General features: G+C 40.1%; 1 protein-coding gene across 3 annotated transcripts; it reads right to left on the bottom strand.

The window, feature by feature from the left end:
* Positions 1 to 3,868: 3,868 nt before the first annotated feature.
* VGLL2 (vestigial like family member 2) lies at positions 3,869 to 13,947 on the bottom strand. Of its 3 annotated transcripts, none has more exons than XM_001162679.5 (4): positions 13,130 to 13,947; positions 10,487 to 10,796; positions 7,910 to 8,431; positions 3,869 to 6,538 (listed from the first exon to the last, which is right to left on the bottom strand). In XM_001162679.5, the coding sequence occupies exons 1-4, from the start codon at positions 13,208 to 13,210 to the stop codon at positions 6,498 to 6,500; spliced, it is 954 nt and encodes a 317-aa protein (XP_001162679.1). In that variant the 5' UTR covers positions 13,211 to 13,947; the 3' UTR covers positions 3,869 to 6,497. The 3 variants fall into 3 exon arrangements, with proteins under 3 accessions (XP_001162679.1, XP_003950959.1, XP_009450164.1); XM_009451889.3 differs by lacking the exon at positions 3,869 to 6,538 and adding an exon at positions 6,552 to 6,683; XM_003950910.4 differs by lacking the exon at positions 7,910 to 8,431.
* Between the last annotated feature and the right edge of the window lie 47,001 nt (positions 13,948 to 60,948).

The raw sequence follows: 60,948 nt of genomic DNA, 5'->3' as shown, positions 1-60,948 counted from the left end.
TCAATGTGAGATGATGGTGTCTGATGTTACTGTTTTAATTTATTAACTAAATAGTTTGGAACTGTTAAGTAAAAAATTGTGAATAATTTTTCGTCTCAGCAATTCCAATTGAATATAACTTCATAGTTGTTTTCCCTCTGGAGATAGGCCTTTTCCCTAGATCATTTCTTATGCCCTTTAAAAAATATAAGTGAATAATGTTTTTAAAAGAAGTATTTGAACAAGGAAGAACAAACATCATAAGCCCTGTTCTCTATGTTTCTTACCAATATCTGTCTGTCAGCGACCTATTGTCAGTTTCTGAGTGTAGAGAAGAAACTGCCTGAGGTAAAAACGGGATTTCACACTCCACAAAGCAAGGTGGAATACTACTAATACAGCACCTTTAGGCAGTGCTTCTAAAGATAGCAGGAAATTCCATAAAAAAGCTGGTACAATGGGAAAAAAGTCATTTGATACTAGAGGGAAAAAATCCAATCACTTATACATTGGGCATAACAGATTATACATTGGGTAAAATACTCTTAGAAGAAGAAAACATGAAATAGGGTTGTACCGGTAAAAATAAATTTAACAATAACTCATTTTTTTATCCCATTTCTTGATAATACCATCATTGCCAAAGGGCCAATAATGTAGTCGCCAAAAATAAGAGCAACACTATAGTTTGAGAACCAGCAGGAAAAGAAATGAGTTTGGGACACTCCCATCAATGATCCCAATCATAACTGTTGTTTCTAGCAAGTGTGTGCTTAGAATTTTAAGATCCTTAATTTTTGTTTCTGAGTGAAAAGAATTTTTATTTGAAGTATTCTAAAGAAGCTTCCAAATTATAACATAAACAGAATATTTTTCTAGTTGTAAATACGGTAGAGATTAAAGTATGTACTCCAAAAATACACGTTGGTAAAAATTTTTAATTGCCTATAGATCGTTTAGAGTGATGCAAATATTGATTAGGAATAAAAAAGTTTTAATTCTTTAATTTCATTGTTGAAAGTTTAGTTTACCTTTAACCTAAATTTCTTACATGTAATCATAATATGTTTATTCATTTATACATTTTTGATAGAAAGTGGAAACAATTATGAGAGGATAGTTTGAGCAAAGCCATTGTAGCCATTTTGAAACACTTGGAGATAAGCAGAAGTAGCGCTTACTGAGTCTAAGGACAAAACAAAGGAATAGGAAATATGCTGCTGCTGCTTTTCTAGGTGAAATAACTGAATTCCAGCAAGGCAGAGCAAATTTGGATGTCTCCATTTTTGTTTTAGAGGAACTTAGTTTCACAAGAATACACCGGAAACTCACAGAAATACTATAATTTGAGGTAGATCTGACACTGTGTTGTGGAGAACTTCAGATTTTTCTCCTACTGAGTTAACTCAGTAATTTCAAAGTGAAAAATTCCAAATGAAGGGTCACATGCTTTACCAAAGTAATAATTATTCTAGTAAGGTATATATATATATATATATATATATATATATATATACACACACACTCTAATAAGGTGTGTGTGTATATATATACATACATTCTAATAAGGTGTGTATATATATATACACACACACACATACACATACATAATGTATGTATTTCTCTAAAGATTAAAAATTAATTCCTCGGCAAAATATCTTACTCTTTTCCCTAGAAAAGAAAATTTGCCTGTCTCTTAAAGTCAACTTGGATTAGCAGAATCACCTCTGCCGACACTTGTCAGTGGCCACTCCTTGCCTGGACGTGATATTTGGAGGTCATGGCTGGAAACAAATGGGAGCTGTTTTTGGAGGCTGCATTGCCTTTTTAGGTTATGAGGGTCTCTCTGTGTTTAGGATAACATGATTGACAGCTCCATTCTAGCTCCAATTAGCACCCTATAATTTATTAGCTTCTGCTTTCAGATTATGCGTTAACTTCACAAATATTTCAACCACGGAAACAGCAGCTATCAAGTGTCTCTTTCTTGATCCAGCCCTCTGGGGCTGGAGTGAAATACAAGGAAAGAGAAGTACAGTTGGTCTGTCAAGTGAGAATAATCATTTGTGCCTGTGCCTGTCTGAGGGCATAATGTCTCTGATTTCTCTCTAGGTCTGCATCTGTGTGTGTGTGTGTGTGTGTGTGTGTGTGTGTGTGTGCGTGCGTGTGTGTTATATTTGTGGATAGATTCTATTTTGCAGATACCATATTTGTATTATTAGAGTTTTATATTTATAGGCAATAAGCAAGAATTGGTATTTAGGAAATGTGAAATTTATGTTTGCTTAACCCTGCTGCTTGTATAAATGTCACAATTTCAGTTACATACAGACAGCAATGGTAATAATGATACTGTCTAATATTTATTCCTTTACTCCAGATTTTAGGAATATATAATAAATCTTAAAAGTCTAGTAAGAAAAAATGAAATATACAGAGAAAACAGCTTGGCAAGCACAATAAAAATGTGAACTATTTGCAGGTGAATTGTCAACAAACTGTTAAGGCAATTTTACAAAGTGATCTTAGGTTTTTCAGTTTCATTTATTTTTAAAGTATTTTCACATATCTTTCCATTTTTCTTCCATGCTTAGATGACATCCTAATGAATTACATTAATAAATTCAATGTATGGACATAGCATTTACATGAAAGCAGTTTGTTTAAGTTCTATTTATTTTTTATCCCCTCCAACTCCAAAGTAATTGATCACTAAGTACTTAAAAAAAGAGCTTCTTTACTTTGACAGAATATGTGCACGCCTGCACAAAAATGCAGGCTTTTTGATTCTAAGCAAAATGAAAATTAAAGTTACCTAAAGAGTTGCTTTTTCCAGATGCAGAAGGGCACAGAAAATACAGTACTTACCCAGAAAGAGTGAAAAGAGAAGTGTTCAGTCAGGGTTTCTGAGTCTCAACACCCACCATCTCCCATCCAGACCCAAATCAATCTTAAGATATTGCTAGAATTTGCCATGCATTTAAATAGAACTTCAAAGGGGAAATGAGACGGGATGGCAACTCTTTTTACACTGAAGGAATAGAACAGATAGAATTCCCTGTAGCTGGGTGACCGAATTCTCAGCCAGAGTGCAATCGGCAAAAGGATTACTTGGTGGTGGAGAGCCGTCTCTTTCCTTTTCATCACCTCTCCTTCAACCTAGGCCAAGTGCAAAGGGAAAGCCGTGGGCAAAGAGGACACTAGTGCCAACGGGGGTGATTAGAGGAGAATGTAACCTTTCTCTGAGCCCCCTGACCAGGTATAACATATGTAAAAATGTCATGTTTGCCTTTCCTCATGCCATCCCACATTTCCTTGAATGTCCTTTTTACAACTACTAGAACCTTTTCAAATCTGCATGGTTTGACTACTATTAGCAAGACAGGTATGAGAGTTCATATTTTGTGTGACTTGAAGTAAGCCTGAAGAATGTCAGTTGGGGCTACCATTTCTCCAAAGTTCTCTTTGATGCTCTTATTACACAGAACCAAATCATTATGGATCTAGGTCATCTTGCATTTCTACCTTAGGAAGGTGTGGAATGGAGGGAAATGCTGTGGTTCGCGTGTCATACGTGCCAGGTCGCTGGAGCCTGGACTGGCTCAGCAGTCTGGACGGTCTGTTCAGGACCGCCCCAAAGGCCAATTCCAGTGAATGAGTCTCCTCACCAGCAACCTGATATTCAGGTCAGATGTAGCTTAGGAGAGAAGTTTCAGTAATCAGAACCTTGTGGGTGGGAAAATGTTCCCTGTGGGTTCTGATCACAGATCTTGTGAGTGTTAACGCAGGTGGGGTACAGGTAAACAACCTCTTCCGGCGGGGAATATGTGGAGATGTCCAGCAGAGAATGCACTGCCATGTATTTAGTAGCAAATTCTGAAAAGCACACTGGGACTTAATGCATTTTATTTACACTTGAATATACTAGGGATTCATGCCAGTGGAACATGGATTAAAACAATCCACAGAGAAGTCCAAAGTTAATTTTAGTTATTGCTTCAATGTCCAAACCTCAGGCTAACTCTTACACAGCTTGATTAGGTTGGGTGTGAAGAATTTCAGAGTGGTGAAGGCTGTTAAATACTGAAGTGAATAAGAGAAGCAATAATAATTCCCTCCTGGAGAAGAATAGAGAGCTGTACCTGACTGAATGGTCTAAGTAGTGTCATTTGATGGAGTTTGAACAATGTCCTACGACAGTTCCTTTAAGACTTGGGCTTCTGTAAATTCTACCAAAGCATCATCAATCTGTGCTTCTCTGACTTTTTTCCTTTCTTTATGCATCTATTGTGGAGAAAATAAGCCCAACGTTGAAGAGCAAAGAGACAAATCAGAACTGGACAAGCAGTCACGCAGCGAATAACAGTGCAGCCCTGCACGGGGGCTACCTGGGTTTGCAGCCTGACTCTGCCACTGACAAGCTTCATGACTGGGCAAATAATTTCTCCTCTGTGTGCCTGAGTTTTCTAATAGGTAAGAAGGAGAACATCATAATAAATAGCATACAGAATTGTTGTGAGGTTTAAATGAGTTAATCTATAGAGATCAGTGCCCAGTACGTGATAAACAATTAACATTAGTTATGATTATGATTATTGTTATCACATGTGATGCACATAATCATAGAGTACCTTCCATCAGAGTGCAAACCATATTCCTGGAATGATCATATGTACTTCACAGGTAGCCAAATGACAGAAAGAGGGTATGGGGAACTCTGCCAAGCTCATGCTGTGAGTTAGATCCCTTAACTGCTTCCAATTCTTGAGACTTATCCAAGATAAATTATATTTGCCTCTCATGTTATAACGAAGATCAAGATTTGAACTAATATTTTTATGTGTTAACAAGGTACAAGGGTAATCTGAGCAGCACACAAAATCTCTCTACTGGGCACTTTTGTGAAAGAACAGAAATAACTTTGGTATCAAGAGGAAACAAGGGGAAAAACTACCAGTTTCTTTCTTAAAAATCTTTTTTGCCTAGTGAGAGATTTGGTTTCTTAGCCTAGCTTATTAAAATATAAAATAGCCAATATTTCAAAAACACTTTTAACTGATGACTCTACTGTCTTGAGTCTAGAATTAAACATGTAACAATAAATCTTTTCTGGAAAATAATAAATCTGTACCAGGTAGTGCTTTTTGTACCATCTTTGCTTCTAACTTCTGAATGTTAACAGGCAAGCCCTTGGCCTCTGTAGGCCACAATTTTCTCATCTGTAAAACAGACAGGGGTACCTAACTTCTCATTCTCCAAGGTTGATGTGAGATGGAAACAGCTAACAGATTCATAGCACAGCAAACACGGTGGAAACACAGAAAGATCTATCTATCTATCTATATATATGTAATATTACTGACATCAAATCATACTACTGTGTTATTTTATTCTACTAGAAAAAAACTAAGTTATTTATTTTCTTTTTATGAAACAACACAGTGAGCTCATAGTAAATAGACATCTTTAATGTTCATCTCTTCTTCCTTATCAGCTTCAGCTTTGCCCACGCACAGACCCTTTCCCCTGTCCCAACACTAAAGTGACCAAATCACAACCAGTGAGACTGAGAAAAAAATTCGAGGTAATGGAGACTTCATGTACATTTCTTCCCCTTGTGGTGATTCCTAGTTCTTCTCCATGGAGACAGTTGGGGTCTCTCCTTGCTTTTTACATCCAGAGGATACAGGGACAGAATTCGTGGGAGAGAAGGCAGAGAAGGGTTTCTTCTTTCATCATAAAATGTTCCTTGTAAAAAATATGATATATATGCATACATATATATATATAATATACCCAGTGCAATTGCAATTGTTCTGCCAAATACTGAGAACTGCCACCTTTGGTGATGTATTTCTGGAGTTTTCAACAGTTGTCTAACAACAGCTGCATTTTAGTAAGACTTGGGCAGGTGGCTCCAGATAAGCCACTTGCCACTCACATTCAGGCTGAGGCTTCCATGTTCACAGTCCAAAGGAAAAAAGTGTATCTTTGTGTCTGGAGTGGGCATTGTAGGGAAGGGATGGGGAGGAAGGGATCTGGAGGCTGAGAGGTGAGGAAGAAGGAATTGACTTCTCTTTACTTCTCTACCACAGTCTTAGATGCAAGTACACATACAATTTAAAATCTGACAGTAGTAGTGCTATAATCACACTACCTAACAAAATAATTCACATCAGCATAAAAAATATTCACACCAAAAAGTTTCATTTTCTTTCCCCCGTTCCAAGAAAGCTTATGATATCATATCACCTGACTCAGCAATCTCACCACAGATATTTCCAGTGATTCGGCCAAAAGTCATTAAACATAACTCAGTCTTTGGATTTGCTCTTTCAGCAGCAGGACTTATTTTTAGATGAATTTCTGTAGTTGTGGTTTTTGGTTTTCCCAACACACTGAGAAGTCTGAAGTCTCTGCCTTCTCCCATGTCCTCATCCACGGAGTGAGAGGCACAGATGCTGAGCCTCCAAGGCTGGTCAGAAGGGAAGGGGAAGGGGAAACCCTGGGTCAGCAGATCAGCTCAGGAGGGATGCACCACAGAGGGAATAACGACGAGCTGCAAACCAAGATCAGAAGCTGTTACAAACCCACTCCATTTCAGCTCTGAGTGCCATCAATTGCACTATGCAGAGACCTACAGGGAAGAAGGTGGGCGGTCTAAAACCAGTACACATCCTTGCTTTTGTCCTGAGGCTGCAAACCTGAAAATAGAGAGAAGATAAAAGAGAGAGGAGGTGGAGAGGGAGGGAAAGAGAGGGAGAGGGAGAGAGAGAAGAAGAAAGAGAAGGAGGAGGAGGAGAAAAAAAAAGAAGAGGAGGAGAAGGAAGAGAAAGGGAGGGAGAAAGAAGGAATGGGGGAGGGAAGGCACAAGATATTTAAGGAAAGAAGGACAAAACACCACTGTTTTATTGTGAAAGTCACAGACTTCACCTAAAGTTGGGGGCGGGGTGGGGAGGGGGGCGGTGACTGAAAGTAAAAGCAAAGCAAACCGAAAAGTCAAATCACTTGAGGAAAGGGGCAGTGGGCAGACTATAAAGCCAGTGATTGCACTTATTATGTAACTATTTCTTTCATTTGCCCTAAAAATAAGAAAAGAAGGCAAAAAAGCAAGCCCTTATTAGACTGTACGTTGCAAATACTTTAAGCCAAAGACTTAGGATTGTCATTTTAAAATATTCTTTAAGATTTACATTTTTAAGAGATCTATTTTATTTGGCAATTAACTTGATACCAGGATCACATTTTTCTTTCCTTACAACTATCACTAGGTGACAAGATCCCCTAAGCCACAGAAGATTTTAAATTGTACTCTCAGCAGCTACTCTAGATCAGCGCTGTCCAATAGAAATACAATGGGAGCCATAAGCATAATTCTAAATATTCTAGTAGCCACAATTGGAAAAAAAGTAAAAAGAAACATGAAACTTTTAATAATCGATATGCAATGTGTTGAAAATATTTCAACATGTAATCAATATAAAAGTATTAACGAGATGAAGCTTACATTCTTTTTCTGCACAAAGGTTTGGAAATCCAGTGTGTATTATACACTGACAGCACATCTTAATTCGGCCTCACCACGTGCCAAGTGCTCAGTAGCCCCAAGTGGCCAGCGGCTACAGTATTGAACAGCGCAGAGCTAGAACTTTTCCACTAAATTTTATTATTATTATCATTATCATTATTATTATTATTTTAAAAGTCCTCTGTAACATTTACCAGCCAGGTTAGGGTAGGGTCCTACTTTCTCATCCCGCCTACACGCATGGCACAGGGCCATCTATCAGTGGAAACACGACCGTGGCATGCAGATCCTTGGGCCACAGAATTCAAGGTCTCCAAGGAGGATTAAGGGGTCTAGGCACAGCCCAGGGTCGGGTACGGGGCCGAGCGGCTCCGCGGAGACCAAACTTCTTCCTCTGCTTACCTGAGTCCACGCTGAGGCCCAGACCCTGGGCCACGTCCCCCGAGGGGCTCGCGAAGGGTCCCCCGGGCCCGGCCCACGCGGCGCCCGCCGGCTCGCCTTTGCCGGAGAGCTCGCAGGGAGGACTGCCGGGCGCGGGCGCCGGGGCGGTTGCGAGGCGGGCCGGGCGCCCCGAGGCGGCTGGCATCAGCAGCGGCCCATAGCGCGGGTCGAAGTGCGGCGCGTAGACTTCGTGCACGGCGGCGGGGCGCGGGTAGGGGGCGGCCTGGGCGCCGAGGGCGCTGCCCAGGGCGTAGGGGTGATGCGGGTGCGCGTGGTGCGGGTGCGCGTGGTGCCAGGGCTCCGTGGCGCCCTGGTGCAGGTGGCCATGCAGCGCGGCGGGCGAGTAGGGGTCGGCGGCGGCGAAGGGCAGCTCCGAGTGCGCGGTGGCCAGAGGGCTGCCCAGCGCCGGGGGCACTGGCGCCTGGTACCCGCTGTTCCAGAAGGAGGCGGGGAAGCTGCGCTGGCTCATCGGGAAGGAGCAGTCTGTAGGCCGGCCGGGGAGGCGGAGTGGAGGAAAGGAAAAGAGGTGCGTGTCACTGCGGCTGGACTCAGCGCCGACCTGCACGTCCCGCCCGAGAGACGAAGGCGCCGGGCGGGCACAGGGCTGGCTAGCCATGGCCGGGGCTGATGGGCAGCCCCCGCCTCTGCAGCGGCGTTTTTCTAAGGGGGCTGCAACCTGTGAAAGCGAGGTGGGGGAACTGCAAAATGGGGGCTTCTGGGAACCCACGAAAAGGAGGCCTGCTTCCTCCCATTTCGCAGCCGAGTCCTCAGTGCGGAAACCAAGTGGCGGGTAGAGTAGTAACAGCGGAGAGACTCCCTCCCCGACTCAAGTCCTTGAAGCTCAAGGAGCTTCCCGCGACTCAGCGCAGCACGGTCTCCCTTTCCTAGCCTTAACCTCTCCTCAAGCTAACGATACCTCTTCCCACTCTTGGTCGGCCGCCTAGTGATCTCACTACCCCCTCTCGCGTTTCAGCCTTCTTGCTCCAGAAAATGTGCCCCCCACCACCTAACGTCTCTGACAGACTGAAAGTCCATCGACATATTTTGAAGTCTTGCTATTGTTAGTTTTCTTTCTAGAAACCTTCTTTCAAATATTTTTCTCCAAAAACTCAAGCAAAAGAGTAAACTAGTCGCATTAAAGGGCAGCTCTATTATTTGCACAGAAGGACACGAATAGACAGGTCTTTTATCCTAAGTTTTCATTAACTTTTGTATCAAAGCGAGGACGCCAGGGATAATAATAATTATTATTACTATTGTCAGTGTCACTGTTGGTTCCTAGCCCGTGACAGCATTTTAAGAGAACAGCGTTTAGATCAAATTTGTTGCCATTAGTAAGAAGGGAGAGAAAGACAGATATTTAATTCATGGAACCTTTATGGAACACCTCCTCTGTGGAAGGCATCTGCACGATAAACTAGAGAATTTTAAATGATTTGAAAATGCATTCTAAGTGGTGAAGAGTCTTCCTGTTAAACATATTTAGGCAGAGAATAAAAAGAATGTTCTGTATTTAAAATGAATGTTTTTTGGATCTTGTCTAAGGGCAAGCCTTATGCAAACTGCCAGCGTCTCTTAAGGGGGAAAAAAGGGGGTGAAGGTTGTAATTTCCCTCCCAAAGACAAATGAAAATTTGTTTTTGTTTTTACAACAAAGTCCCCCTTTCTCAGTACACATCAAATACAGCTTAGTGAGCCAAGTTTACTTAATGGTTCCCCCACCTTTGTTTTGTTGGTAATAAAGGGAAGTTGAGATTTCAGAATAGAAGGGAGATTTAGTTGAGTTGTCCAACAAATAATTGTCCTAGGGTAGAAAAAAGCAGTGCTTTGTGGGGGAAGGTAGAAAAATAAAAAGGGGATGTGTTTTGGGAAAACTCTTAGAGGTGTTCTGGCTGTATCTAAATTTTTGTTTCTTTGTTATTTTACTTGCTATTGAGACGCTTCTGCTTCAAGATTTCTCAAGTAATCGGAGCCTGGTGAAAGGCAAAGGTAGGTTTTAGGAGACATTCTCAAACAGGTTTTGCTTGCATGGAGCTCTAGAACGGTTTCCTCTGGGAAAATGTTGGCAGATTGGGAAAGTGCTCTTTAAGTCCTTGGCGATGAAGCTCCTTCACTCACTGGTTTGGGAGGGTGCTGGAAACCTCACGTTTTTGACGGCATATTTGCATCCATTTTCTTGTTGGAGTCTTACAGCCTTCTCTGGGGTTAGGAGGGTAAGTGTTATTCTACTTTAAGAGAGCAGTAAATAGAGTGACCTCAAAGAGGTTGAGACTTGCCCAAGGTTATATTGCTAGGAAGTGGTGGAACCAACACACAAACCTAGGTCTTCCAATTCCAAGGATAGTGTTTTTTCCAAGGAGTTTTTTCTTATATCCATGCCCTTTACCCCTGCGTTTTCCTTACCCTTTCCAAATGCTCCTCTGCACACCTTCTCTGACACCTAATATTCTTTTCAGCTGCATGTTTTTAGGCTCCTGTAGGTGAACCCCAGGCTGAGAGGACCCCCTATGGGTCCTTCCCAGCAGTGCCCTATACTCACCTCGCCAGGGCCCAGAGCTCCTTGGTGCTTTGCTGCTGGTACAGCTAGGAGAGTAGCTGCTGGGTTGGCTCAGGGCCCTGCTGAAATGTTCATCCACCACGGAGCTGATGTCCCCCTGGAAATAAGTGAAGAGGACGCAGCGGGAGTTGATGTACTCTGCCTCTGGTGGGCGCTCTTTCTCTGGGCTGCCTTCTTCCTCTTTTATACTGGCTGGGGTTTGGCTGGAAAATGAGGAGCTGCCGCTGCCACTGCTGCTGGGGCTGGCATTGCACTCCTGCGCTTCCTGCATTTTGGAGTAATAGGCTAGTTTCTGTTCAGAGAGAGAAAGAACAGAGATATCAATTTCAAAAGCGATGGCAAATTCGGTTCAGACTGATTCCCTCATGCTAATCTCTAGGTATTTATGGGGAAACTGGCATATGGGCTTAAGCCTTGTGCTGTTAACATAAAACTAGCAATAGCGGGGCAACATAGTTAGCACGCCTCCCAACCTGCACCCAAGCAAGGATGGGCTTCCTTAAAGGAAGATTGCTGTCCTTGGTCCCTCTGACTCCTAGAAAATTTCTCCTAAAATGTCTGGGTGAAGGTTTCAGGAGACACCTAAGCAGCTAGGTTTAGAGCTGAGCTTGACCTCATAGCTGGGCTCAGGGCAGATATATTTTTAAAATCAGACTCCAAGGGTAAAGGGCACCCAAGTCCAGATAGAGCCTGACTGTTCCTTGCCTGAGAATCCAGGGCAGAAGCACAGGATACAGGATAAACATCCTCCTGATGAAATGGGGGGGGGGCAACCCCCTACCCCTACAAAATCCACTCCCTGCAACTAGGAATGTGTGAAGGAAAGCAACCAGGAATGTAAAGGAAGAAATGCCACAGAAAGTTTGAAATAATTACATTTAGTAATGAATTGTGTGGGGTAAAAATCTGGGGTAACATGACTGGGGAAATACGGATCATTTTAATAAATGCAAGTTGATTTTTTTTATTACCCCTACATCAGTTTTTAAACAGATCTTCTCTTTAATAACGAAAGACCAGTGGATTACGAGTATGTCCACCCCCATCATCTCCACACACATTGAGGAAATGATAAAAAGGAGCAGACAGAAGAAAGTTAAGATCCTGGCTGTGAGGTGGGGTAAATCGGCATGTCTCATAGTGATTTTAAAAAGCAGGCGCAGCTTCTGTGAACATTTTCTTAGAAATGAGCAATGGACTGAATGAAGTGTTAAAGCATTCTGCAGGCAGAGATGGCCTTGAAGAGGCGGCCCGAGTCATACAAAAATGAACAGAGATCTTCATGCAATAGATTGGTTCGGGGTCTGGGAGAAGAAAGGGCCAGTCAGAAAACCAATCCACCTCTCTCCTCTTTGCTTGCCATAGTCCCACCCTGGGAAGAAGTACATTTCAGAAGCTGGAGCCAAAAGGTTTGAAATAATTGGGGACAAAACGATGTAAGATTTAGCAATATCACCACTTCCTAAATGCCACCTTCCCTACAAGAGGAACTCTGGTGATTCTTAAAATTAACACTGAGGCAAAACAAACTGCAAGTTGTGAAGTTTAAAAGAGAAGAGGAGGTAAGAAAACAAAAAGTGAACCCTATCCGGTCCATCATTAATTCATCGGGAAATTTTCGAATAGACATTTTAAATTTGCAGGCAAAATTAGCAAAAGCATCCACTGGGGCATTGGGGTGTATTTCAATTTCCCCAAAGCAGGTGACCAAGCTCTCACTTTCCAACCTGGAGGGGACCCCTACGGCCTCCCAGGTGTATGATTTCATTCTTTTCCTGCACTACTGTCCTCAGTTTCTGCTACCTCAGCTGAGGAAATGGAAGGAAAATGGTTCAAACAGACGCAGCCTGAAGACAAGAGAAACTGGCAGAATTAAATGGAACTTGAAGAGTTTGCAGAACCCGGGTTGAGTGGTCTTCTTAAAGTGTTTGTTGGAAGCAGGGCTTCCTCATTCACCTACTCAGGCTGGAGAAAGGCAAAGAATTGTCTATCAAGCTCGCCTCTGCCGGGTCAGTCGCACTCCGGATAATGCTCCCAGAACTTCGCAAAGGAAAAAAGTATAAAACTGCGCGGTGCTCTTTGAAATGAATTCGCTGGATCTGGAATTAATTGCCCTGGTCGCCAGAGAATTGAAACGGAAGAAATTATTCCTGAGATAAACTTGCAGGGATGAGAACACCGGCCCTTGCATCTCAGAAAGAGGCTGGCTGGCCTTTGCTTTTGGTTTTGTTGTTACTCTCACCATTGGGACCAAAGTTTGGTTTTTCCTGCGTCAGCTTTGCCTGCATTTCCTGGTACCTGCACCTGGCTTGGAAGAATCTGGAGTCCGACAGACCCTAAGAAGAAAATCCAGCCCGTGCCATCTTCCTCTGATTATTCCAGGGAAGACCTAGGCTCACATTAGCAGGGCTTAGCTGCTTCCCGAGAGCAAACAGGCGAGCTAAAGGGGTTAGCTAATTGCACTACCAACTGGGGGCGGCTCCGGCAATCCCCGCATCCCGGCTGCGCCGGTCCTGGTCGGACGCCCGAGACGCGCGGAGGCGCAGCAGACCTTGGCGTACAGGCCGTGCCGCCGCAAGCGGGGGGCGCTCACTCCTTCCCAAAGTCCCCAGAGGAGACACGTACCTGGTGGTAGGGGGTGTAGGCGGCTGCGAAGTAGGGCTGCGGAGGACCATAGACTTGGTACATAACATCCAGACAGCTCATGACTCTCCGCAGCGGAGACGGTTAAGTGTTTTTTCATTAACTCTCCTTCCCCGGAGCTCAGGGGTGCTGCATGGGCGGCGCTTGGACCCGCGCTCCGGAGTCATCAGGCGGAGCGAAGCCAGCGCGCTCCGCGGCTCGGAATCCAGCTGGCTCGCTACCCTCCCACTCCTGCGATTTTACTCCCGACCGCGCTCCAGGGCAGAAGCGCCTGAGCTCCCGCTAGTGGGCATTTAAAGCCCACGCCCGGCGGGCGTGCTGACGCCACTCGGGGGCTGCGGAGCGGGAGGGGGCGGTGGGGGGCGGGGACCGGGGGGCCAATGGGGAGCGAGGGACGCTTGTTGGAGGGGCAGCGAGTGTGTTTCCCGGGGCCCCCCTCTGACAAGCATGCGGCCAAGGGTGCCGGAGACTATGCGGTTTCCAGCGGATCCAAGGCTTCGCACCGCGAGTAGGAATCTCCCAGGACAAAATAGGAGAGAGAGAGAAAGAGAGAGAGAGAAGGAGGCGGGGACGAAGGGATCCGGGCTCATACACGCAGAGAAAGAAAGTTGGAGAAAGGTCTCTTAGGAAAGCCCTTGTCTCATACTGTAGTTGAGTGGGTGCTTCCAGAAGTGCCGAGGTGGGGCAAATTCTCTGCTTTCGGTTCCTGATGATGTGTGGGGAGGACGGTGCTGTCCCTTGGAATCCCCTAGGGAGTCCGGGTCGTGGCAGACAGGATGTGGGAGTCCGGGTACCCCTCCAGGGCGCAGAAGAGCTACCTCTGCGGGGAAATGGCAGTGGCTGAAACCTGTAACCGCTGTCCTCTAATCCACTTCCTTTCGCTCCCTCTAACCTGGTCCTCCCGCCGCCTGTCCCACACCCCAATTCTGCTCTCTTGGGCCGTGCCCTTCTGCCCCTCTAAAGTTCGATCCTGCTCCTTTCTCTTTGATGTTCTCCACCGGAACCCGTTAGCTTCGCATAGATCGCGCCCGCTTCCGGCTGCTCCCGGTGTGAGCTGCTTTCGAGGAGTCCAGGAGGCTTTACCCGGCCTCGGATGTCTGGCTTTTCATGCTGGGGTCTCCTTGGCCGGGGTCCTTTAAAGTTTTGGCAACTTTGGGGACAAGGACTCGTTGGCGCTAAGAAGAAGCATACTAGGACCCCTACGCAGAGAGGTCTTTTGCTGCCTATTCAGCCGGTAATACCAGCTGCAATGGTATGTTTCATTTTGGAGAGCTGGAAGTATATGCACTCCAACTACAAAACCTTCACCCCTTTCTCTCTCCGGCCCTCCCTGAGAGGTCTGCTGGCTTCGCCCTCCTTCCTGCGACCCTACCCATCCTTCTCAAGCCTACCCCCCACCAAGCCCTCTGGAAAGGGGGTGTAACAGTGGAGTCTTCAGTTCTATAAGTTTAAGAATGCATTGAGACAAGGCTATGTCCATGGCTGGGTCAGGTGGCGGAAGGGGCATTACGGGAATAGAGGCGGGCCAGACTTGGGGGGACCAAGGGAACAGGTTGGGAGCATTAAGAGTCTAGACTCAAGAAAGAGGCAGCATGGATTTCAAACCCTAGTTATTCCCCAGCTTAAATACAACAGAAAGTCTTTATAGAGTCTCAGGCTGTAAGACTGAATAAATGAACCCTTGAAGATCTATTTGTGTTTTAAAAGTGAGTATTTTAAGCCAAATTGTTTTAGGGTTGCAGTTTTTGGTTTTGCCCAATTTATAGATGGGAAATGGCTCCGTGTCTCCAAATGCTTGTAACTGGTGAGCCATCTTGAGCGATTCGACAATTTCCTTAATTAACAACAATGTAATCTATGTAAAGTTTTGTAATCAATAAAAAGTTAAAATAAAGACACTCTTCTAGTACATTTCCATGCAAGCCTCTTTTCAGGGGCCAAGCTGCCTGTTGGATGAAATCCGCCAGCTTCTGGAGCTTCTGATTATCCAGGCGCAAGGGTGAAGCAGAACATCCATCCCACCTCCACCCCAATGTGCCCTCCCTAGGCGTTTCTGAAGATAGGTACAACCACCTATCATCATTTTCTTTGGGGCAAGAGAGGAAACCCTCATCCGAAGAGCCACAGTGCGCTCTTCTGTGTGCGGGAGATGGGGAGTTCAGGTCCCAGTCTCGCTGGCCGCTGCTGCTCACCCTTTCTGCTGGGTCGGCTTCACCCAGGCCCGCAGGAGTACAGGTGTCAACGCAACCATCGCACCAGGGACTCCACGCGGCGGGTGGGTGTGGCCCCGGAGGGTCCGGTCCCCCACTTTCGCGCAAGTCCCGCAGTCCCTCCTTGGACACGGAGGTTCCGCTTTGGGCATCTCTGGGCGTGAACATCGGTGGCTGAAGCCGGCTCCTTTTCGAGCAGCCTGGGCTTGGCAGTGTTGTGCAGGGAGAATGGGGGTTGGTGGGTGGGAAGCGGCGGAAGGCAAGCTCCACTAGCATGTCCAACCAATGCATGGAAACCATGCTTTTGTCCTTGCTCACCTTCCAGTGGCCACCTCCTATTGCCAGTACCCGGTCACTTTGACATTTTTAAATTTTACTATGGCTATAGTACTAGAAGACCTTTTTATTTATTTATTTGCAATTTCCAGAGAAAATCATGACAACCTCTCCAAGTCCAACAAGGCCCAACAGAAAGTTATTTTCGGAAAGGATTACAGGAAGAACGATTTTGCGTATCTCAGACGAAGAAATTGAAGAGAACATTATTCTAGTTGCCTAAGGCTGCTTTACATTCACATTGCTCAATCTCCTCTTACTTGAAACAATTTAAAAAATCTCACTGAAGCTAAGCGAGGGTATGGACTGCACAGGAGTTCGAAGGAACACAAGGAATTGGGTCAGTGAGCATCAATCTAGAATTTAGGAAGGAAACCATTTTATTCCCCCTAAATCCACAGTGAAGGAAGAAAAGCAAACATCCCAGAGTTTTAAAACACGTCCCAAAGATTGGAGAATGTTTCGTCTTTTCTCTATGTCTGAAAAGTTGTCATTTACAGGAGGGTGGTACTTCTCAATCGCATGAGATTGCCTCTTGTTTCTACGCTGAAGCGGAAAGTAAAACACAGCTAAATTTGATCCCCTTTACTCTCCCAGCCATTCAAACCACCAGCACATTATCAAGGTTGAAGAAGTTAGATTTAGATTCAGAGCCTTGGGAATGGGCTACAGGTTGAGAAAATTCTCTTTCCTTCCCTCTGGAGTCCTCTTCCTCAAGAAGAGACTGAAAAACGAACAGATGTCCCTGAATTTGGGCCCCAAGCCCCCAGTGAGATAAACTGTTCCCAGTTGCGTGGAATTGGCTTTTAACTCCTTAACTGGGCAGAGGGAGTATCAAAACTTCTCTTTGAAAAGAATTTCACTTTATGATCGATTAATGGCCATTTATTGAACGGCTAGGAAAGAGCTATATGAAAGTAAATTGCACCAAAATTTCTTTTTAATATCCTAGTTCTATTCTGCAATTCTAACAGTATCTATACTGTGAAAATAAAGACACCTTTAGTCTTGAAGTTAATAAGTGAAATTAAATTACTTTAGCACAAGTAAATGTTTCAAGATAGCAACTCAATGAAATACCTGTTTTCTCTTCAGAAAGGTTTACCTCTCACTTTCATAAACTAGCTGATTTCATTATCTCTGAATCTGTCACTTGTGTCGTCTTATTCTGAAAACCGCAAAGACACTGCTTAGCAAGGATACATGAATAGAACTGATTTGGAGAACTGACTTGCAGCCAGCCAGGCCCTTCGTTGCCAGTGGTTTATTTAAATCATGAGTTGGCATTTCATGTTGCCAACCAAAGGGGATAAACACAATGGTAACCTCATAGATTTTCCCCCACAAACTCATTTTTTTCATGTTTTACTGACAGGAGTTGTGTTTGGATTTGGGAGAGTAGCTGAGAAGATTGTGTGGATTCAAGCTGTTAACAATATTAGTTTAAAACATTTCTGTAAAAGCTGGAGTTTTCAGGCATGATCTGTTAGTTAGGAATAATACTGTAGTAATGGACTGAATGGTGATTTAATTTTAAAGAAAAAAAGGGGGAAATAGAGAAATCCATGCATCCTGAAACTTCACTAAAAAGCTAAGTGGGGAGGAATTACAGTTTGACTTAGTGAAAAAAATATGTGAAAAAAAAAAAAGATGGTTCAGTTATTTTTATACAAACTTTGAGTAGCTCTTAACAGTGCTTCCAGGTAAAAATCTTCTATAGTCAGTTCAAATGAATAGATAAAGTTACTTTTATTGACATATAGATGATTATTACAAGAATGTTGAACTTTTCCTTCTTTACATATTTAAAACCCTATTTTTATGTTATGTACATGTCAACTTTAGCTTTGGTGAAATAATTGCAATCTTTTGAATTTAGTTTATCTTGTATTCATGTTAACATTTGTGCCCATTTCTAAGACTGGGGAATATAACTAAAACCATATTCATCTTTTTAGAAATGAGTTCTTTTTAATGAGTCTCTATGAAATGGTTATATAAAGATAAGATTATACAAATTCAATTCATGTGACCCAATCCTTTAATAATGGTAACATACAAATAGCAAAAAAGGGACACTTAAAATAGATGTGTGTCAAATGTTTTGCCTTGTCATATTTTCACAAGAGAAAAAATTAGAAGGAAATTTACATTGTATAAGATATACTTGGACATGCATAGCTAAGTCTGAGAGCACATATCAATTATTTCTTAATAGGAAGAAATTGCCTTTCATCTCTGCTTTGCCTGGAAAAGTAGCTCTAATTGCTTATAATTTCTGATGCTATCATTTGCTTTTCTTTAAAGACACACAGTTTGGAGAAAGCCTCACAACTAACATATTTGTGAAACTACTTTTGTAAGATATAGGGATATAGAGGAATTTACAGATTCAGAAAGTGGAAGTAGACTTAAAGGATTTAAACTGCTGACTTAGATATTTGACAGTGTTGGTGTTGATCCATTCTCAAACTTCTGTTTATAAACTTGATTTCAGCAGGATGCTGAAGGGATTAAAAGGAGACCACAGCAATAACAGACTGAAGGTGAAGATATCCATCTGAGTGTGGAGTGTGGTGTCCTGTCACTTGTATCAAGAGCTCTTAAAACAGCTTTTAAATAATTCTCATAGGAAGTTTTTCTTTGCATGCATGGAATAATTTTTAGCATGGAATGCTACACTGTCATTGTTTGTTTTATTTATTTGGCACTTAAAAATAATAAAACGAAGTGATGAATGGAGGCAACCATACCAACACATTAGAAAGAAACAAAGGTCCTTTTTACATTGGAAAGCAGACCTCAAAGCTATGGAGAGTTACCTCAGCAGAAAGGAAGTGTGAATAGTAGTCGTTAAATTGAAGTACTTTTAATTTTTGTTCCTAACTTTATACTATAAATGTTTCACATCATATTTGAAGATGAAAGTCCAGTTGTGGACTATGAAATTAAACCTCCCCAGGTGGTATTATTGTTTCATCTTTCTTTAGGAGAAGCATGAGACAACTAATTTTTAAAATAATTAAACTCACAGCATTATCCAACAAATTTAAAACATTGCAATGTAAATTTTAAAAAAATGTCATTTTATATGACCTATGCAGTGTATTGTCACAGTGAATCAGAGTGGAAATTTGTCAGTTGTCCAGATAATTCAAAAAACAAAACAGCTAAATATGACCATATAAGAAATAATACTGAACAATTCAGGTCTCAGAGTAGGCTTTCACTAAGAAAAGTTCTTCCCATTTATTAAATTAATGCCTATACTCCTAAGCATAGCTAATTCTTTCTTCAAACATACATGTTCTCAGAATATAGCCATGACCTTAGTCATGTTTATTGGTATTTGGAAATATTTTAAGAACACAGTGATTCTGAAGTGCTTCAAAATGACTACATATTTTTACACTGAGCTTTCTTTTTCTCTGGGGATATTCAGTGGCAAAATAAATTAAAGTTGTAATCTGTATCAATTTATATAACTTTGCCCCTGTGCATATGAGGGAGTGGCTATTACCAGGCAATTAATGCCTTTTATTATTTTTGGTAATGAATGTGGTAAAACATCCTTCCAGTAATATAACATAATAGCTCCATTATGAAACAACTATTGCTTTTAGAAAAAGAGGCCGTATTTGCACATTTAAAGTGAAGTGCTATGGGGGGTGGGGAGATTGAGAGATGTTGGTTGAAGGACACAAAATTCCACAAACAGGAGTTATAAGTTCAAGAAATCTATTGTATATCATGGTGACTATAGTTCATAAATTGTACTTAAAAATTGCTAAGGAAGTGGATGTTAAGTTTTTTCACCCTCTAAAAAAATCATAAGCATGTGAGGTGATTGATATATATGTTAATTAGCTAGACTTAGTTATTCCACTGTGTATACACACATAAATATATACAATTTTTATTTGACAATTAAAAAGCAATAAAACGAAGTGCTAAATTGAGGCAACCATACCAACAAGTTAGAAAGAAACAAATACTCTTTTTTACCTTGGGTAGCAGACCTCAAAGCTATGGAGAATTACCTCAGCAGAAAGGAAGTTCCCAATAGTAGGTGTTAAAAAGAAGACATGTCAAAGCACATGTTGTCAAATAGTTATGTAGGCGAGTAACTGGAGAATCAGAGAGAACCCCCAGGTTTTAAAAGCGGAATGAAAAGAGGGAAACCTGGTGCTGATTGCCACCTTTGAGGCACACAAAGTGGCAGACCTGATCCCTGGATGCCGAGCTCTAAAGGTCACATGTTTTGGGAACTCAGCCTACTGGTCTCATTTCATGGGACATTGCCCTACCTTCTCTGGGAAAGCCCTACAGCTTCAACCCGATGAAATTATCTTAGCTACTTTCTTAAGAATGTAGGAGCCTGAAGAATACCATGGAAAGTCTGATGAACTGGATATCAAGACACTGGGTTTGGACCCATGGTGAGAAATGGAGTCACCCTTTTAGCCCTCTGTTTATTCATCTGTGCAATAAAGAAACGGACTAGATGATCTCTACAGATGTTTATGGCACCAGACTCTGAAACTTGAAATTTGAAAGTAGTATATAATGTTTGCAAACATTTCTGACATGAGGGATATTTTCAACCTGAGATCTTTCTTGAAGAATAGCATATTATAAACTTTACTGGAAAACCAGTAATTCTGTGGGGCATATGATTAAAGACCTGGCAGTAATAGCCAGATATTCTTTAGAATTCCAGGGAAGTGTAACTCAAAAATGAGCCATGTCTTCCAAGCTTCAGAGAATGAAGTTGAGATCTCTTGTATCCATTTTCAGAAGCCAAAGTGTCCACGTGTTTCCTGTGGGCTTGAGTCAACATGGTATGTATATCTAGTATCTGCTCCTTGAGAAATAAAAGTTCAACCTTTCTAACTTTCATGAGACTAAGAACAAAAGATACCCATTCTTGTATTTAGTAAAGTTGGGGCTTCAAAACTAGAACTTTCTCATGTTCATCCTATTATATAGTTAATGTATATTTCAATGTGCAGTAATATATAGCCTATTTAATAGAGGAAATTACTAGCATTATTAATTACAATATCCTTTTTGGTGATTAGGACCCCCAAATCCTCCTGCCTAGGATAGGTGAATGCTTCAACAATAGATTTCTGGAAGAAAATGAGCAATAATACATATTTTGTTAGGGTTCTTAGCTTAGTTAGAAATTTTGTTACTTTGTTTATTCTAAAGAATATTTGAAAATCACTTCCTGCAGAGCTGACAGTAAATTTACCATTAGACTCACCCATTTTGTTTCAAGCAAATGGAAATAATAAATAAAATGGAAATAATAAATAAAATGTAGAAAGAAACAACCAGAAAACATGACTAGACCCCCAAACTAGGTAAACATTTTGAGGCAAAAAATTCAAAAGCCAATTTTAGGCTGTTACAACAGAGTAACACAGACCGAGTAATTATAATGAACAGAAATTTATTTTGCTCATGGTTCTGGAGGCTGGGAAGTCCAAGGTTGAGGGGACACATCTGGTGAGGGCCTTCCTGTTTTGTCATGACATAGCAAGAGGCATCACATGGTGAGAAAACTTGTGAGAGCTGAACTCCTCCTTCATAAGGACATTACTCCTTTGATAATGGCATTAATCTATTCACGGAGGCTCTGCACTCATGAATAGATTAATGTCATTAATCTGTTATGGAAGAAATGTCCTTATGAAGGATGAGCTCAGCTCTCACATGTTTTCTCACCATGAGATGCCTCCCACCATGTCATGTGGGAGGTATGACATGGCAGGAGGGGTGCAGAGCCCTCATGACCTAATCACCTTTGAGAGTTCCCATCTCTCAACACTGTTGCTTTGGGGATTAAGTTCCCAACATACGTGAACACATTCAAACCATAACAAAAAGACACAAAGTGATAAGCAGAGTTGGTACCATGGGCTTGCTGGGCTCTGGGTTGGAAGATGGCCATAAGGCTTTGGGCTCCTACAGGGGAATAAGACTAAAAGTCCTGAGCTGGGCTCACTTACTGAAAGGCTTTTCTGGGGCTCTCATGCCTACAAGGAGAGTGAAATGATTGCTGTTGACTTGCTTCCCTGACTATATCTTTATTAAAGCTTTTGCCCTGAACAAGCAGGAGGAAAAAGCCATAGACTCATGACCAAGAACTGGGCTAGATGGTCCTCTGACTTTGTACTGGGATTTGCATTATCTCTGCTATCATAGCAGAGCAGGAGCTCTGAAATACACACATAAGAACAGGTAGTGGATTGAGACATGTGCATGTGGCGATGGGAGGGGCAGGTGCAAATGGAAAAGTGTTAGCAGGGAAGATAAGGGAGTAATTGCTTATATACTAAAAGACATTATTATTATTTAGTAATAATAATGGAAGTAAGGATACCTCCCAAAACAAATATATGTCAAATCAGGGTTCTCTCAACAAGAGAGAAGGGAGAATGGTATTGGGTAGACAACTAGAAGTATCTTATACAAAATAATGAGGCATTTAAAAATCATATTATTTCATTCAAACTACAACATATACATATTGTTCCACAGAGAAATGTTACCAAATCCTTTTTTAAATAAAATGTCTGAGAGAATAGATGGCCTTACTAACAAAACTGGACAAAGATATGATAAGAAAATGAGGTTATTGACCAGATCAGTTGGAAACATTGATGAAAAAAATCTTAAATAGATTTCAGTCTATATTAGTCCATTTCCACACTGCTATAAGGAACTACTGAGACTGGGTAATTTATAAAGAAAAAAGGTTTAATTGACTCACAATTCTGCATGGCTGGGGAGGCCTCAGGAAACATACAATCATGGCAGAAGGCGAAGAGGAAGCCAGGCACGTCTTAACATGGCGGCAGGAGTTGGGGGCGGAACTGCCACACACTTTTAAAACATCAGCTCTCATAAGAATTCACTCACTATCATGGGAACAGCAAAGGAGAAACTGTCCCCATATTCCAGTCAGCTCCCGCCAGGTGTGTCGACACTTGGGGATTACAATTTGAGATGAGGTTTGGGTGGGGACACAGAGCCAAACCATATCACAGTATAATTTAGAAAAAGATACAGGTAGGAGGGATTTATCCTAGAATTGAAGTTCAGAAATTCTGTCAATTGAAACATACCACGTTAGCAGATAAAGGGAGAAAAAAATACATGATGATCTCAATGAATGTAGAAAAAGCATTCAATAAAATTTCACCTAATTCACTGTGAAAATTAAAATAACCAATGCACACATATACCTATACAGGTTTGTATAGGTATATGTATATGGGTATACACATATACCTATACAGGTTTACATATACCTATGTAACAAACCTACACGTTCTGCACTTATATCTGGAACTTAAAGTAAAATAATTTAAAAAAAAGAAAATCCAAATAGATGGAAACTTCCTTAATTTGATTAAGTGTAGTCATCAAAACTCTGCATAAACATACATAATGGATAAATTTTAGAAGCTTTCCCACTGAAGACTAAAACAAGATAAAGATGTCTACTATAGTTACTTCTCACAAACATTATTTTCTTGGTCCTAGCCAATCTAACAAGACAAAAGGGGAGAAAAGGGCACGAGCATTTGAAAGGAAGAGGCCAAATATACTTATTTGTTAGCAGTATGATTATATACTTAGAAATCTTAAAAGAATTTGTAGATATAGTAATAAAACTACCAACAGAGATCAGCAAGATTGCTAGACTCAAGAGATCAACTTAAAAAATTAGTAACCTTAATATACCTAAGTAATAATAAATTAGAAAATGTAATAGGAAAAGATCCTAATCAAATACTACAATGTATGTAGAAATAAATATAATAAAATATGTTCAAGATTATGAAAGCAAATTATGAAATATTATATAGGGCCACATAAATGACCTGAATAAGTGTAAACAGATATCACATTATGGATGGAAACAGTTAATATTGTAAAAATAGCAATTTTCCATCAATAATTTAAAAATCCAATTTCATTCAATCAACATCCCAACAAGAGGCTTTTCATCAGACTTGACAAGCTGATTCTAAAATTTCTTTAGTAGAGCAAAGGCTTAAGAATAATTAAGACAATTAAGAAGCATGAAATATCTTCTTTGTGCTTCTTCTTAATTGCCTTAGAGGTTGAGATATTTATAGAGTCAAAGAGATTGAGACATTTATAAAGTCATAGTAATTTATACAAAATGACATTCATATTATAGACCAATGAAATAAGAATATACAGCCTAGAAACAGGTGTATATAAATATAGAAACAAGAAAAGGCAGAGGTAATATTAAAAGTAGCAGAAATAGGATAGGCTATCAAATACATGGTGTTAGGATGATTCTTTTTCCATATTTAAAAATAAAATTTGATGCTTACAACATGTGCAAAAAATATATTCATTAGATTTATTTTAATGCAAATTTTAATACAAATCTTAAAACCTTGAAGAAAATAAAGGATATATCCTCATCAACATGCTGTAGGAACATACTTTTTTTTTCTTTTTTTTTTTCCGAGACAGAGTCTTGCTCTGTCGCCCAGGGTGGAGTGCAGTGTAGTGATCTTGGCTCACTGCAACCTCTGCCTCCTGAGTTCAAGCAATTCTCCTGCCTAAGCCTCCTGAGTAGCTGGGATTACAGGCATCCGCCACGACACCAGGCCAACTTTTTTTGTATTTTTAGTAGAGACGGGGGTTTCACTAAGTTGGTCAGGCTGGTCTCAAACTCCTGACCTCATGATCTGCCTGCCTCAGCCTCCCAAAGTAAGGAACATACTTTAAAAAATACATCAGAGAAAGGGTGAGCATTAATGGAAAAAATTAGTAAATTTGACTTTGTTAAAATTAAAACTTCAGTTTAATAAAATACACAACAAAAATGAAAATACAAGTCATGTTGTGAGAAGATATTTGTGAAGCATATTGCCAACAAATAATTACAATCCAGACTTTCTAAGAATTCCTACAAATAAATTAAAAAGACAATCTACTAGAAAAAATAGTAAAGAATATGAACCATTAATTTGCAGAAGAGAAAACTAGATAATTATTAAATACAAAAACACTGATTAATCTTACTAATAGTGGTAACCAGAGTAATGAAAGTGAAACCAATAAGATAACTTTTACAACCCCTGGATTGGAAAAAAATGACATGAAGTTGAACAATACCAAATCTTGGCAAAGATATGGAGCAAAGGAAAATTTCAAACACTTGATAGAAATGTGAATTGTTATAGCCAAATTTGAAAGAACTTTGACAATGTGTAGTATTACTATAAAGATTCACATATTCTTCAAGTCAGCAATTTCATTTCTAGGTAGTATATACTCCAGAGAATTTCACACATATGTGTATAGGAAAATAAGTACAAGAAATTCATTTGAAGCATTATTTGTAATAGCAAAAACCAAATATATTCCATGTTCTTACTGTCACGTGAAAGCTTAAAAAAATTGAAATTCACGGAGATAGAGAGTAGAATGATGGTTACCAGAGGCTGGGAAGGGTGGTGGAGGGGGAGGATAAAGAGGAGGTGCTTAAGAGGCACAAAAATACAGTTGTGTAGAAGGAATAAGGTCTAGTGTTTGGTAACACAATAGGGTGACTATAGTTAAGAATAGCTTATTGCATATTTCCACATAATTAAGAGAGTGGAACTGGAATGCTCCTAATACAAAGAAATGATAAATATTTGAGGTGGTGGATATCTCAATTACCCTGATTTGATGATTACATATTTATGCTTGTATCAAAATATCATATGTACCCCTTGTATTACTCTGCTCTTGTATTGCTAGAAAGAAATACCCGAGACTGGGTAATTTATAAGGAAAGAGGTTTAATTGACTCACGGTTCTGCAGGCTTCATAGGAAGCGTGGCGCTGACCCCTGCTCAGCTTCTAGGGAGGCTTCAGGAATGTTACAATCATGGCAGAAGGTGAAGAGGCAGCAGGAACATCTCATGGCGAAAGCAAGAATAAGAGAGAGAGATAGGGGAGGTGCCACACACTTTTAAATGGCTAGATCTCCTGAGAACTCACTCACTATCGTGAGGACAGAACTTACTCACTATCTAGAGGGCAGGGTCTTGTTATGTTGCCCAGGCTGGTCTCAAACCCCTGGGCTAAAGGAATCTCTCCTTTTCAGCCTCCTTAGCAGCTGAGATTACAGGTGTGAGCCACTGTGCCTAGCTGGATTTTTAAATAAATATCTCCTTACACATTTTTCCTAGTTTTATCATTTGTGATAAATATTCTTAAATAATATATTGTGTAGTTTTGTCTTTATTAATTACATGTAAATTGATTCATACTGCATATGGTGTTCTGTGACCTGCTTCTTACACTCAAATTTGGGTTTTTGACATTTATCTATGTTGATATATAAATTGTACTCAATTTATTCACTACTGTTTAATAATCTATTGCAAAAATTTACTGTATACTAATACTGGTTCATTTTCATGTTGCTGATAAAGACTTCTCTGAGACTGGGCAATTTACAAAAGAAAGAGGTTTAATGGAGAACTCAGAGTTCCATGTGGCTTGGGAAGCCTCACAATCATGGTGGAAGGCAAGGAGGAGCAAGTCACATCTTATGTGGATGGCCACAGGCAAAGAGAAAGCTTATGTTGGGAAACTCCCGTTTTTAAAACCATCAGATCTCATGAGACTTATTCATTGTCACGAGAACAGCATGGGAAAGACCCACCCCCTTGATTCAGTCATTTCCCACCAGGCCTCCCACAACACGTGGGAATTATGGGAGCTACAAGATGAGATTTGGGTGGGGACACAGAGCCAAACCATATCAATAGCATTATTATAGTTTATTCATTCTATAGTTAAGGTCATTCGAGCTGTTTAACTTTTTGATATTAAAAAATGCAGCTTTGAACATGTCTCCTGGTACATATGTGTACAAGAAGTTCTCTAAAGTATATACCTGATAGTGAAACTGCTAGTCACAGGGTTTATGCAGGTTTAACTTTACTAAGTAATACCACAGCGTTTTTCTGATTGTACTCATTTATATTTCTACTGATAAAGGATGACGAAATTCCTATTTCCAAGTATTTTTTTCGAGCACACTGCCTTGTCAATTTTTAAATTGGCCAATATGTGATATGTATATTGAAATCTTATTTTCATTTTCATTTCCCTGATTCCTGATGACAATAAGCCATTAATGTTTCTGCTTCTGTGAAATGTCTGTTATTTATTTTGCGCATTTTTTTCTAATTGGTTGCTTATCTTTTTCTTATAGATTTATAGGAGTTTTACATACATGTTGGTTACTAATCTTTTGTTATATGTGCTGCAAATATCTCCTCTTATTTTTGACTCACCTTTCCACTCTTTCATGGTTTCTTTTGATGAACAGAAGCTCTTAATTTTAATGTTGAAAAATTACCATTTATTCCTTTGTTGTTTTGTTGTCATGCTTTGCTTATTAAATTCTTCACTTTCCTGAAATCATAACAAAATATTGTTACATGTTGTCTTTTAAACATTTAAAATTTTCCCTTTTACATTTATTTCTCTAACTTACCAGAAATTAATTTCTAGTGGTTTTTATTAGAGTGTGAGGTAGAGATTCATATTTTTCTATATAATCTATCACCCCAGCATTTACTGACTAGCTTACTCTTTTCCCAGCGATTTACTGTCCGAGAAAAACCAAGTTTTTATATATGCATGGCTTTGTTTCCTGACTCTGTCTTCTATTGATTACATTGATTATTTCTTCCTTTACCAATGCCATACTGTCTTAATTAGTATAGCTTTATAATAGATCTTTATATGTGGTAGGATATGTTTTCAAACCTTGTTCTTCATACTTAGAATATCTTGGCTATTTTTGGATTATTGAATTATCATAAAACATTTTTAATTATCTTGCTACATTCTACGAAAAATCCTCTATATCATTTTAGGAATAACTGACATATTTTTGCTGTTGAGTCTTTCAATGCAAGAATGTGAAATAGCCCTTGATTCATTTAGGTCTTTTAAATTGTTTTTCAAAATGTACTCCTAGGCACTTTATATATTTTGTTGTTCTTGTTAATACTATCTTTTTGAAAGTATGTGTTTTAATTTACTGTTGCTGGTAAAGAAAGACATAATTGCATATCATTATTTTTTGTAACTGCCATTTTGTTAAACTTGCTTTTAAAGGCCAATAATTTACATATAGTTTTTTATATATTCCATGTGAACAATAATATCTGTAAATGGTGACAATTTTCTTTCTTTCAATCTCTTTGTAACTTCCTTTCTTCCTATACTTAAACCTTTTGTTTCTTTTTCTTGTCTTTACTCTACTGTCTGGGAACTCTAATACAATGTTGAATAGAAATGGTAATAGGTAACATTCTTTTTTTTTTTTTCTGGTCTCTTTTTTTTATTATACTTTAAGTTTTAGGGTACATGTTCTCATTGTGCAGGTTAGTTACATATGTATACATGTGCCATGCTGGTGCACTGCACCCACTAACTCGTAATCTAGCATTAGGTATATCTCCCAATGCTATCCCTCCCCCCTCCCCCCACCCCATAACAGTCCCCAGAGTGTGATGTTCTCCTTCCTGTGTCCATGTGATCTCATTGTTCAATTCCCACCTATGAGTGAGAATATGCGGTGTTTGGTTTTTTGTTCTTGCAATAGTTTACTGAGAATGATGTTTTCCGATTTCATCCATGTCCCTACAAAGGACAGGAACTCATCATTTTTTGTGGCTGCATAGTATTCCATGGTGTATATGTGACACATTTGCTTAATCCGGTCTATCATTGTTGGACATTTGGGTTGGTTCCAAGTCTTTGCTACTGTGAATAATGCCGCAATAAACATACGTGTGCATGTGTCTTTATAGCAGCATGATTTATAGTCCTTTGGGTATATACCCAGTAATGGGATGGCTGGGTCAAATGGTATTTCCAGTTCTAGATCCCTGAGGAATCGCCACACTGACTTCCACAATGGTTGAACTAGTTTACAGTCCCACCAACAGTGTAAAAGTGTTCCTATTTCTCCACATCGTCTCCAGCACCTGTTGTTTCCTGACTTTTTAATGATTGCCATTCTAAGTGGTGTGAGATGGTATCTCATTGTGGTTTTGATTTGCATTTCTCTGATGGCCAGTGATGATGAGCATTTTTTCATGTGTTTTTTGGCTGCATAAATGTCTTCTTTTGAGAAGTGTCTGCTCATGTCCTTTGCCCACTTTTTGATGGGGTTGTTTGTTTTTTTCTTGTAAATTTGTTTGAGTTCATTGTAGATTCTGGATATTAGCCCTTTGTCAGGTGAGTAGGTTGCGAAAATTTTCTCCCATTTTGTAGGTTGCCTGTTCACTCTGATGGTAGTTTCTTTTGCTGTGCAGAAGCTCTTTAGTTTAATTAGATCCCATTTGTCAATTTTGTCTTTTGTTGCCATTGCTTTTGGTGTTTTAGACATGAAGTCCTTGCCCATGCCTATGTGCTGAATGGTAATGCCTAGGTTTTCTTCTAGGGTTTTTATGGTTTTAGGTCTAACGTTTAAGTCTTTAAACCATGTTGAATTGATTTTTGTATAAGGTGTAAGGAAGGGATCCAGTTTCAGCTTTCTACATATGGCTAGCCAGTTTTCCCAGCACCATTTATTAAATAGGGAATCCTTTCCCCATTGCTTGTTTTTCTCAGGTTTGTCAAAGATCAGATAGTTGTACATATGCGGCGTTATTTCTGAGGGCTCTGTTCTGTTCCATTGATCTATATCTCTGTTTTGGTACCAGTACCATGCTGTTTTGGTTACTGTCACCTTGTAGTATAGTTTGAAGTCAGGTAGTGTGATGCCTCCAGCTTTGTTCTTTTGGCTTAGGATTGACTTGGCAATGCGGGCTCTTTTTTGGTTCCATATGAACTTTAAAGTAGTTTTTTCCAATTCTGTGAAGAAAGGCATTGGTAGCTTGATGGGGATGGCATTGAATCTGTAAATTACCTTGGGCAGTATGGCCATTTTCACGATATTGATTCTTCCTACCCATGAGCATGGAATGCTCTTCCATTTGTTTGTATCCTCTTTTATTTCCTTGAGCAGTGGTTTGTAGTTCTCCTTGAAGAGGTCCTTCACATCCCTTGTAAGTTGGATTCCTAGGTATTTTATTCTCTTTGAAGCAATTGTGAATGGGAGTTCACTCATGATTTGGCTCTCTGTATGTCTGTTGTTGGTGTATAAGAATGCTTGTGATTTTTGTACATTGATTTTGCATCCTGAGACTTTGCTGAAGTTGCTTATCAGCTTAAGGAGATTTTGGGCTGAGACAATGGGGTTTTCTAGATATACAATCATGTCGTCTGCAAACAGGGACAATTTGACTTCCTCTTTTCCTAATTGAATACCCTTTATTTCCTTCTCCTGCCTAATTGCCCTGGCCAGAACTTCCAACACTATGTTGAATAGGAGTGGTGAGAGAGGGCATCCCTGTTTTGTGCCAGTTTTCAAAGGGAATGCTTCCAGTTTTTGCCCATTCAGTATGATATTGGCTGTGGGTTTGTCATAGATAGCTCTTATTATTTTGAAATACGTCCCATCAATACCTAATTTATTGAGAGTTTTTAGCATGAAGGGTTGTTGAATTTTGTCAAAGGCTTTTTCTGCATCTATTGAGATAATCATGTGGTTTTTGTCTTTGGCTCTGTTTATATGCTGGATTACATTTATTGATTTGTGTATATTGAACCAGCCTTGCATCACAGGGATGAAGCCCACTTGATCATGGTGGATAAGCTTTTTGATGTGCTGCTGGATTTGTTTTGCCAGTATTTTATTGAGGATTTTTGCATCAATATTCATCAAGGATATTGGTCTAAAATTCTCTTTTTTGGTTGTGTCTCTGCCTGGCTTTGGTATCAGAATGATGCTGGCCTCATAAAATGAGTTAGGGAGGATTCCCTCTTTTTTTATTGATTGGAATAGTTTCAGAAGGAATGGTACCAGTTCCTCCTTGTACCTCTGGTAGAATTCAGCTATGAATCCATCTGGTCCTGGACTCTTTTTGGTTGGTAAGCTATTGATTATTGCCACAATTTCAGAACCTGTTATTGGTCTATTCAGAGATTCAACTTCTTCCTGGTTTAGTCTTGGGAGAGTGTATGTGTCAAGGAATTTATCCATTGCTTCTAGATTTTCTAGTTTATTTGCGTAGAGGTGTTTGTAGTATTCTCTGATGGTAGTTTGTATTTCTGTGGGATCGGTGGTGATATCCCCTTTATCATTTTTTATTGCATCTATTAGATTCTTCTCTCTTTTTTTCTTTATTAGTCTTGCTAGCGGTCTATCAATTTTGTTGATCCTTTCAAAAAACCAGCTCCTGGATTAATTTTTTGAAGGGTTTTTTGTGTCTCTATTTCCTTCAGTTCTGCTCTGATCTTAGTTATTTCTTGCCTTCTGCTAGCTTTTGAATGTGTTTGCTCTTGCTTTTCTAGTTCTTTTAATTGTGATGTTAGGGTGTCAATTTTGGATCTTTCCTGCTTTCTCTTGTGGGCATTTAGTGCTATAAATTTCCCTGTACACACTGCTTTAAATGTGTCCCAGAGATTCTGGTAGGTTGTGTCTTTGTTCTCATTGGTTTCAAAGAACATCTTTATTTCTGCCTTCATTTCATTATGTACCCAGTAGTCATTCAGGAGCAGATTGTTCAGTTTCCATGTAGTTGAGCGGTTTTGAGTGAGATTCTTAATCCTGAGTTCTAGTTTGATTGCACTGTGGTCTGAGAGATAGTTTGTTATAATTTCTGTTCTTTTACATTTGCTGAGGAGAGCTTTACTTCCAAGTATGTGGTCAATTTTGGAATGGGTGTGGTGTGGTGCTGAAAAAAATGTATATTCTGTTAATTTGGGGTGGAGAGTTCTGTAGATGTCTATTAGGTCCGCTTGCTGCAGAGCTGAGTTCAATTCCTGGGTATCCTTGTTGACTTTCTGTCTCGTTGATCTGTCTAATGTTGACAGTGGGCTGTTAAAGTCTCCTATTATTAATGTGTGGGAGTCTAAGTCTCTTTGTAGGTCACTCAGGACTTGCTTTATGAATCTGGGTGCTCCTGTATTGGGTACGTATATATTTAGGATAGTTAGCTCTTCTTGTTGAATTGATCCCTTTACCATTATGTAATGGCCTTCTTTGTCTCTTTTGATCTTTGTTGGTTTAAAGTCTGTTTTATCAGAGACTAGGATTGCAACCCCTGCCTTTTTTTGTTTTCCATTTGCTTGGCAGATCTTCCTCCATCCTTTTATTTTGAGCCTATGTGCGTCTCTGCACATGAGATGGGTTTCCTGAATACAGCACACTGATGGGTCTTGACTCTTTATCCAATTTGCCAGTCTGTGTCTTTTAGTTGGAGCATTTAGTCCATTTACATTTAAAGTTAATATTGTTATGTGTGAATTTGATCCTGTCATTATGATGTTAGCTGGTTATTTTGCTCGTTAGTTGATGCAGTTTCTTCCTAGTCTCGATGGTCTTTACATTTTGGCATGATTTTGCAGTGGCTGGTACCGGTTGTTCCTTTCCATGTTTAGCGCTTCCTTCAGGAGCTCTTTTAGGGCAGGCCTGGTGGTGACAAAATCTCTCAGCATTTACTTGTCTGTAAAGTATTTTATTTCTCCTTCGCTTATGAAGCTTAGTTTGGCTGGATATGAAATTCTGGGTTGAAAATTCTTTTCTTTAAGAATGTTGAATATTGGCCCCCACTCTCTTCTGGCTTGTAGGGTTTCTGCCGAGAGATCCGCTGTTAGTCTGATGGGCTTCCCTTTGAGGGTAACCTGACCTTTCTCTCTGGCTGCCCTTAACATTTTTTCCTTCATTTCAACTTTGGTGAATCTGACAATTATGTGTCTTGGAGTTGCTCTTCTCGAGGAGTATCTTTGTGGCATTCTCTGTATTTCCTGAATCTGAACGTTGGCCTGCCTTGCTAGATTGGAGAAGTTCTCCTGGATAATATCCTGCAGAGTGTTTTCCAACTTGGTTCCATTCTCCCCATCACTTTCAGGTACACCAATCAGACGTAGATTTGGTCTTTTCACATAGTCCCATATTTCTTGGAGGCTTTGCTCATTTCTTTTTATTCTTTTTTCTCTAAACTTCCCTTCTCGCTTCATTTCAATCCTTTCATCTTCCATTGCTGCTACCCTTTCTTCCAGTTGATCGCATCGGCTCCTGAGGCTTCTGCATTCTTCACGTAGTTCTCGAGCCTTGGTTTTCAGCTCCATCAGCTCCTTTAAGCACTTCTCTGTATTGGTTACTCTAGTTATACATTCTTCTAATTTTTTTTCAAAGTTTTCAACTTCTTTGCCTTTGGTTCGAATGTCCTCCCGTAGCTCAGAGTAATTTGATCGTCTGAAGCCTTCTTCTCTCAGCTCGTCAAAGTCATTCTCCATCCAGCTTTGTTCCGTTGCTGGTGAGGAACTGCGTTCCTTTGGAGGAGGAGAGGCGCTCTGCTTTTTAGAATTTCCAGTTTTTCTGTTCTGTTTTTTCCCCATCTTTGTGGTTTTATCTACTTTTGGTCTTTGATGATGGTGATGTACAGATGGGTTTTTGGTGTGGATGTCCTTTCTGTTTGTTAGTTTTCCTTCTAACAGACAGGACCCTCAGCTGCAGGTCTGTTGGAATACCCTGCCGTGTGAGGTGTCAGCGTGCCCCTGCTGGGCGGTGCCTCCCAGTTAGACTGCTCAGGGGTCAGGGGTCAGGGAGCCACTTGAGGAGGCAGTCTGCCCGTTCTCAGATCTCCAGCTGCGTGCTGGGAGAACCACTGCTCTCTTCAAAGCTGTCAGACAGGGACATTTAAGTGTGCAGAGGTTACTGCTGTCTTTTTGTTTGTCTGTGCCCTGCCCCCAGAGGTGGAGCCTACAGAGGCAGGCAGGCCTCCTTGAGCTGTGGTGGGCTCCACCCAGTTGGAGCTTCCAGGCTGCTTTGTTTACCTAATCAAGCCTGGGCAATGGCAGGCGCCCCTCCCCCAGCCTCGCTGCCGCCTTGCAGTTTGATCTCAGACTGCTGTGCTAGCAATCAGCGAGACTCCGTGGGCGTAGGACCCTCTGAGCCAGGTGCGGGATATACTCTCGTGGTGCGCCGTTTTTTAAGCCCGTCAGAAAAGCGCAGTATTCGGGTGGGAGTGCCCCGATTTTCCAGGTGCCGTCTGTCACCCCTTTCTTTGACTCGGAAAGGGAACTCCCTGACCCCTTGTGCTTCCCAAGTGAGGCAATGCCTTGCCCTGCTTCGGCTGGCGCACGGTGTGCGCACCCACTGACCTGCGCCCACTGTCTGGCACTCCCTAGTGAGATGAACCCGGTACCTCAGATGGAAATGCAGAAATCACCGTCTTCTGCGTCGCTCACGCTAGGAGCTGTAGACCGGAGCTGTTCCTATTCGGCCATCTTGGCTCCTCCCCCTAGGTAACATTCTTGCCTTGTTCCTCATCTTAAGTTGAATGTATCAAATATTTTACCATTAAGTATGTAATTTTCTCTCAGTTTTTGTGGATGTTCTTTATTAGGGAAAATAAGTTTTCATCTGTTACTAGTTTGCTAAAATTTAATTTTTAACATTATGAATCTCTGTTGAGCTTTATGAAACAATGTTTCTGCATCAATTGAGACGACCCAATGGATTTTCTACTTAATCTGTTAATGCAGTAAATTACATTAATTGATTTTCTAATATTAACCAATCATTGTCATATCTCATTTTTTTCCATACATTTTTTATTGGGTTGGCAATGTCTTTTATAGGATTTTTTCATCTATGTTTATGAGTGAAACTGTACTGTTATTTTCATTTCTTATAGTATCCTTAGGTTGTTTTGTTACCTAGACAATGCTAGCCTCATGTTAAGAGTTGGGAATGTTTTCTCTTTTTTATTTTCTAAAAGAAGTTGCTTATGATGGATGTTCTAGCACTATTGCTTGCAGGGGTCAACACCAAAGCAGCTGAAACTATTCCTGAAGTCATTTTTAAAGACATTGTATTTGCCTGTTTATAGGAAATTTAAGTATTGGCATTTTAAGAGATTAGATTTTGGGCTTATTATAGCAGCAGAGAAAGTATATTCATCTTTTCCTAGCCTCTGTCACCTACACTCTTCTTTATGATGGAAGTAATTCACATCTATACAGTGAGGTCTGATTGTATATGAAGGCTTATAATAGTTAGATACAGAGGAAAAGGGAGGTATTAATTTACCATTTTCTAACTCATCAATAGTCTCGGAAAGTATCCAGCGATTTGAGAAAAAAATTCTGCTTGTTAAAATTTTTGGATTTTCTTGCTGAGGAGGGTGAGGTTTTAGGTTTTTAGGTTTTAGGTGGGTTTTATTTTCAGGGCTTTTAGGAAAAGGGGAACGACAATTATACCTCAAGTGTTCCAATCCTCAGCTGATAGAAAAGGAAGATCTACTTTACAGTAGCTCATCAAATACATTGTCCTCAGAAATTCAGGGGACACAGCATCTTCTTCAGGAGCAAGTATTCCTTGTTTAACTATTGCATGGTTGAAGCCCATAGATGTTAGATTGGGTCCCCATACCAATTTATTTCAGTGGATTATGATTGCAACCAATTCAGAGAAACATTTCCCATAAAACCATTATTGTAAAAGTTCAACTCCTTTACAATTGTTAGAGGATTAGGTTACCACTTCTAATAACTGCTCACTTATGTTCTTCAGTCTCATAACAAGGACTTTCAAAACATTTTGCCTAACACATTCCATTTCTATGTAAACAAGACAGGCTTCAAATGAGATGCCTTTCTTGTCTGGGGTTAAATTTGAGACTTAAGTGCACTTCGGAATTTAAATATAGCGGAATAAATAAGTGAACCATGTAAGAGTGACCTCACCTGCATCTGCATTTTCAGTCTAACTATTCAGGTTTGTCAGGAGAGTCTGAAAATACAACAATTACTTATACCTACTCTTGATTTCCAACTTGCAGTTAAGACCTATCTAAATATAGGCAGCGAATAGAGTGTCAAAAATAGAAGATGTAAGAAGTTGGAGAAAAATTACCTACTATGTTGCAGTATTGCAACATTTTAAAATATTTTCTTTCTTTCCCTTTTCTTTTGGGGTATTAAAATAATTTTTAAATTAAGGTATAGCTTGCATACAGAAAAGTTAACTCTTTTCAGTGTATAGCTAATTTTGACAAAGACATAAAAAAGTATAACCCCTACCACAATCAAGATGTAGAACAATTTCACCACTCAAAAGAAACAAACAAACAAACAACAACAACAAAAAAAACAAAACCCTCACTCTGCTTTGTACAGGCATACTTCAGAGATATTGTGGATTTGGTTCCAGATCACTGCAATAAATGAATACTGCAATACTGTCACACAAGTTTTCTGATTTCCCAGTACATGTAAAAGTTATGTTTACACTATACTATAAGGTGTGTAATAATATTATGTCTAAAAAATGTACACGCCTTAATTTAAAAATATTTTGTTGTTGAAAAATGCTAATGATCTATTGAGCCATCTTAATCTTTATGCTGGCAGAGAGTCTTACCTCGATGCTGATGGCTGTTGAATAGTCAAGGTAGTGATTGATGAAAGTTTGGGGATATCTGTGGCAATTTCTTAAAATAAGGAAACAATGAAGTTTGCCACATCAATTGACTCTTTTTCACAAAAGATTTCTCTGCAGCAAGCAATGCTGTTGATAGTATTTTACCCACAGCAGAACTTTTTTCAAAATTGGAGTCAACCCACTCAAACCCTGCTGCAGATTTATCCAATGGGTGGCTATAATATTCTAAACCCTTTGTTGTTACTTTAACAATGTTCATAGCATCTTCATCAGGAGTAACATTCCATCGGAAGACATCCTTTTCTTAACCTTAATAAGCAACTCCAAATCCATTCAAGTTTCATCATGACATTGCAGCAATTCAGTCACATCTTCAGGCTCCGCTTCTAATTCTAGTTCCCTTCCTATTTCCACCACATCTTCAGTTTCCTCTCCTATTGAAGTCTTGAGCCCCTCAAAATCACCCATGAGGGTTGGAATCAACTTATTCCAAATTCCTGTTAATGTTGATATTTTGACCTCTTCCTAGATTCATGGATGTTCTTAATGGCATCTAGAATGGTGAAACCTTTCTAGAAGGTTTTGAATTTACTTTGCCCAGATCCATCAGAGGAATCACTCTCTATGGTAGCTACAGCTTTACAAAATGTTTTTCTTTTCTTTTTCTTTTTGTTTTTTTGAGATGGAATCTCGCTCTGTCACCCAGGCTGGAGTGCGGTGGCGCAATCTCGGCTCACTGCAAGCTCCACCTCCCGTGTTCACACCATTCGCCTGCCTCAGCCTCCCGATTAGCTGGGACTACAGGCGGCCGCCACCATGCTCGGCTAATTTTTTTTTTTCTGTATTTTTAGTAGAGATGGGGTTTCACCGTGTTAGCCAGGATGGTCTCAATCTCCTGACCTTGTGATCCACCCGCCTCGGCCTCCCAAAGTGCTGGGATTACTGGCGCGAGCCACCGTGCCTGGCCACAAAATGTTTTTCTTAATTAATGACTTCAAAGTCAAAATTATTCCTTGATTCACGGACTATGGAATGGATGCTGTATTAGTGGGCATGCAAACAGCATTAATCTCCTTGCACATCTTCATCAGAGCTCTTGGGTGACCAGATGTATTGTTAATGAGCAGTAATATTTTGAAAGGAATCTTTTTTTTTTTTTTTTTTTCTGAGCAGTAGGTCTCATCAATGGGCCTAACATATTCAGTAAACCATGCTGTAAATAGATATGCTGAAACCGAGGCTTTGCTTTTCCACTTATAGGACACGGGCAGAGTAGATTTAGCATAATTCTTAAGGGCTCTAGGATTTTTGGAATGGTAAATGAACATTGCCTTCAACTTAAAGCCACCAGCTGCATTAGCCCCTAACAAGGGAGTCAGCCTGTCCCTTGAACCTTTAAAGCCAGTCATTGACTTCTCTTCTGTAGCTATTAAAATCCTAGATGGCATTTTCTTCCAATATAAGGCTGTTTTGTTTACAATGAAAGTCTGTCTTTTCATGCAGCCACTTTATCAATGATCTTAGCTAGATGTTCTGGATAACTTGCTGCAGCTTCTGCATCAGCACTTGCTGCTTCTCCTTGTACTTTTGTGTTATGGAGACAGATTATTTTCTTAAACCTCATGAACCATCCTTTGCTAGCCTAAAACTTTTCTTCTGCATTTTCTTCACCTCTTTCAGCTTTCACAGAACGGAAGAGAGTTAGGGCTTTGCTCTGGATTGGCTTTGGCCTAAGGGAAAGTTGTGGTTGGTTTGATCTTCTATCCAGATCACCAAAACTTTCTCCATCTTTGCAGTAAGGCTGTTTCTTTTTCTTCTCATTCATGTATTCACTGGAGTAGGACTTTTAATTTCCTTCAGGAATTTTTCCTTTGAATTTATAACTTGGCTAACTGTTTGATGCAAAGGGCCTAGCTTTCTTTTTTTTTTCACCAAACTTAATCGTTTCTAGCTTTTGATTGAAAGTGAAAGACATGTGACTCCTCCTTTCACTTGAACACTTAGGGACTATTGTAGGGTTATTAATTGACCTAATTTCAATATTGTTTTGTCTCAGATAATAGGGAGACTTGAAGAGAAGGAGAGAGATGGGGGAATGGCTGGTCGTTGGAGCAGTCAGAACACACACAACACTTTTCCTTTAAGTTTGCCATCTTATATAGGCATGGTTTGTGGCACCCCAAAACAATTACAATAGGAACATCAAAAAGATCACTGATTACAGATTACCCTAATAGATGTAATAATAATGAAAAAGTTTGAAATACTGAGAGCATTACAAAAATGTGACACAGAGACACCTGCTGTTGGAAAAATGGTAATGGTAGATTTGCTTGATGCAGGGTTGCCACCAGAAACCTTCAATTTGTTTAAAAGAAAATGCAATATCTGCAAAGCACAATAAAGCAAAGTTCAATAAAATGAGGTATGACTGTAGTTAACCCCTGCCATCTCTTATTCCCAGACCTTGGCAACCACCTCGGCAATTCTCTGTCATTGTAGTTTTGCTTTTTCTAGGATGCCATATAAATGGAATACAATGTCTAGCTTTTCTTGATGTAGCTGCTTTCAATTAGCAATATATATTTGAGATTCATTTAAGTTGTTGTGTGAATTAAACGTTTGCTCCTTTTTATTGTTGAGTAGTATTCTATTGTAATGATGTGCCACAATTTGCTTATCCATTCCCCAGATGAAGAACATTTGTTTTTTTAATTTTTGTATATTTCATTTGTATTATATTTTTCATTTTCTAAGATTTAAAATTAAGCCACTATTTATACATGAATAAAAGTATATTACAGGTTACTTCCCAGTCACATAGTGAATGTGAGCTGCCTTCAGATACACTGCTGATCCTTTCTCTTACCTGTGCTTTCCTTTTGCTTGCCTATTAAGTTCTAGAGTTTCTGTCTTATGATGCACTTGAAACTGCATTTTCAAACCTTTCCACACTGATCTTCCTTTCATGGAAGCCTGACCTTACCTCAGAACTCAAGTTACAATAATATATTCAGTGGTTTGAATATTTGATCAATTTCTATGCTTTCCAATTGCTTTTAAGCTCCATAGGAAGGAGGCCCTATCTCCTTTTGCCAACCACTATTACCCTAAGACCTTACGCAACACAGAGCCCACAGTATGCTCTCAATAAGTATTTGTGGAAGGTATGAATCCCCACACTATTACTCTAAGCAAATGATTTCCCTTAGTGCATTTCTGAGTCCATCTCATCTTCCACATCTCAAAATTATTCATTCATTTATCTGTCTTTTTTCTATCTATCTGTCTGCCTCTGTGTCTATTTATATTTTTCTCAGAAGAAGAAATGCCTATCATTTCCTTCATGGCTAACCCCTTCTCTCATCTCCTTACTATCATTCTTACCACTCTTCCTAAATCCTTTGGTACCTTGTTATATAAATCATTCCAGTATTCTCTTTTTCTCTCTTTTTCCTCCTCTTCCTCTAGTTACTGCTTCCCTTCATCTTGGAAACATGTGGTTCTCCATCTTCTAGGAGTCATCACTTTGTATTACTGTCCCATCTGACTGCCTTCCCCTCTCAGGCAGCCAGGGCTGGTGGAGACTTAAAAGCCCCAGGGCATGGGATAAGTTGGAGTGTTGGTGGCAATGCAGGAAAGGACATACATTAGATGATCTGAGAAGCAGCATCTGGAGGACAAAAAGAAGACAAAGACCTGGGAAGATTAGTTATGAAATTCCTCAGTCTAAAACAGCTCCAGAGGTGGAAGAATCTGAAGCCCGAGTCTCCTTACTCTGTTGGGTAAAAGCATATATGGGGACTGGGATGAGAGGGCAAATGGCAACCCATGTACCATTTGTCTAAATATTTCACAATTAAAAATCAAGCTAAGAAACTGCTCAGTAGAATAGGTTCCACTTCCTACTTCAAAAATATACTTCATAACAATAAATACAAAATAATGTGTGAAACTATATTTATGGGACTCACATTTGTCAAAAAATAAAAGACAACTGGGTTTAATTGTTATTGCACACATTTAAGAACCCTGATGATGTTTGGATGAGTAACAGTATAGCCAAAAATGACAAAATGGATTTTTCTTGCCTTTATTTCAGCAAAATTGCTAATTAGGTTGTTATCACGAAGATTTTAACGTAATTTATTTTCTATTAATAATGTCAAACTACACAACTTTCCTTGAGTCATTGTAGTTCTTTGATAGTTTTTACTAGTTTTAATTTGAAAGAATATTAGATTTGAAAATGAACCATGAACTTTATGAATCAGGTTAAACATCTTTATGGGTTAGCATATGAAAAATTATTACAGACAATGTTAGATGATATTTTTAATTTCACCATATGAATTGCTAGCACTTTGGTTGTGACAGTCATCATCTCTTATGGCAGTATCTGGATCTCAAACAGTACTTATTAAGTTATTTTTCCTTCAGAAATTTTAATAGCAATATATTGTAAAGAAAATTTAAAAATAGCAGTACATTGATCAATGACAACTTGATCTATATTGGCCAGAAAATAGTACAAATAGAAGTTTATTTCAGAATTATTCATATGCGAATCATCAATTTCATAGTCATGTAGATTTCCCCCATGTTTGAACTTCCTTGTAGTTTACTGGAATGTTACTTTTGGAACGTATTTTATATTTTTAAATTTAACATTTGTCTTTAAATTAAAAAATTAAATTTATTAAAAAGTGGAACTACTAAAGTTATATCTTTTTTAAGATAAATTTTCTAATATTATTAATAGCAAGCAACAGTTCAGACCAATAGCTGTGGCTATCACAAATTCAAAATTAGTTCATTTCCTGTCAATGTCCATGACTCACTCTTTGTGGATCTTCTGTGGTTTGGCTTACCTCTCCTTGTGCATCTCATATCTCGGCTAAATTAAGTTTAATTGCTTTAACAACATTTTGTCAAAATTCCTGTCATGTGTTTGAGAGTGGTTTAAAAGTCACATTCTTTTAATCAAGATGTTCTATCTTTGAGCAGATCCAGAAAATATTGTACGTAGTTGTTAAAATTATTCCCCAGATTTATTATCTTCACAGTAGAGTTTATGTCTCCTAGTAACAAATTCAAAGTATGCATTGTACCTGGCAGAAAGAATGTTTTCTGGTTTTCAGCTAAGATTCTGGTTTCTACACATTTTTCTTCACCAGCAACGTTAGTGTCATTATCTTAGGCTTCCCCTCTAAAACTTTAAAAATTGATCTCTAAATTTATTTTCTCATTCTTCACATAATTCAGAACCAAGGAAATACTAATTAATTGTGATATTCTTGTTTTCTTCTCTAGTAGTTTAAAAGTACATGAAATCAATGTGAATTTTCAACATAACTTTTATCCCTGGTACAGGCCAGTTGAAATGAATAACAATTACTTTTTCAAATTATATCTATGAAAATTTTCTTTCATTTTTGTGCTCATTAAACTAATAATCCCCTTTTGAATTCTCCACACTAGACAGTGATCATTTGCTTTATGATGACCATCTTTCATCTACCTTAAATGTTTGGCCATTCTACCACTGCATTTTGAAATCCTTTCTATTAAATCTAGATATATTCCGCTGTTTTCTGTATATATTATACCCAAGTTCTGACATTTGTTTTAACAATATTTACATAATATTCTTTCAATAACATTACACTAATAGTCTTTTTTCTTTCTCTTCCTATTTCCCGCCCCCCACCCCCGAGGAAAAACATACCCCCAGGGTCTTGCTCTGTCACCCAGGCTGGAGTACAGTGGTGCAATCATGGTTCACTGCAGCCTCCACCTCCTTTGCTCACATGATCCTCCTGCCTTGACCTCCTAAAGCATTGGGATTAAAGGCATGAGCCACCACACCCAGTTTACGCTAATATTCTATATTGACATTTAATTTCTTTGTTGAATCCATTGTTTGGCTGCTTATTGATTTTTTTTTCAGTGCCAGAAATTGCACGTATGCTTTTTAATATGTGCAAGTGATATTCTGTGTTCTTTCAATTGAGAACATAAATTTCCTGTAAAAAAATAGCTTCATTGGCTAAAGCTGATCTTGAAGGTTGGCTGTGAATCATATCACAGCAATAGCAAAACACGTTGTCTTTGAATGTTGTTATTTCTCTGCTTGGAACACTCTTAAAGTTTTCCTTATCACAACTCACTCTCTCACTTAACTCAAGCCTTTGTACAAAGGGCTCCTCAAAGAGGTTCTTACTGGACACAAGATCTAACAGCACCCTGGCCCCATGATTTCTACCTCTAGCACTTGTGACTACTTGCATGTCACGTCTTCCCCACTAGACCTTAAGCTGCACGAGGACAGGACTCTGCCTGTTTTGTTCCCAACGGTATCTCTAGTATCTAGAACAGTTAGTAGCCTAGTATCTAGAACAGTTACTAGCCTACAGTGGGCACTTAAATATTTGTTGAGGGAAAGTGCTCTCTATTCAGAAACTGCATTCTTTAGCTCATTAATGAATTTCTTTGGTCTAGGCCAAAGGCCCTTTATTATTTTCTATTATCTTAACTTCTGTATAGCAGTCATTCTCAAAGAGCAGTCCCCATACCAGCCGCTTTCACATAATCTGAAAACTTATTGGAAATGCAAATTCTTAGGCCCCATCCTAGACCTACTGAATCAGAAGCTCTGGAGGTGGGCCCAGCAATCTTTTCATAATTCCTGTAGGTATTTCTGCTGCATGATAAAGTTTGTGAACCACTGCTTTATGTGCAAATGATCTCATGTTGTGAATTGCTTTCTTACTTTTATAGTCCCATTGTGATTTGTATTAAGGGCATATTGAATGCTAGAATTCTTTTTCTTTTCTTTTTACTATGAGCTATTCAGATGATATTGATCAGACATTACTGTATGACTCGCACTTAATCCTATTCAAGAATCAAGCATGAAGACAATCTTGGATTATATGTCAAGGAATAAATTAGAAATATATTCTCCTGCTTGCTCCTGAATAAGAGACTAAATGATGCAATTGGTTTAATATATTTTATGGTTTATTTTTGCTTGTAGCAGGTGACTGTCTGCTTCAGGGCTATGGTATTTTATTTATTTCTATTTTTTTTTCTACTCCTTTCTGTTTCTTGTTTCAGTTCCTGTCACTTGAGAGGAAAATGTATTTGAGGATGGAAGAAAGGACCAAGTTAGGGAAAGAGCCAAAGCTTCCACTGCGCTTCTCATAGGGAGAATAATTAGGATCTTAGTGGAATTTCCATTTTATGCATTCTTAATGGTCTCATTCAATATCCCTAATCTTTGTGACAGTTAATCTAAAAAAGATCAAGAATTATTATTGTTCTTTCTTAACTAGTGTGCTTTGTGAGTTGGTTTTTATGGCATGTCATGCACTCTAGGGTTTATGAATTAAAGTTTACTAGGAGTTACTCTGAGTGCCTGCAAAACTCTGTCCAAGCTTCAGTGTCTACTCCAAAGCTCTTAATTGGTGTGGAAAGTAAAAACAGCAAAAAGATTATCCTCAAAATAATGAGATACTGTTTAGTCATGTCTTTTTACTTTATTTGGTTTAAGCTAGCAATGGAGTCCTTTTTTCTTGCATATTTTTGAGAGAGTGGGGAAAATGTTTTGTTGTCAGATATTCCATTTTTATACAAAGAGAAAAAGGTTTTTAAAAAGGGTCACTTAAAGGTATGGCTCCTGAGGGAGGGAAAGTGAAAAGATGGCATTTATTGGAAGTTGGCAATAGTTTGAGGACAGATGGCTTTTTGCTCTTTCTGCTTTGCCGTATTTAAATGTTGTTTAAATGTTTTTCTCCATTAATTCTACTATTTGTTCTCTATGGTCTAGTAAAGTGAATTCTATTGCTTTTTAAACACACACACAAATGCACACACACACACACGTGTGTGACCAAGCACAGAGCTCTATCTGAGAAGCTCATACCTTCTCAGCATAAATCAAGTTCTGAAGGATTTGAGAAAAGCACACCAAATCTCAAATGAGAGGGATGTTGTTCATAAAAGGACTGAGATTTTCCAGATACTCCATTTCAGTAGTCAGTGAGCTGGTGAGTAGAAAGATTATAATTATAATTATAATTTTATTCCACACACAACATGCACATGGATGTGACTTCCTTCATGGAAATGATGGCATGACACTCCAGACGAACTTCTCCCGTTCTATGTATTTCACCTTGACCCCAGTTCTGGATCACAGTTGACTGGTGTCACTTGAGTTATGGACTGGGATGAATATCAGCCATGAATGTAGAAAGAGCCCTGGACTTGGAAACATAACATCTCAGGACAAGTTTCACCTTGGTCTTCTTTTCAGCTCTGCTACCTGGGATCTCTTTTTCATTGAGATTCTGTGTTTTCATCTCTAAAATGGGGATGCCACCGCATATTATTCTTATTTCCTAGCATTTCAGATGTAGTTGTGAATGTGGAAAATGCTGTGTAAATGTGCATTGTTTAGAAGGAAGATATTGTTAGTATCATTATCACTATTAATAACCACAGGCTTTTGAGAGATAAGACTATGAAAATAGTGGTAAGGAGCAACCCTGAAAGACACTCACACATCCTGAATGCAGAGAGAATCGCAGTAAGGTTGACAGCATTTTAAGAAGCATTGAGGCCGGGCGTGGTGGCTCACGCCTGTAATCCCAGCACTTTGGGAGGCCGAGGCAGGTGGATCACGAGGTCAGGAGTTCGAGACCAGCCTGGCCAACATGGTGAAACACCGTCTCTACTAAAAATACAAAAAATTAGCCAGGAGTGGTGGTGCATGCCTGTAATCCCAGCTACTCAGGAGGCTGAGGCAGAAGAATCGTTTGAACCCGGGAGGCGGAGGTTGCAGTGAGCTGAGATTGTGCCACTGAACTCCAGCCTGGGTGACAGAGTGAGACTTCATCTCAAACAAACAAACAAACAAACAAAAGCATTGAATGATCGCTTGTGTCATAATTTTTCTCTTTCTTTAAATGACATTTTGGGGCTCCTCAGGGCCAATGCTTCTCACTGGGAATTCAGCATTAATCTCAAGAAAATGAGGAAACTGAATTTCTTCCAAGGCTGCCACATCGCTTTCCCTCTCTGAGGACATCCCTATCACTCTCCCAAAGACTGCATTGTGCAAGGATGTTGAAACCTTGAACTCCCCTAGTGAAGGGATTGGGAAAGTGGCTTCACACTGAAAAATGCAAGGCATCTGGAAAAAGTGCCCAGAGGATGTAATGTGTCTCGGTGACCAACTGGCTGACTGTATCCTGTTCTCTCATTCTTTTATTCCCTCCAGACATCCTCCGTTTCTTTTCCTGCCCTGAATAGTAATGACTTCTTCATCTGGCACAGCCACTGAAGAGGGAGAATGAGGGCCTTCCCAGGCCACACTGGCCATGCCTTATTTCTATTGGCCAAAAGAGATGATGGATGAACGGCAGATGCTGCTGTCAGCCCAGCTCCTTTGCTCAGCCTCTGGAGATTATTGATACTCACCGGAGACCAGTCAGCTGCTCAGTGAAGGTGCCCTAGGGTCAACATGGATCCCAAATCCAGGAAAATATGCCGGTATACACATAGTCATCAAATCAAAACTTGAGGTTAAATACGCCCCCCAAAATCTGCACTCTCAGAGAAGCAGCTGTGTAAAATTTACTTATCTCCCCATTCCAGAGACTCTAAGAGGTCCCAGCACCAATGGGATATTGCCTCTTTCCTGTCCCACTTCTTTATTACTCACACTCTATTTCACAGATTCAGTGAATGCAGTGTTTCTAAGACACACCTGGCAAGTGTTGTAAACACCAGTTTGTACAACACTATTCACATTACTGACCTGGCTACAGGATTCCTAGTTGAACCCTTTCCATTTTGCCTAGCTTTTCCTAGCCAGCAAAATAATTTCATCCAGGAACCAGGGCTGGCCTACAAATTACAAGTTTGCATACAAATCCATGCAGCACTAGGACCTAGTTTGTGCTTTAGGTTTATGGCTTGTGGGGAGGTGAGGATGGGACTGGACACTGTTTATTCTATAAAATGGACATAGATTCAGTTCATATGTAGGTACACAAGATGCCAGCCCTACATGTGGGCTCTTTACTGAACAGCTGAGTGGTCTCTGATACATTTCAGTCAATGATTTTTTAGACTGAAGGTAGAGCCCACTACTGACTGAGGACAGCAGCTGCTGTCATCCATCACTCTCTCCCTGGCCAATAAGGAGAGTGTACTAGGACCTGCCTGTGGTAGGAGAGGCTGACTGCTAACTGTTAAATGAAGTAATCATTACTCAGGCTTGAAAGAAAACCGCATAATGTCATGATGGAATATATGAATATATCAGTCCTTTGTTAGGTCAAATACTTTTCAGACTTGGAATGTCTATTTTCAGTGTATTATTGCATACTAATTTCTTAACTTATTATCTGATCGCATGGTTTAGGGTGAGTGTGTTATTTTGGGCAAAATGACATAGCTCATAGGGCTGTCTAAATAAATTATTAAAGTTGAGGAGTTGAAATTTGAAACATAGATTATTACAAATTAGACCCAACTGGTAAAAACAGTACAGAATTAATTTATCCTTTAATAGATTATAAGAAGTCTAAGAAGTGAATAATTTTAAAATGGCATAGCAATAAAACATTTTATTTTTCCTCTCAAGCAGTGACCTTTCTAGAATGTAAAGGTAAATTTAAAAAAAGCAGTCCCATGGATTTCTGCTTGTCTTCTTCCCCTACTTTTCCTATAGGCTTAAAAACTATGAGCATAAATATATGAAACAAAGTTTGGTGAAAATGGAAATGATAATGTAGTATTTTTGCTTATAGAACTGGTGAACATTTTAAAAACAATAATACTTTACACTTTCAAGAGTGTGGTGAAATGATGGGAATAAATTGGCAAAACTTGTATGTAGGACAGCTGATATGGTTTGGATCTATGACCCCATCCAAATTTAGTGTTCAGTTGTAATCCACAATGTTGGAAGTGGAGTCTGGTGGGAGGCAACTGGATCATGGGCATGTTTTCTCATGAATGGTTTAGTACCATCTCCTCAGTGCTGTTCTTGTGATAGTGAGAAAGTGAGTTATGATGAGATCTGGTTGTTCAAAAAAAGTGTGTGGCACCTCCCTGCCTCTCTCTTCCTCCTGCTCTGGCCATGTGAAGATGCCTTCTCTGGCTTTGCCTTCTGCCATGAGTAAAAGCTCCCTGAAGTGTCCCCAGAAGCAGATCCTGCAAAGCTTCCTGTACAGCCTTTAACTGTGAGCCAATTAAACCTCTTTTCTTATGAATTACCCAGTCTCAGGTATTTATTTATAGCAGTGCAAGAATGGACTGACACAGAAAATTGGTTTCAAATGGGGACTCTGTGTGGTGGCTCCAATCCCACATTTCTTCTCTGCACTGCTCTCCATGTCCCAGTCTCTCCAGTTCCAGCCATGGCTCCAAGGGGCCCGAATATAGCTCATGCTGCTGTTTCAGAGGGTGCAAGCCATAGGTTTTGGCAGCTTCCATGTGGTATTAAGCCTGCAAGTGTACAGAATGCAAGAGCTGAGGCTTGGGAGCCTCCACCTAGATTTTGCAGGATGTATGGAAACACCTGGATGCCCAGGCAGAAGCCTGCTGCAGGGGCAGAGCCCTAATGGAAAATCTCTACTAGGGTAGTGCAGAGAGAAAATGTGGAGTTGGAGCTTCCCCACAGAGTCCCCACTGGGGCACTGCCTAGTGGAGCTGTGAGAAGAAAGCCACCATCCTCTAGACCCCAGAATGGAATATCCCTGGCAGCTTGCACCCTCAGCCTGGAAAAGCTTCAGGCACTCAACTCCAGCCCATGAGAGCAGCCATGGGGGCGAAGCCCTGCAAAGCCACAGTGAAGGAGCTGCCAAAGGCCTTGGAAGCCTACCCATTGCATCAGTCTGCTCTGAATGTGGTACATGAGTCAAAGGAGATTATTTTGGAGCTTTAAGATTTAATGACTGCCCTACTGGGTTTTGGACTTGCAAGGGGCTGGTGGTCCTTTTCTTTTGGCCAATTTCTCCCTTTTGCAATAGGAGTATTTACCCAACACCTATGTCCCCACTGTATCTTGTAAATAATTAACTTGTTTTTTATTTTGTAGGCTTATAGGTCGAAGGGACTTGCCTTGTTTCAGATGAGACTTTGGACTTTTGAGTTAATTCCAGAATGAGTTAAGACTTTGGGGGACTGTTGGGAGAGCATGATTGTATTTTGCAACTTGAGAAGGACATGAGATTTGGGAGGGGCCAGGAATAGAATGATATGGTTTGGATCTGTGTCCCACCCAAATCTCATGTTCAATTATAATCCTCAGTGTTGGAGATGGGGTCTGGTGGGAGACGATTGGATCATGGTGGTGATTTCTCATAAATGGTTTAGCACCATCCTCTCAGTGCTGTTTTTGTGACAGTGAATGAGTGAGTTACCTTGAGATTTGGTTGTTTAAAGTGTGTAGCCAATAGCAAAGATATAGAATCAACTTAAATGCCCATCAGTGACAGATTGGATAAAGCAAATATGGTACATATACATCGTGGAATACTATACAGCCATAAAAAAGAATGAGATTATGTATTTTGTGGGAACGTGGATGGAGCTGGAGGCTATTATCTTTAGGAAACTAACAAAGGAGTGGAAAACCAAATACCACATGTTCCCACTTATAATTGGGAGCTAAATGATGAGAATTCATGAACACAAAGAAGGGAGCAACAGACACAGGGGCCTACTTGAGGGTGGAGGGTGGGCAGAGAGAGAGGAACAGAAAAAACGATTGGGTACAGGCTTAGTACCTATGTGATGTAATAATCTGTAAAACAAACCCCTGTGACACAAGTTTACCCATATAACAAACCTGCAATATACCCCCAAACCTTAAACAAAAGTTAAAAAATATTTAAAAATAAGAGTGCGTAGCACCTCCTTGCTCTCTGTCTTCCTCCTGCTCCATCCATGTGAAGATGCCTGCTTTGGCTTTGCCTCTGCCATGAATAAAAGCTCTCTGATGTCTCCCCACAAACAGATACTGCCATGCTTCCTGTACAGCCAGGTTTGCAGAACCATGAGCCAATTAAACCTCTTTTCTTATAAATTACCCAGTCTCAGGTATTTATAGCAGTGTGAGAATGGACTAACACAACAGTTTAACAGTAAGCGTCAAAATCCTTAAAAATGTTTGACACCCTCCTGCACATATATATTGACTAGTAGCAACATCATTTACCTCCCATGCTAAAAAAAGAAGACTGTCCTTTAAAGGATTTGATTGCTGTATATGAGAAAGTTTAGGATTTAAAGTGGGAGTTGGTGTTTCAGAGGAAATTATCTCATTTTGATGTTTAGGATAAAGGCATACAGACTGCCTGTGTGGACCTTTCCAGAGCACCTTGAAGAAAAGCCTGCCAGGTAATACTACCTCTGGTTTGTGGTCAACACCCCCAATTAGGAGAAAAGCATGTTAGGGAAGCAGACCTGTAGAAGATCATTAGACTCCCATAATAGTCAACATAGCCTTTCATCCTTAAACAACCAAAAAGCACAATATTTTGAGGGAAACCAACAATACAGAAAAACCAAATATCAAAATGGATCATAGAATCACTGACCTTAAAAAAAACTGTTGATTTAAGAAATAGCAAGAATGTTTCACAAAGTTTAATTATTATCCTGTGAGAAAGTTCAAGCAGATATTGCAAAATAAAACAAAAATGGGCTACTATGGGCTGGGTACAGTGGCTCACACCCGTTATCCCAGCACTTTGGGAGGCCAAGGCAGGCAGATCACATGAAGTCAGATGTTCAAGACCAGCCTTGGCCAATATTGGCAAAACCCTGTCTCTACTGGAAATACAGAAATTAACTGGGTGTGGTGGTGCACACCTGTAATGCACCTGTAATGTAATGGTGTGGTGGCTGAGGCAAGAGAATTGCCTGAACCCAAGAGGCAGAGGTTTCAGTGAGTCAAGATCATGCCACTGCACTCCAGCCTGGGCAACAGAGTGAGATCCTGTCTCAAACAATAACAACAGAAAGAATAGGCTATTATGAAAAAAGAGTAATCAGATAGCATAATTGCAGTAGATACTGTTAGTGCACTGCCCAGCTTCCTTCTTATAGGACTGAAACATTCATTCCTCCAGCTGTTGGGATTGTTGACAGCCAACAACTCCCAGCTAAGTTATTCTTTGGGCCTTCCCTCAGCTGAAGAGAGCCACCTGGCCCAGGATCGTATTGGGGTCATCTTTGCTAGCCAGTCAGCTGGTGATTCAGCTCCAAAATCTCATTTTAGGGCCTGCTCTCTCCATTTCTGGGAAGAAGACTCTGAGGCAGATATTTGCATTCAGGAAATTACTGGGGAGGCCTCTTGGGGTCAATGCCTTTAGAAGAGTGAGGGAAGAGGGACTGCACAGAGAAACAAAGTGAGGAGGGATGAAGTTGTAACAAAGACCTCAGCAAATTCTAGAGGAGCTCTGGAGCTAGGATAGCCCTTCACAATTGTTCCAAGTTTTGGAGGAGGAGCTGTGTCTTTTACACTCTTTAATTGACCAATGTAGGATACCGCCAAAGCTATAAGGCATGCACTGGTGAGAGGTTCACCAGCATTAAAGATAAGTCAATTATGGCAGTACTTTGTAGGCCAACATGAACAGTAGAAGATGCTGTATCAGAATGATACAATGAAGACAATAGGATGCCAAAATGATAGAAGCCAGGTGGTAGCACTTAGCCATCAGAAATAAGGTGAGTGCAGTTATTAGAATGATCAACGAGTGCAGACTGGCAGCCAGAGGAGGCCAACATGCAGAGAGATATGAAGAGGGTTAATAAAACACAGTGTTCCTAGTCACAAGATAGTTGGACAGCCAACAAGAGTATTGCTCTATTTATACAACAAAAATAAATCAAGATGGATGATCATGAGGTAGGGAAACTGCCCCAATAAAATATCATGATCCTTTGCATTTTTTCTGGCCATGGTCCATGTTACAGACTGGGATTCCTTAGACTGAAGGAAAGGGCAGGTCTCCAGGAAAAAAGACTGCAACATTACAGCAAGTGGTTTCTCAGTCCTTCCTTAAAGGAATCTATGACCATTTACTTACATAACTATACACTGGGCAAAGAGAAGTATGTACATTTCCTAAGAACTGTTGGCAGAGGTTCCAAGATGGCATTGATACTAGGAAACCAGTAGCACTATCATGAATCTCTTGTTAGAGTGGAGGCCCAATAATAACTCAAGTCCCATGATATACAACTAATCTGTCCATTCATTTGTGAAATTGATCCCTGGCCTGTGGAATAAGAGCTATCACAATGAAACAGCCTAAGTAGAAACCTCTGGTCAAGAGGGTAGATTAAAACTAATATTGGATTTAGGGGGAATGGCAAAGATTATTGCCACTCTTAAAGACCTTAAAGTTCAAAGGGTGGTGGCACCCATAACATTCTCATTTAATTCACAGGTCTTTTTTTTTTTTTTTTTCAAAATTAGGTGAATCCTGGAAGATAACAGTGAACTACCTAAAACTTCACCAATTAGTGGCCCCCACTGCAGCAGCAATATCAGATGTGATGTCTTTGTTAAAGCAGATAAACATAGCCTCAGGTACAAGGAATGTGGTCATTGATATGGTGAGTGTAAACTTTTGTACCTTTAGGATTAGGAAAGACAACTGTATATACACATTTACGGTCTAGCCTCAGGGCTATCTTAATTCTCTGTTCTCTGTTATGTAGCTTGAAGGGACCCGGACCATCTAAAATTCCCACAGAATATCATATTGGTTTGCAATATTGGTGATATCAAGTTAATTTAGGCCAGATTATTGGTGGCAAGCACATTGAAGGCCTTAATAAGTAATATGTACCCCAGAGGTTGGGTAACAATAAACCCTATGGAAATTCAGGTGTTCCATACTTGATAATACTGCTTGAAAATACTATTGGCAACACAAAAGCTCCCAAATTTGAGTGGGATCAAGAGCAGAAAAGTGCTTTCAGCAGGTCTAGACCATATTATATTTCAGCAGGTCTAGACCATATTACAAGAAGCTCTGCTTATTTGGACATATGACCTAGCAGACTCTGTGGTATTAGATGTATCCGTAGTAAGTACAAACACTGTGTTGGTCTGAATGTGTTCCACAAAATTTATGTGTTAAAATTTTAATCCCTAATGCAGCAGTGTTGCGGGATGAGATCTAATGGGAAATGTTTAGGTCATGAGGGCTCTACTGTCATAAATGGATTAATGCTGCTGTAAAGACAGCTTGTGAAAGTAAGTTTTGTCTTTCCTCTGCTCTTCTGCCATATGGGGACATAGTGTTTCTCCTCTCTGGAGGATGCAGTGTTCAAGGCACCATCTTGCAAGAAGAGAGACCCAGGCTTTAACCTGCCTGTGCCTTGAGGACTTCTCAGCCTCTAGACCTGTGAGAATAAAGCTTTGTTCTTTATAAATTACTCAGTCTGTGATATTCTGTTTATAGCAGCACAAAATGGATTATGACAAACAGCATGTGCACTGTATGGCAAAGCTCAATAGAAGAATCACAACACAGACCCATAGCATTCTGGCATGAGACCATGCCATTGGCAGTGGAGAATTATGCATCTTTCAAAAACAGCTTCTGATGGCTACTGAGCCCTGGTAGAGATGGAGCACCTGACCATGGGACTTTAAATGGCTAGGTGACCAGGACTGCCTACCATGATCTGAGTTTTGCCAAATTTGCCAAATTATAAGGTTTGACATCCCTAGCAGAATTCATTGTAAAATGAATCGGTACATCTGGAATTGGTCACTAGCAGGGATAGAAGGCATAAAGAAGCCACAAACCAGGTGTCCTCCAGGTACATATAATTCAACATTGTTGCACTGGTTCAACTTTCTTTTTGTTCACAAATATGGCTGGAAGTTGGATCACAGATACTCAGAAATGGCTGAACTTAGTTCATGACTATGTGGGTGCAAGCTAAAAATGAACCATAGTTGCACTGTAGCTCTATTCAGAGGTGGTTATGAAAAACAATGGTAAGGGTAAACCTCAATGGGAAGAGCACTGGGTCATCTACTTTGTGTTTCAGAAACATAAGTGACCCAAGGTTAGTTTTTATATGAAATTATGGGCAGTGGTGAGTAGCTTGGTCACATTGGCGAGGTGCCTGAAAGGAGGAAGATTGGAATATTAGAGGCCAGGAGGTCTGAGAAGAAGCATGTGAATGGGCCTAGGGAGCAGGACCTTTTATAACATCTAATGCGACAAAGAAGCTCATTCTTCAACAAAGGAGATGCAGTATATAGGAATTCACTGGCGCAATCACATATTGCGTGATCCAGGAGTTGCTGGACTGAGATAACAATGGAATAGCTTGTTGAAGACACCTGAGGTGCTGGCTTAGAGAGAATACCCAATGAGGATGTGGCACTGTACTTCAGAAGTAGGCATACATCCTCAATCAATGGCCATTGTATGGTTATTTGTCCCCAGTAGGCAGAATATATTGATCCAGGACCCAAGTGATGGATACAGGAGTGAGTTTAGCTATCATCAGTTCTAGTGACCCACCTGGGGAATTTGTGTTTTCTGTCCCCACGATTCTGAATTATGCGAGTTTAAAGGGCCTATTTCCTAGAGGGGTTGTTTTACCATCTGTGTTGATGTAGAAAAAAAATAGACTGGGTAATTTATAAAGAACAGAAATTTATTTCTCATAAATCTGTAGTCTGGATGTCCAAGATCAGGGTACCAGCAGGTTTGTCATCTGTTGAGAGTTCAGTCTGTGTTTCAAGATGGCACCTTGACCACTGGATCATCCAGAGGGGAGAAATGTTGCGTTCTCATATGGCAGATGGTGGAAGGGCAAAAAAGGAGAAAGTCCTTCTGTCAAGCTCTTTTATAATGGCATTAACCCATTCACAGGGGCAGGGCTCTCATGACCTAAACACGTTTCAAAAGGCACTGTTAATGCCATGTGCAGGAGTCTCCTGTTCTTGTATAAATTGGGGAAATGATTTCTGTCAAGAGAAGGTTCAAAGATAACAGAGAGCTTTGTTGAAGGGAAATAGGGACCAAAGAGCTCATGGTAGGAAAAAAAACCAAGTACACTCCAAGAGAGAAGTGAGCTGATCCTGCAGGAAAACAGCTCTGAGCGTCCTGACTGTGAGTTTTATCATGTTAGGCTCCCTCTTCAAGTTCCTGCTTCTTGTCTCAAGTCTCCACCTTTTTTCTTTGTCTAGTTTTACTACCTCTGCCTTTGGTTCTTGCCTTTGTCCCCACCTAGTTCCTAATCAGGCTTGTGGGACCCCCACTTAGTGTTAGTTAATGCACTGTGCTGGCCAGCGATCAATTCAAATCTTGCCTAATGGAAGCATTGCTCATTACTGCCACCCAAGGAAGGTTGTCTAGCAGTCAAATCTATACCTACCAAACCTGAGTATCTTTTAGGAATTCCCCCTTTTGTCCTCTTTCCTTTCTTATCAGGATGTACATAGCAACATTCTGATACTGTAACTGCAGAGTAAATGATTTTTGGGGCATCTTAGGTGTTTCAGGGGGTTTCTTTCTGTCTATGTACTTCCTCTCCTTCCTACTCACAGTTGACTAATTGCCCACCCACTCCAGCATTAGAGATGCTATTAACATGCAAACTTTGGGTGGTCCCTCAGGCCTGAGACTTCTCAGACTTTTCCTTCCTCAAGAACTCCGCCTCCTGCTCATGTCTGGCTATCTGCTTATTCTAACAGCACCACCTTCCAACACTGTTACATTGAATACTAAATTTCCAACACACAAATTTTGGGAAACACATTCAGAAGATAGCAGCAGTAAGACTCCTAAAAGAAGACATAATCATAATCCCCTTGAACTTCCAGCTATGGCTGTTTCCTGTTCCCTTTAGATTCTTTGTAGTAGTTAAAGAGGCCAACAGGCATGGAAAAGGGTCATCATACTGACAGCATTGACACTGATCATCAGGAGGAGATAGAGCTGCTGTTACACAATGGGGACAGGGCTGAATATGTAGGCACTCAAGTAATACATTTGCATTTCTTGGCATGTCCCTGCTCTATTTAGATGGCCTGGTAAGGGTGTAGTGACAAGGAGCTTATACCCTCAAGGATGAGGTTCTGGGTCACATTACTAGAAAAGCTAGAAGTGTTCACCAAGGGAAATGTTAACCAAGGGAAAGCAGAATCTAAAGTATATGATGTTAATCAAGCAGAGGTGTTAACCAAGGGAAAGGAGAAACTAAAGTGTGTGGTGAAGGAGGAGGATTATGAGGATCAGTTTCAGCCTGGACATCAGTTGCAGTAGTGGAGATTTTATCTTATCCCACTAACTTCCCATGTGTAAGCTTCTCCCAGGAAATGAGGCCCAATGTAATTTTGGAGTAGCTGCTTCTAAAATATATTATGTGGGGAAAAAATCCTGGTCAACAGGGTGAAAGAAAAAAAAGTATTATGTGAAACAAGCGATGTGAATAGTGTAAGGCATAGCCAGTAGTAGATGTCATAATGTGCCATTCACTCATTCTTCTAGATTCTAGGAGTGTTCGTGACTGACATTATTACTCAGCTGAGTCCCTCCTTAGCACTTGCTCTTGGTTGAAGAAAGCTGCCTTGCACAGGGTCAAAACACCCAGATTCTGGAACATCCTACAGTCAATGCTTGTCAATGGGGTGTATAAATTCCTCATGCCTTTGCTGAGTAAGGTCTTTGTTGGGATGCATCCATCACATTTTAACTTCTTTCTTTGTCTTATCTAGTTTCTTTTCCTTCCCTTCCCTTCTCTTCCACAGGTGTTCATCTAGCAAACATTCTATGATAAACTTTCTGCATACTCTTCTTCATATCAGAGTGCTCCTTCCTGAGGATCCCAATTAGTGAATGTGATACTGTGATATAACAAATATATATTTGGTCTTCATCTGTTGCTTCTGACACAGAGCTCCTAAAACCCTTGGGATTTTCTGAGTTATAGGGGTGTCTTTTTTGTTCCTAATAAGTCCCTTTGATCATATCTCAGTTTATGCTAATTTGGTGACTTAGAGTGAGCCCACTAGATAGCCTCAGTATGGGCTATAGCCCAAATAATTAAGAAATAGCCCAAGTAATTCAAGGGTTGAAACTTCAAGTCCCACCCACTGACTTTCTGGAAGAGGAGAATAGGGGAGGCTCAATATTGAACTCTATAAAAACTGTCGAACAAGGAGATTTGATAAGCTTCCAGGTTGGTGAACACATCAAGGTTCTGGGAGGGTGGTACTCCTGGAACAGGCATGGAAGCTTCACATCTCCTCCCCATACATTGCCCTATGCACCTCTTTCATCTGGTTGTTCCTTAGTTTTATCCTTTATAACAGTAAAGTATTTCCTTGAGTTCAGTGAGCCATTCTAGCAAAATATTAACCTGAGAGGGGAGTCATAAGAATCCCTAATTTATAGCCAGTTGGTTGGAAGTACAGGTGACCCAGGGCTTGTGACTGGCATCTGAAGTTGGGGCAGTCTTGTGGGACTGAACCCTTAAATTTGTGAATCTGACACTAACTCAGGTAGTTATTTTTAGAATTGAATTAAGTTTTTGAACACCGAGCTGGTGTCAGATAATTGGTTGGTGTGGGAGAAACCTCCCTGTCATGTTTTGTGTTAGAAGTATTGAGAAAAAAAAAAAAAAAAACTCTTTTATTTGAGGAATGCCAGTCTCCTCTAAATTATCAGGCCCCGAGAGGCATTGGAATGAAACAGAGGTCATGTCCCATTATCCCCTTTAGGCTAAGTAATCTGCTCTTGAAACTACTTGTTAAAATCACAAGTAGCTATAAATTAATCTATCAATGCTAGACACCGTAATTTATACAACATATAGCCAGTATCACTAATCAATATTATTTCTGTAAACCAATGAGAATTCCTGACAAAAAACTTTGTATAAGCCAACTCTTTGTCCCTGATTTTTGCCTTTAAAAACCTGCTTGTAACAAAGGCCAAATGGAGTTCATATCCAAGATTACTTGGGTCTGAGTCTTCCAGGCAGCAGTCTCATTTTGGCTCAAGTAAACTCTTCAAAATTATATTTTGTGCCTCACTTTTTTTCCTTTAAGCCAACATTCCTGGCACTATGAGCAGGTTTCAGAGCAAGCCCCGACCTCAACAATTTGACAGTCCTCTTGGATTCAGCACCTGGTCAGCTGGAGCCTCTTGTGTTTTAACAGATCTAAGAGCATTGTCACACGTATATGCGTCCTGAATTCGGACCTTCCTACCCTGAGGCTGAGGTCTAGTGTTTGCGTGAGCTGTTTTTCTCAGATCTCCCTTCCAAGAATGGGGCTTTCCATCTCTATCTAAGGTCAGGAGATTTGGATTTCAAGATAAAAGATAACTTTAACCTTCTCTGCCTCTGCCTTATAGCAGAAAGTCTGGGTCACCAGTGCAGTCTAGCACTGGTGGTTGCACTACTTTTGGTCTAAAATTACATAGCATGTTTTTAAAATTACAGCTCCTTCCTCTTGATTATAATTCAAATGTGTCTTTTCAGTTATGACCAATTTTTGTTAGTTTCAAACCAAAAGGTGCATGAGAGTGAATTTTCTCACCCCAAAATTAAGAGACACTTGCTCCCTCCAACTAATTAACAATTTAATCCAATTGGCATCTGGTGGCAAGAGATTTTTTGAAAGTGACAGGTTGTTCGTCCATGACAAGTCGTGGTTTTATAGGGCTTCCCCACAAGAACACCTATTGCAACTTTCAGCTCAACCAGAAGGTGCACATAAGGGTTGATCACCTAGCACCTTGAACACACTGCCACCACAAGGCAATCAGATATTTTGAGACACGTAAGAGAGTGATCCAAGACTCTTTGATGACACTTGGAGGAGTGATGCTCATGAGCAGCACCCTTTGACCCAAAACACATTTCTGGCCTTGGTCACTTTTGAAAAGTTCCTAAATTATAGGAAATCAACCTTCAGAATCTGAGCACTCTTTTACAGGACAGTCTTCTTTAGAAATACAAGCTGGTTCTGTGTATAACACTTATGGGGCATCTTCTTATAAATATCTAAAGAAAATGAACCCACGTAATCCGGGATGGTCATAAGCAGCAATGGCTGAAATGAAGGTCCTTTGAAAGTCCTAAAATAATTTATTTGTGTGCATAATTGAAAAAAACTAGTTTTAGAACATGACAAATTGATGGGAGCACCCATTCAATGGCACCTAGAAGCTTCTAAAAGAAATTGTAACAAAATTGACTGCATTCAGGAGGTAAACAAAAGGATATCTGACACTATTTCTGAATTTAAAAAGACTATGGAGGCCTTCTCCCTCCCATCTCCAACTCCTCCTCCTCCTCCTAACCCCTCACCTTTATATCCTGTCTTATTCAAACTTCCTGCCCTGACTTAACTCCCCTTCTACCACCATCACCTGAGGAAACTCTCCTGGTCTCTGGCCCCCTCCCTGGAACTTCTATTTTTGCAGTCTCTTTCAGGGTAAAACCCATAGCAAGAGGTGAGCCTATTATTATATATGCCCCTTGGACAAAGACTGAACTTAAGAATACCATGAAAGACTTCCCAGACCCATTCCAAGATCCCATAGGGTTTGCAAAAGAATTTGATTTAATTGGCCAGACGTGGTGACTCAAGCCTGTAATCCTAGCACTTTGGGAGGCCAGGAGGGTGGATCACCTGAGGTCGGGAGTTTGAGACCAGCCTGATAAACATGGAGAAACCTTGTCTCTATTAAAAATACAAAAAGAATCACTTGAACCTGGGAGGCGGAGGTTGTGGTGAGCCAAGATCGCACCATTGGACTCCAGCCTGGGCAACAAGAGCAAAACTTCGTCTCAAAAAAAAAATTTTTTTTTGTTTAATTGTCTGAAATTATGAGCCTGAATATTCTGAGATCTATCAATTAGTTCACATGCTGGTATCAGAAGGCATGGCCAGTGAACAGTTGAAAAAGGGAAACTAAAATAATCCGTTAGAGGATTTTCAAAAAACAGACTGAAACTGACCACGAAAGGGTCCACACTTTGGCCAAGGCTCTTTATGATTTCATTCTCCAGGTCTGCAATCTAAATATGTAGATTAAAGGAGAATTCAACAATGTACTCAAAGACCAGACAAATCTGTGCTTGATTATTTTGAACAGTTTGAAAACACCTCTGAACAATTTTCCAAATGGCTGATGCTAGCTTCCAAGATCATCGGAATGATTTCCTTATAAATTCTACTTCCCTCAATGGCTTAAATGATGAGTTGGCTACTTAGTTAAAAGATACAAGACACCACACCCGGCCAATTAAATTAAATTCTTTTGCAATCCCTATGGGATCTTGGAATGGGTCTGGGAAGTCTTTCATGGTATTCTTAAGTTCAGTCTTTGTCCAAGGGGCATATATAACAACAGGCTCACCTCTTGCTGTGGGTTTTACCCTGAAAGAGACTGCAAAAATAGAAGCTCCAAGGAGGGGGCCAGAGACAAGGTGACTGTACAAATCCACGAGTTAGTAAGCCTGGCAGATAAACTCTCTAAAACTATTCAGAAAGAAGAAACCACTAGGGCCTCAAAGATTATTAATTGACAACTATAACAATTGATTTGTCAGACCAGGCCTTTTAGAAAGGACAGGTGCCTCCTTCTAATGATAGAAGGGATATTTGCTTCTATTGTAAATAGCTTGGCCATTTCAAAAAAGATTGCAGAAAACTTAAATGACAGCAGGGCCAACAAAAATATAGAACCCCACAAGATGAATAGGGTTTCTCTAAGGATCAAAAAGGTGCTTTCCATTTTCTCCTAACTAATATCTTAGGATAAATGGAAATTTCCATGAATAGAGAACATATACGTGCCCACGTAGACACTGCAGCTACTCTTTTCATTCTCAGCCCTACCCCTTTAAATTGTCCCCTTTCTCAGAGTAATAAAACTGTACAAATGGTAGACACATCTAATCAACCTATGACTGTATGAAAGTCCAAATGATTAGAATTCCAGGTAGACTTACTCGATGGCTTTTCATTTCTCTCTGTTTCTTCCCATGGCTTCCATACATATTTTAGGCAGAGATATTTTGGAACTTCACGATGCACACATTTCCTTTTCTCAAATGGGGGAAATGTATTTAAATTTGGAACAGAAGGCACATACCCAACATTACTCTTTTAATAAACTTGTTTCCTTCTGTCCTCAACTAATGTTACTATTTTTCATTGTAATAATCTTTGCGCAGCCACTCATTTGCATTTGCCTACTGAAAGACACCACATGACTGCGTCACTCGGATGAACCAAGATAGTTGCATTTGGAGATAGGGCCTTCAAGAAGGTTAAGGTTAAATGAGGTCACATGGATGGGGGCTTAATCTAACAGGGTGATTGCCCTTTTAAGAAGAGAAAGAGACACCAGAGGTCTCCATGTAAGGACACAGAAGGAAGGTGGCTGTCTGAAAGCCAGGAAGAGAGGTTTTACCAAAACCAACCCTAATGGGCCCTTGATTTTAGAATTCAGGTCTCCAGAAGTGTGAGGAAATAAAATTCTGTTGTTTAAGCTACCCAGTCTGTGGTATTTTGCTATGGAAGCCCTGGTGGTCTAATATAATTATTATAAAAATACATGTTATGAAGTGCATATTCTTATGTAACTTAATTACAT

This window comes from Pan troglodytes, chromosome 5, assembly GCF_028858775.2.
Source record: "Pan troglodytes isolate AG18354 chromosome 5, NHGRI_mPanTro3-v2.0_pri, whole genome shotgun sequence".
NCBI classification, from domain to species: domain Eukaryota; kingdom Metazoa; phylum Chordata; class Mammalia; order Primates; family Hominidae; genus Pan; species Pan troglodytes.
Note: the sequence above shows the minus strand (reverse complement) of the source record. Positions and strands in the feature narration are given on the sequence as shown.

What these genes read in the sequence shown, in the direction of transcription:
- VGLL2 (XM_009451889.3), bottom strand. Translation starts at nt 13,210, where the DNA reads ATGAGCTGTCTGGATGTTATGTACCAAGTCTATGGTCCTCCGCAGCCC. An exon ending in CCTACACCCCCTACCACCAG is followed by an intron (nt 10,797 to 13,129) that starts GTACGTGTCTCC and finishes CTCTCTGAACAG; the next exon opens with AAACTAGCCTATTACTCCAA. An exon ending in GGGCCTCAGCGTGGACTCAG is followed by an intron (nt 6,684 to 7,909) that starts GTAAGCAGAGGA and finishes CTCTATTTTCAG; the next exon opens with GTTTGCAGCCTCAGGACAAA.